This window comes from Musa acuminata, chromosome BXJ3-8 (assembly GCF_036884655.1).
Source record: "Musa acuminata AAA Group cultivar baxijiao chromosome BXJ3-8, Cavendish_Baxijiao_AAA, whole genome shotgun sequence".
NCBI classification, from domain to species: Eukaryota; Viridiplantae; Streptophyta; class Magnoliopsida; order Zingiberales; family Musaceae; genus Musa; species Musa acuminata.
Window position 1 is genome coordinate 40,748,448 of NC_088356.1, and position 55,176 is coordinate 40,803,623.

A 55,176-nucleotide genomic window follows, 5' to 3' on the forward strand; every position below is an offset into this window, starting at 1 on the left:
ACCAAGAAACAATAACCAGGAACAAGTAGGCTGCAGAAAGATGATATTGTACTGTTCCAAGAAGATCTTGCTCAGTAGAACTAAAAATTTGTCAGATAGTTGAATAGAATCTGCAACTCATCAAAACATTGTGTTGACATGACACACATTCATGTATGAAGACCTAAATCAATATTAGATTTAGTCTTTGCTGGACCATGGTTAACATTGTTGATGCTTTAAGGTAATATATTCTACCCAGGTTGAGTTACATAAAGTGTAGGTTTATGTCTCTTATTATTTGAGTAAATTTAGCAATGATATTTGCCAGCATAAAGTCTAATTTTAGTGATGAAACTGGTCAACCTTAAAACAGTTCATATTGTTATTACCTCTACCCTTAGCACATCCACCAAAAGATTTGTGTTTGTTGTTATAGATAACATGTACCTTAATGTTCCTTTCTTGAACTATCCCCATCTCCCTCTGTCATCAATTTCTTTAATGTTTTTAGGGTGACCCAAGAGATTATGAAAATCTATTAAATATGAAACATATATATATAATTCAATTAAGATTATGGATTATTGGAGCTTTAGATGTTAAGAAACAGAGACTACTATTCTTTTAATTTTATCTTCTAAATTGTGGACAAAACAGCTTTTCTGTGGAGCAAATAGCACCCTGTTTTCCCAGAATACGCCGCCCCTGCCCAAATCTAAGCGTCGCATTCCGTTCCCAACTGTCTTCGGATCGGTCTCTTTGATTTTGGTCGATCGATTTCGGGGTTTGGGCATACGGGAATGTGCCAAAGTTTCGATCTTTTTGCCTCCCTTGCTGGGATTCGAGCTGTCCCCCCTTGTTTCCTCGCCCGAAATCTTGGATTGAAGGTTGGTCCAGCGGAAAGTTGATGTTTTTATTTGATTTCGCGTGTTCTTGATCAAGAAAGTTGGTTCTTTTTTTGTGTTTAGCCAGTTAAAGATCTCTTCTTGGATAACATATAGGCTTTGGTTGCATCCTTTTTTCGGTTTTGATGGACTTGTATTGGTTTATTGTGGTAGTTAGCATGCTAGCTCACACCCTCCTCGTTTTCTCATCCGTTTATTGTAGAGGTCTTGGTGAATGGTCTTTGGTCTCTTCAACTATTAGCTTCTTGTTGTGTCATTTTGTCATCTTGTTTGTTATTTCCTGCTCCTTCCAGGTTCATGGTTTCTGTTATTTGTGTTCAATGTATGTTACATCTTGCCAATAGGTTTCCTTTGTTTCAGAGGAATAATTTCTTACAAGATTTGGACTAATCTACATTTGGTAGTCAGATCTGTTGCTTGTACAGTTTGATGTTGATACGGTTGTGAAAAAGGGACGAGCTGATACGTTATTTGGCGCTTCTTTTCAGGACTAAAGAGACTTCTGTGTCAGATCATCAGTGAGCATTGCATATCTTGCCTATTCTGCATCTGGAGATCTTTTTGGTGCTAAGGAGTTTGAGAGAACAATTGATTTTGCTGGTTTACCACCATTTTATCGATCAGGCTGGGCCAAGCAGGGTTGAGTATATTGTATATCATCATGAAGTTCAAAGAAGGTGATAGAGTAGAGGTCTTGAGAAGAAAAGAGGAGCAGTATGATTCTTGGTTCCCTGCTAAAATTTCATTTGTGCACAGTTCAACATATACGGTTAGATACGAGCTATTTATGACTTCCGATAAGAAGTCTGTGGTGGAAACAGTACATGAGGAAGATGTTAGGCCTTGCCCATCGCTACCGAGTGGAAAAAAGTGGTGGACTGCTGGTGACATCACGGAGGTCCTTGATCTTTGTTCTTGGAGAGCTGGGAAGGTTGTGAAAGTCCTAAAAAATGACCGAGTTGTGATCAAACTCTTTGGTTCCATCCAGCTTAAAGAACACCGTGTGTCTGATCTAAGAGTTCCACAGGCGTGGCAAAACAACCGATGGATTATGATTGATCAGGTAAAAGATTGATGCATCAAGGATATCTTGTGTTTCTTTTCTACTCTCTTTTGTCCTAGTTTTCAGTTGATCTGTCATATCTATAACGTTGGTCCCTTTGGTCTAACTTTGTTACTAGATATAATTTTACTATAATGTCTATAAAATACTAATGTTCAAATTACTGAAAGCTTCTTGATTCATCTGTTAATTGCTCTTTTGGTGTGAGCACATAATTAGAGCTCTAATCTGTGATCATGAGAAATTTATAAAATGTGTTACTGCTTGTTGTTTCTGTTTGAGCGTCGTTCAAATAAATGATCTTCATAACAAGCTTAGCTAACTTGAGTTTTTCCATTCTTGATCACATTTCTAGTTTTCTGTTCCTATTCCCTCTCTCTCTCTCACACATGTACATGATTTTGTCTTGCTTGCAATACTAATTCATAACATATTGCATTTTGTCAAAAAGGAAAAAAGTGTTTCTAGTACTGTCTATATCAATATTTCCATAAATTCAGCAGAGTGTTTGTCAAAGATCGTGACTTGAGAAATTTATGTTTCTGTTTCTTGCTTGTTCATTTTCACAACAATTTTACTTCAGCACTATATTTATACTTTCAACGTTTTTGACATCTTAGTATCCAGTGTATCAAATAAGTTCATAACGATGTGTAGAATATAAAGCACTCATTTGCTTTTCTTAACAGTTCTACATTAGTTACTCATGCTTGTACGGCAATAAGAAGGTAATAATGACACCATGCTTAATGGCTTCTTGCTGGAAGAAGTTTGATCAACACAAGACTGCCAAGTGTTCCTCAAGGGATCCATCTAGCATGAGCATTCTTGTTAACATTCAATGTTACATTCGGTAGTTGAAAGCATGGTTTGCCTTATTAGTCCGTACTGGTGCACCGATCAACTATTGGTATTGTACATACCGAGTTGTACCGAGCCATACCGACACATGATACATGGGGGCATATCGAAGTACCACCCATACTGGTTCTCTATCGGACCAGTACATACCGACCGTACTGGTCCTCTGTCGGACCTGTACATGCCACCCATACTAGGTTGTATGCTATGATACGGCGAACCTTGATTGAAAGCTTGTCTGTGGTATTAAAGGACTGTTGATTCAAGCAACTCTGGCTTGCATAAGGGTTTACCCCTGATTCTATACAGACCATTATATTAAATAAGGGTTTACCCCTGCAAACAGAGAAATTACCACTCCGGCTTCAATCATGGTTATACTAATCATTAGATGCCTCTATTTAATATTTTGTTCTAGTTAATACTTAAATCAATGTGTTGTTTTCTGTTGAGCATGATGAGTGTGTTGCTGTGCTCTTTTACACAGTCTCATATAAATTGCATCACCTAAGTGAATTTAACAATTTCAATTGCTGCAATGTATTTGTGAAAAATGGTTTTAAAAAAGAATGAACTGGGAATACCTAGTCGTTTGTTTAGATCTTTCTTATTTTTGCAGATGATTTGCTCTTGGCATTATCTTATTATCTCATAGTTCTCTGATTAATATTTCTATCTCATTCAGGGAAGTGGAGGGAAGCACCCTAGCTCCAATAATGCAAGAAAATTGGATTATGCAACAAGTCAAGGCATTGGGAAGCAAACTTCGATTGGACGTACATCAAAGCAAAAGCATGTTGTCTGCAGTTCTCCTATTAAAACTATGAAGCCAAAACTCAGATCCTACTGTGGCTTTTCGCCAGTTGATTTGGTTAAAGGAATGGACAGGAAAGGGAAATTCATCCAAAACAGATCTCATAAGTTAGCTAGAGAAGCACTACCTCAAAGGATGGACACTATTTCTTTTTCAAAAGATTTGGACAGTCAGAATTTCCTGCATAAGTCCAGTAAAGAAAGAGTAGGTGGGTCTCCTTGGATAAATGCTGATAAGTGGCATACAAATAATCATGTCCTGATTCCATCTTCAACACCTTTGCCAGTCTCTGAAGATAACAATGATTGCTCTGTTGCTAGTTGCAGTGGTAATGCTTATCCAGGGTATACATATCAAAGTCTCAGAAAACACAAGGATACTGCATTTAATAGTTTGGTTGATGAGTGTCAAAGCAAAACTGGAGATGAATTGGCTGCTAATGTCCATGAATTAGAGCTACATGCATACCATTCTACTGTGGAAGCGTTTCATGCCTCTGGTCCTTTAAGTTGGGAGCAGGAGTCACTTCTAACAAATCTCCGTCTCTCTCTTAATATTTCTAATGAAGAGCATTTACATCACTTGAGGCATCTGTTATCTGCTTAAATTCTTTGTTCAGCATCATATAGTTGTTTGGCATATGTCTAACTCTCTTTGGGGATCATCTACAGAATGGGGTTTAGAAAAATTCAGTTTGCTGTTACGAGTGGAATGATTAAATTGGCGGATAAGCATGCTTAGAAGTTTCTGGAAAGTATTTCTGCTAGTTGCTTGTAACTACATGTATATATTTTGAAAGCATTAAGGGTTGCTTCTTGCAATAACTCTGAACTTTCTGATTCTAAATGGAATCGATACTGTCATAACTGTGAATCAAGATCAATTTTTGTTTCTCATTCATTTCGTTTTTCCTCTGAAGTATATTTGGTTGAACTTGCTGATAGAATTCAAAGATGAATGGTAAAAAAAAAATGCCATAACTGGGTGAATCAATTGCATTTTGGAAACTATGGTTAATTGAAAAAATTATTTAATTTATAAGAATTAAATGCATGGATACTCTTTTTCATCTCATATTCTGGAAGCACGTTTCATCAATTTATTTTTCTTCCTACAGTGACATGTTAATATGTGTGCATGCACATGTGTGCACGATGTGCATGCATATATGGCAAAGGATAAGACATGTTTCAGTTGATAGAATATGATGAATTTTAAGTTTCTGCTAGAACCATCACACTTTAGAAGAGTGTTTTCTCTACTAATCTGGCATGTTTGATACAAGTGGATGATTTGCAGAGTATGCTATGGCTGCCTAAGTAATTTTTTATGAAGTACTAAATTCTTACTTGATTGTTATACATGTTAGAGGGTGTACTTCCCTTTCCAATATATTCAGTGCTAGAGGGAGTGTTATGAAACATTCATTTTGTTTCAACATAAAGACAGCTGTCATGTATCGGCCAGTTGATTAAAGTTATGCTAAAGTTAAGCCTTGGCACTAAGGATAGTTACTCCAATGCAACTCGGGGGTGTTGAAGGTTTGAATCACAAAAAATGTCTTTCTTCATGCAATTTCATGCAAGGGTAAGGTTGTGGTGGATACCATGGAATTATCATGATCTAGTCATCTAATTCTACTCAAGAAAACCCCTTTATTATTGTATTCATTTGGGCATTTTGTCCTGTGACAGAGTTGTCTGCTGGCCCAGAATTAATACAAAGAACGTTTCATCTGTATTTGAGCAAAAATTGACACTAAAAGGAAACTATATGGTCGATGAAGTACCTAATAGGAAAAAAAAAAGACAGTTTGGTGCATTATATTTATGAATCTAACAGTGAAATAATCAACTGGAGGTCCAATGTGTTATGTAGCTTCATTTATGAATTACCATGATTTCTGCTACAGCTACCATGATTTCTCACAATTTCAAGAGAACCTCAGCTTGGGTGTGCAAAGAAAGACTGACACTACATCTGATGCTGATGCCTCCTGATCATCTGTAAGATTCATCCTGAAGTTTTCTTTTATCTTATAGATCAACTTATATAAATAGCATACTGCCTTCTTTTTACACTTTTTAATTTAGCATTAAAGCATCAGTTTTTGTCTTCACAATTTTTTTCTTCTGCATTTTATTCATGCTGTTATTTTTCATTTAGGGACCTAAAGTCTGGCTATAAATTGTGAGTGGAAGCTGGGATTATAAATCTCTTGATTTATATACTTTATTTCAGATACTATTATTTAGAATCATATTTTTTTGGTGAAAATAAGTGCTTATTAACCCCTTAATTTTTGTTTTTTTGTGGAGAGTATAACCTCAATAAATTGGAAAGTTATGTGTTTGGCCTCCCAAAGTATCAAATTATTTAAATACCAATCAAAAACTAGATCCTTGAGAAGAGTCTTTCTGTTGTGACTACATTATTTGTAATTATAGTTTTCAAATACCTTAGCTCTTATGTAACAGTGAATGTTAGATCAAAGGGGAAGGAGCTACTAAATTAACTATTACCTCTGTACAATATTATTTTATTACAATTTGCATAAGTTTAGTGATGACAATGGCTAACTATCATGATGAAGAATTCGATAGATGAATACATTTGGAAGGATGTTAACTCAATAGGATTTTCTGATATTTGATTGGCAACAAAGCATTTCTGACACCATTAAATCTAATTTTAACAATATGAAAAAATTCTAATAATGAATCTAAATTTTAGCGAGTATTAGAACAGTTTGGCATCTTGAGAGGAAAATTATTGGTTTTTTATGCAATTAAAAACCTCCAATGAAACCCTTTCACAATCTTGTCAAAAACAAAGCAAAAGTTGAACATTCCAGTACAATATTTCTCTCCAATCATTTAGCAGCTTCCCCTTATTGAAACCACAAACATCTCACAATCTTATTGCAACTCTTCCAGTTAATAGAATTTGGATAAAGAAAAAAGCAAATAACCTTTATAGGCAAAACTATGTTGTAAAATAGAGCTATTAATTTGTGCCTGTTGTGCAACACATGAAGTTGCTGAAGAAGGAAGATCTGTGCTTCTGCTTCCCTTTTCCCCTGGTTGGTGTAGCGATGAATTCCTCCGCTGAAGACTTCCACACCTCATACTTGTTCTTGTTTAAACTGAGGTCTTCCTTTTTCTCCAGTGGCTCCATAACATGTGCTTCTTTCATAAGGCTGTGAAGTGGTGTTTGCAGTTTCAGGGAATTACTTCTTTCCATTGCAGAAGGGTCATTGTCCTTTAGTCTTCCTTGTGATTGCAGTGGACTCTTATCAAATACATTGTTGTTGGATTGTAGCATCACATCTGCAGTTTCTGCAATATGTTGGCATCTTTCTGTGTTTTCATCACAGTCATATTCTTGGGCTTTTCTGCTGGATGAATTTGTGTGATCTTTTACATCTTCTGTTGAAGGGAATACTGAAGCTTCCTTCAAATCTTGTTGCTTCAACAAAAAGGTTCCATCACTGGATTTTTCAAGTTTTTCACTTACATCATTGGCAGTCCATACATCAAACTTGTCTTGATTTGGTTCAAGGGTTAGTGCTGTCTTGCTTTGGAATTCTTCAACATCTGTGTCTGTATCAGATCCAGGTGCATGGAGACTGCATTCTTTTCCTACAGTCTTAGATTCTATCAAAGAAGCCATAATTTTCTCACCATCCTCTACTTTCAGCATCGCTTGAATTTGCATCTTGGTCACTGATGCATTTATCTCATCTTGATTTGGTTCAAGGGTGAATTCTCTATTGGTTTGACATGATTCAAGATTTGTGTCTGTATAAAATACAGATCCATGGAGATGACATTGTGGTTCTGCAGTCTTAGAATCAGAATCCAAAATCTTCTCATCCAGCATTGCTTGAGTTTCCATATTGCTCACTGATGCAGTTTGGAATGTTTTAAGGTCTCTGTCTGTATCTGATCCAGGTGCGAGACTGCATTCTTCTTCTTCAGTCTTTACTATGGAATCCAAAATCTTCCCATCATCTTCAACTTTTGGCACTGCTTGAGTTTTGATCTTGCTCACCAATACATTTAACTCAGTTTGGGAACTTTTCTTCATATCTAATTCAAAATTTTGCTCATAATTTGTATCTGCAATATCTGAGAGATCTGGATAGATATCAAGGCAATCACTCAGATCTTCTTGATTCAGTATTTCATATTCTTCTGCAGCTTTTTTCGGTTCAAACTCTTCAAAAAACTCAGACAACCTGTGATCTGGCTGAATAACATTAAATTTCAGATTAGATTGTTCTGACAGAAGTGAAGGTAGTGTTTCTCTAATATTTGGGAGCACTGAATTAATGTCAAGACATTCACCAAAATGAGAACTGGAACTAAGATCTTTTTTATTCATCATTTCAGATTCCTCTGCAGCTTCTTTCTGCTTGAACTCTTCTGAGCATTCAGGTAACCTGTGATCTGGCTGAATAACATTGAATTTCAGATTGGATGGTTCTGCCAGAGGTGAATATTGTACCTTAGTTTCCACTAAATTTATCTCACATATGTCAGCCTTCTCATACATAGTTGCATTAAACACTTCTTCAATTTGATGGCAAATTTTTTCTTCTGTAGTTCCTTTTCCTGTGTTGCTTTCTTCCTTTTTCATCATATCTCCACTCACCTCATCAATCGGATTAGTTAGTTTTGAGTGAAGCCTTTCCCCAATGGTGATATCATGGTCTTCCAAAGGATTGGTTTCGCTGCTCAAGCCTTCACTAGAACTTGTCATCTCATTTATTTTTTTACTTGTTATAAATTTCTCATTTGTTTCCTTCACTATGTCTTTGCTCATTTTTGCAACAGGATCTAATAACAGTGAAGGGTCAAATGGTCTTTTCCCAATGACTTCATTGTCCCTGACTAGTTTGTTTTTCTTGTTTTGCTCTTCATTTACATATTCCACATGTTGTTCTTGCTTTTTATCTAAGACTGGAGTTTCCATCAATTCTTTTCCCTTCACTATCTCCTCTTGCTCTGTGCCTTTATCACAGTCCCTAGTGATCAAACTTGAATTGTTTTCCTGTTGGTTTTCCTCCACAGTCACAGTCATTTTTGCTTGGCTTGTGTGGATAGGTTCTTCAAAATATAAATCATGTAAGCCAATTTTCTCTGTTTCATGTTTTCTTTGACTACAATCATTGGTCTTTGCTTGAGTATGAAAATTGCTGATCTGAATGTTGTCCGTCTTTACATCTTCTAGTATTCCTACTTCGCAGTCATTACTAATCACATTTAGGATTGTGTGGCATTCATGAGGTTCTGTTTTAGATAATTCTTTGATTTCTTTTTGATCATTCTCTGTAAGCAAGCTTTTAATTTCAGTACCAACAGCATCCAGAAAAACAATATCGATTGATTCAGTTGACAAACTCTTATTCGATTGCAACACACATTCATGTATGTCACATGCAACAGAATTTTTCTTTCCAATCTCTTTCTCATTTTCATCAAATGCCTTATCACTGCCCATCAGAAAACTCTCTTCACTAGATTTATTATTCTCTAATGTTTGGTTGGTAGCTGATATTTCCATTTTATCATCTTTTTCATATGATCCTGAAGCATCCAGATTGCTAGCCATTTTTCCAATGATGCCTCTGGATAACTCATCACATTTTACACTTGATTGTTTCTCTTCACCATCATACTTTATCTCTACTGATGGAATTAAGTATGCTTCTTCATTTTTAGGCAATGTGTCTAAAACTTGTATCTTCTTCTCATCTTCCACTGTTAAGCAAATTCCAGCATTTAATATAACATTGATCTACTACTAGTCAATTAAATGCATGACATCAAGTTAGAATTGCAATCAGATCGAAACAAAATTTCTAAAGTTATTTGCCTATTTGTGTTTCCATATAGAATATTATTAGCCTTGATTATCTTATATGAAACATCATCTATCTATTAGCTGATATGTTTTTGTCATGTAGGTAGTGCTATTTGTAGTTGATCATATAAGAAAGCACAAGATTTTAGTAGTTGAACAAGAAACAGATACTGACCTTCTAATGTCTTCTGATGTAGATTGTCATCTGCTGGTGGTGGCTCGACATAAGCTGACCCTGTGTTATCATATGATATCTCAGATTCAGCTGACAAGATTTTTCTGTTCACATCATTTTGATATTCTGCATCATTTGACACATTCAAAGCTGTCGAGAGTTTGTCGATAGTTGTATTCTCTTCTCCGTGCTGTTCAAAAACTGCTAAAAGACATCATAGCAAAACCTGAATTAGCTCATGTCAGAAAACAACCTGAGTGAACACCAGCGAGTATTGGATATCGAAGTTCAAAGAACTACTTTGAATGCAACCAAATCTCACTTTGCTTGTCATGATCAAGGGAACCATGTATGACATTCGATGTAGCAGGAGAATTTGAAGAATGGGTCATCATGTCAGTAGCATCTTCATCTTCATGTTCTGATAGCAAACACTAACTCATCAGGAGGAACAGAGAAGCAGACAGAAGTTGATACAATCAATAGAGGAAGCAAGGAGGGACCTCGAGTAGCAGTGACGATTTGGTTCCCCATCTCATTGCCCATTGTGACTACCAATTCAAATTCTGCAATTTCAAGAAGACTTGTGGTCAGAAGTACAATGTCTGGCACTGCCAAAGAGATCATGTGACTATAAGTAGAAAGACAGAAAAGACTCTATACCATGATGATTCTGAGTCCTGCAGTGCACCGATGGGGATTTCCTGATGTTGAACCCAATCCATTGCTTAAACTACAAGTTCCTTATGGATCATCAACTTGCTTGCAATTGAATGATGGCACACATATATGGTGACTGATCTGCTCATAGCTGCAACAACTGTACATGTCCTTTTTCTTTTCAAAAAGAAAAAGCTTCTATCACATCAGATGTTGGCATTGCAAGGAGAAATAATTGGAATAGTCTGCTCACTGGACCCAGCTTGGTTAGATTTTCTTTGCCAGTCTGAAACTCGTTAGCATGCAATCAGACGGCAGCTAATTCTGGATCAACTTTCGGCTTCGGCAGAGAAAACGATCCCGAGAGAATGCATAATCAAGACTTATATATATGTTTGTCAAGCTGGCTTGGTGATGAAGTCACAGCCAGGTGCATTGGATTCTCTTAGAGTCATTTCTTTCTTATTTTCAACCTAATTATTGTTGTTTCCTTTGGTGGAACTCAACATGCTATAATGCAATAAAAAGACTCAGGTTGGGCCCCTTCTGTTCTCCCTTTCTCTTTCTCTCCCCTATACAAAGGGTTGCAGTGGTTTCCACCACTTCCACTTTGCCTAAAACACTAGATGCTGGAATGATTGCTACCACCTGTGCATCATTGAGTCATGCCTTGCTCAACTCTAATGCCTATTTACTATGCTACAAGCAACAGGATGTCATGATTTCAAGTTGAACTCTGCATTGTAATTCTGCAAGAGTTGCAGATATTTTAGGTTCTACGGGACATGAATCGCTTAGGAAGGTGGAGATGACACCTGTGGTTGACTACTTATCCCTAGGCTTTGAACTTGGTACTAGAAAAATTGATTGCAAACTGGAAGTTTCATATGTAGGCATTAGAAGATTACATGTTTTCACTGCCTAAAAGAATGATTGAACAATTGTTCATGGGATGCATGTGGCACTTGCAAATCAAGGTTCATTTGACCTGAAGCTTGCTCGAATTTATCAGCCCAATTCAGCACAAATCTAGATGTGTTTGCGACACTTCTTCGACTCGTAAGTTTGTGTGAAAACATACTGCAAAATTCATTCTTTTGTGTCATTTCTCTTCTCCATTATTTGTCTTCTGTGTTAATCTACTTGTGTTATGTTCTGTATTGTTCTAAATGCGTTTATGCTGATGCTTCTGGGTGATAAGATTTCAGAGAACGAAACTTATCTGTGTGGAAGCAGTTTTCTGGAGGACAGAATCATTGTCATTACTTTAGTGGATGAAACATGCTTTTCCACCCCTCAATCACTGCTTTGTCTTCCCTCTGAAACATCATATCTTTGGATGAGAAAACAAAGGAGAGACTTTGTCAAAGCATGCTTTTTTTTCTTGTGGCAGTGACTGATGATAATTGATAGCAGCTTCCCATCGGCAAGTCCGGGAAGAAGAAAGGACTCTGAGTGAACTCTGGAACAGAAATGTCCCACTATAGAGACATGGATGTAGGAAGCAGTAGCCTCAATTAACAGCATTGCTGATGATGACACGGAGAGAGAGAGAGTGCAGAATGTGATGTGCATGAGGGAGACCAGCAACCACCAAACAACTGCTGGTCTATCGAACTTCTCGAAGTGAACAGAAGCTGTTGATGGCCGAGTTTGAGGCAGAACTCGCTTGAAGGAACATGATCTGGATTCATATGGTGAAGTCATCAAAATTAGAACTTTGTGCAGCAAAAAAATCCTACTTCAGTCTCTATATGATGTCAGATTTTGATCCTGCAGACACATGCAAGTTTGAATACGGGTAGATAATTTCGATCGAAGAAGAGACTCCATGTCTGTTTGGTGTGATACTCGTCTGTTTGAGCCAGATTTAGAATCCCACTTACCAATCGATCGATCATATTATAACAAGAGCTGTTTATCAAGACAAGAAATCCAATTTGGATGGAAGCGACCTTTCTAAATCATGTATTATGACATTACTGTTTCTGAGGTGACAAACTGTGATCTCAGTCCTCGCAACTGTTGATATTTTAGGGTTCGAGTACTTACTTTGTTCTACCTACCAACACTGTTTTCTACGGCTCAACTCACAGTCGCAGCAATCCGAGGATCACTTGTGATCGAGAGACATGGAAGCAGAAACACAAGCTCCAGAGGTGCCCAGGGTGAAGCTGGGATCCCAGGGATTAGAGGTCGGTCCCATTTCAACTCTACAGATTTGTTGATTTTGTTCTTGTGTTGTTTTGGTGTCGAATTGCTTGAAAAAGCTGTCACCTTTATCGAATTTTCCGGTCTTGTCGACCATGTTTCGCTCGCTTCTAGGTGTCGAGATTGGGTCTCGGGTGCTTCCAGCTCACTGGACTCATCAACGCTCCGCTGAGCGACGAAGAAGGCATCGCCTTCATCAAGCAAGCCTTCGATCGCGGTATCACCTTCTTCGACACCGCCGACCGCTTCGGGCAGCACAAAAATGAGATCTTGATCGGAAAGGTTCGATCTTTCTCGCTGATTCTCCCTCTGATGAGGAACTTGGGTCTCAGAGGTGGAAAGTCTGGTCTTTTTGGAGGCATTGAAGCAATTGCCCAGAGAGGAGGTCCAAGGGGCGAGCAAATTTGGCATTGTGAAGCTCGAAGGTGGCGTTCTCAAGACCAATGGGAAGTGCGTGCTGCGAAGCGAGCCTCGATCGCCTGGTCGTGGAGTACAAAGATCTCTGCTATCAACACCGAGTGGATTTGACTGTCCGCATTGAGGACACCGTAAGAACAGACCTCTGCATAATATGCTTTCGTTTCTGTAGGTTTCAGGTATGTTGAACCTTGATCGACTCCTTGTTTCTGTGGCATGCAAGATGGGGGAGCTGAAGAAGTTAGTGGAGGAGGGGAAGGTGAAGTACATCGGGCCGTCGGAGGTGAGCCTCGACACGATCAGGCGTGCGCATGATGTGCATCCCATCCCATCACTGCTCTGCAGATACGGTGGTGGTCTTTCTGGATCCGCGACATCAAAGACGAGATAGTACCACTTTGCAGGTGATTTCAAACTACGTTCTTTTCTCTTGCACTTCAATTCGATGAGAATGACAAGAGGTTTCTCAGTGTTGATGTTTTCGTTCGCGAAAACGATAATTCCATGTTCGCACAATTGTATGATTCTATCCTTCATTCATGTGTGTTTTAATCTCTCTGACAACCCAAACTTTCAACCAAAAAAAGCTTTGATACATAGCCATGGCAAGCACTAGAGTTCTTTGGGCATGTAATTCTTCTCTTTTAGGATTATTTAGCCCTTCACGACTTAAGTTTGATTTAGTTTGAGAAAAGGAGCTCAACAATTATGTAGTTTCATTTTCGGGAACGTAGAATCAGGCAGATTTGGGCCTCTAAACAGGCCTATGTGTGTATAAGTTATTTCATGAAGAACACAACGCTAACTACAAGAAGCTTTACGGAACATTGTAGTTGTTACTAAGGATTATAATTTTGGTCCGTACTAATATATTGAGTCTTGCTCGATATGGTACATACCGAGACGTAACAATGGTACGTCGAGGTGTATCGATGGCATACCCAAAATCATAAAAAAAAACCTCCAAAAATATCTAAAAATAGAAAAAAGTTAGATTAGGATTTTTAAGTTAGAAATAAATATAAATTTAGTATAATTTTACCAAAAATAATATAAATTAGGAAAGAATAGTATCATATATCTTTTCGAACTTTGAGGAGTAGCTTTGTGGTACATTCCAAATCGTCCTCTCATTAATATTGAACTATATATAAAAAATTATTTAAATTATTAGATTATTTTTTATATAATTTAAACTTTAAGATTCAAACGAATTAAGTAATCAATCGATTGATATGCTTGGTTTTACCACAAAAAAGAATGACAAGACGCAGCGGATCGGGGTTCTTGATCTTATATATTTGTATATCAATATGATATATTTGTCAGACTCACTCCTAAAATTGATTCCACGACATAGTGTACTAATACATTATTATTCATTGGTGCATCAACATAGTGATGGTTGTAGTCTGATCATTATGAACCACATGTGTCCAAGACAGCTCCTGAGGCAATGATGAATCTGAGATATATTAGTGCGGAGCATAAAGAATGCCAGAACTTCTATCTTCATTACTGATCTGCTACTCTCTATCGTAAGATTGATTATCGTACTATTGCTTAGAAAAGTATAACCAACTATTATTGTGCTGTTGTTGGCAATAAGATTCTCCATAATATGATGGTTATGAATATGATGAGTTTCGCTCTATGTCGACGTCGTGTAAATTCTGTCGTATATGCTCAAAATCATCAACTAGCTTCCCCTTCCCCTTCCATGCATAACTTGACCAGTATCTCATTAAGCTCAATGATTTGAATCTAAGGTGGCATGTGTAAAATATTACTTATCGGTCTATGCACGACCTTCAAATTATGTAGATGGGACCATCGATTCCTCGGCGTCGTCGTTATCATCAATCGAGGCACTACTGTCCACATCACTGTCATATCTTTGGACCAAGTGGGTTGTTGAATGCGATTGTGAAGTTGCCTCATTACCTGACTCAATTATTAAAGACATTGAATTGACCCAATATCAATCAAATTTTGATTAAATCATCATTAAAATCACTAATCATAGTATTAGAAAATGTAATTGAAATCTAATTAAACCTATTATACTATCACAAACATATGATCCAATCCTTAATATACATGAAATATAAATATTTGACCTATTAAGTGTTTAATTTTAAAAATTAATATTAAACATACTAATCACAATATTAAATATCTTAATTACTTCCTAATTAACACTATTTTATCATAAAAAATATATCAAATAATATATTAGACATTAAGTCATACATCACATAGAATAGGCTTAATCATCTTACAAATCAATAAAAATCTAGAAAGAGAATATATATCTCTTGATTAGAGTGTTTTTCCTCTTAATCCTTTCAAATTAGTTTCCTAAATTTGATCCAATCGATAAATAATAGTTTTGTTGAGTTTAGGAAAATGAAAATATGATAATAAGATAGAGATGTGAGTGAAAAAAAGATTGAGAGAGTGAAATGAGTTGAAAGAGGGGTAGGAAAGAGTTTAAAAACCCTTTTCTAAGTCTTAAATGGTCAGATTGACCGTTTGAAAAATGGCAATCTCAGCCCTTAATTAGTAATGGTCAAAATTCGATAGTTAACGATTGGTACAGGTTGATAATGGTCAGATTTTGATCGTTATCACCCGATACAAATCCTGTATTGCCCAATACGGGATCAAGTGATCGATACCGTCTATTAGAGGGTGCTCCACATACTGATATCTTGTCGGACCGGTATGAATCGCCCGTACCGGGTGATACGTATCGGTACAGCAAATCCTGATTGTTACCCTCAAGGTGCCGGAGTCCAATCTCATTAACGGATTAGTGAACGGCATAATCCAAACAAAACAATTAATTATAGGGATCAATTAATTGATTCTCCTGACATTATGATCATTGTATATCAAATGGATTGTAGAGTGCCCAATCTAATGCAAATGATGCCTTTGACTGGCAGGGATCTTGGCATTGGAATAGTTGCATTTAGTCCTCTTGGTATGGGCTTTTTTGCTGGAAAGACTTATTATGCAGAAAGTTCTGCTAACAGTGTACTGGGATGATCTTATGTCTTTATATCAAATAATCTCTTTTGTCAAGAATGTCAACATATGTGGGTTTTCCTTTTTTTTTTTCAACTATGGTCAAGTTGCTTTTTAATGTTTAAAATCAGATCATTCCAGTTTAGAGATGACATATATTTCTTGGCTCATTTGATGCTTGTTTTTCAGTCATTTCACCCTATAGGTTCTCCGAAGATAATTTGGAGAACACGATTCTGCATGTCCGAGGAGCAAATTTGGCTGCAAAGCATGGATGTAACCCTGCTCAGCCGGCACTAGCTTGGCTCCTCCACCAAGGGAATGATGTGTTTCCGATCCCAGGTACCCGAAAATTTTCGTTCTCCCAATGTGCCTTTCAGGAAATGCTATTTGCAACATTACAGAACCAATTATTCTTTTTACCCTCAAGAATTAATTCTCCATGAATGTTACAGCTGATAATTTTCTAGCGCTTACATTGTTCTTGACAATTGCAGCGCCAGATACAGGACCTGCAAATGGTAGCCTTTCTACTAGTTTGGGAATCGCCTTTTTTCCTTTATAATGCCAAACAATAAAGCCATTTCAAACAGTTCCAGTTCAAGTATAAGAACTTTACTCGCAAGAGAGAGTAGAATATTTGTTACTCATTCAGCAAGATTTCTGAAACATTTGCTTTTAATACAAGTTTGAACAAAATATGAAGAATACCCTTCCAAGGTTGAATAACCATGTATTCCCAAGATTTCTAATTTGCTATTATGACACTTATGTAAGATCAAATCAATTGGTGAAGGATTAGGACAACATGTTTATTAGTACTTCTTCATCTATCAACTTTCACCTAGAAAAGATTTTATGACCCTCTACTGTCTGGAAACATTAACCATAAACAAGACATTTTTGCGAGGTTTTGCAGCTGCACTATATGTTCCTATTCTGCTTAATTCCTTCAATTGTGCTTCTCAAAGTAAGTCGTCTGCGCTCTTGCTTATTCATTACTTTTCGTGTTAAATTTGATTTTTGTTAAGGAGATATATTGAATCTACTTGTGCCATCAGTCGAAAAGGTATGAGAAATATTTTCTATATTCCCTTTTTTTTTCGATAGTGGTTAGCTAATTCTACTAGTCTTAATCATAAACAGGACCACGAAGACAAAACAATTTGGAAGATAATATTGGCTGGCTAAAGGTGAAGCTTACAGAAGATGACAGATCGTCGCGGATGCACCTCCGAAACGCAACTAATCATCTTCTTATGTTCTAGTAATATGGCATTCATTGCCATCATCTTCTACCTCTTTATGACTTGAAAGAGAAACTTGTTTTGCTTACAGTAAGAACTTCAAAGATGTCTCTGTAAATTGTCATGTACCTCATGATTTAATATACATGCCAAAGATCTAGTGCATCATAGATTTGCTTTACATTTTTCTTTGCCTTTTCTGTTTTTGTGTCTGAAGAATTCTTCCATCAAGATTTACTAGATTAACATGTTCTCTGAATATAAAGATTTTGATTAAATGGCTTAGCTTTCATCTTTGTAATATTTTGCTACTCTCATAAGTATTTTACAGTGAGACAAAAGAGTTATCAGAATTTATAAGAAAATGGTGTGATTGTAAGATGAAAGAGAAAGTCTATCAATCAAGCAGTAAAAACTTACTGGGTTTATAAGCTGCAGAGACTGCAGGCATCCTTCTCTCATATTGTCCTTTCATAGTTTCAATGTTGATCTACTTCTTCCTCAAATCTACTGTTTGACATGTGCAGAGTCAGAAATAGTTTTACTGCAGCCATGCAGCTGCTCAGCTGATCTTGAGATGCATCAATGGAGTAGAGTGAATTCATGACATATTCCATGGTTGAACACATCATGCATCTCCACAACCATACTTTGACTGAAACCTTCAGTATGTTGCATGCCTTGCTCATACACTGATACATCCATGAGCTACTGGTACTCTCTCTCTCTCTCTCTCTCTCTCTCTCTCTCTCTCTCTCTCGCTCGCTCGCTCGCTCTTACACAAGAGGTCCACCCTTGAGGTATTCAGTGAAAGCCAGTGCCACCAAGCCGAGCATGGCGAAGCGGCCGTTCCAGAGCTCTGCATCGGCTGTCATCACGCCACTAGACTTGGACTGCACGCTCACGCCCTTGAACAGGGGCACCAAGGAGGCAGCAGAAAGCAAGGCGGCGGTGCCCGCGAACCACGGCAGCCCGCCATTCGCGAGCTGAGCCACCAGGTCGTCGCCCCTCGTGAGCTCCACCGCGATGGCTGACACGAACCCGATCATCGCCAATCTTCCGTTGATCCTCTCCGGTGCTGGCCCACTGAACGCTAGGATATCCGAGAAGCTCGTGCTTTCCTGTATCATGAAATTGCTGGTGAAGAAACTGATGTCGAATTCTCTCGACTCTAATATGATTGCGTTCAGTATTCACCTTGCGCTTGGGTGTCGGTGGACTAGTCTGCACTGGCTGCGGCGGCGGAGGCGAGACAGCTGCCGGGGGTTCCTGCGGGCGCTCCTGCTCATATCTCAAAATGTGAGCTTTGGTGTGAAGGAAGCTTATCGGTAACCTCCCACGCCCGTATGCTTACCTCAGATTGACACCTGACGCGCAAGACACGGCCGACATGCCTAGACGGCAACAAAGCACGGGAAGGAAGACCGGTGCGAGTCGCAAAGCCTGCTATGTTGGAGTGCAGTGTGGCTGATGCGGCCATGGCTGGTATTTGCGAGCTTGGAGAGCGCAATGGAACTCTGCAAGACGTACGCTCGGAGATCTATGTCGACAGGTTTCATGGAAGGAGGTATATATAGGGCGAGGGAGTACTGAAACGAAGGGGTGGACGGAGAGAAGCCACGCGAGCTGCAAGAACTGGGCCATGGGGCGGGCGTAACGTGGAGCGCAGAACCTTCACATGTCCCAGGGCGGCGACGTGGACGGGGAGACCACCAGGGGAAGGTGGCGAAGCCTCCAGAGAGATGGAGACGAAGCGTTCGAGGTTTCGTCAGACGGAAGCAATGTCTGCTCGTGGGTGGTGGTGGTCGGTGGTGGGCACGATGCAGTAAGTGCGCTTTTGGCAGCGAGGCGAAGGGGACGTCGACGTGGGCTTTCTTCTTCCCATGAATCCGGAGAGAGCTTGCGACACTGACGCAAAGCAGAGTTTGTGGCACTCGTTTTGACGGGTGTAATGATATGTTACATGTTACTTACTGTAACTCTCAGACAGCAGATAGGATCGATTTGATTATAATCACACCATCTCAGCACATAAAGGACATGAGGAATACTTTCGCTCTCCTTCAATGGTGGAGTTCAGCATAAACATGGTAGTATGAATTGATACACTGCCAAACAATTAGATGACATGTATAAGACATCCAGGAAGAACTTGGGTAGCCATGCACCATTGATGATCTTTACAGTTTCTGTGATGGATCCCTATCAGACAGCAATCGGGAAACCAGTTCTTGTCATATGACAAAAAGATCATCCAAACATGAAATAGATGATGCCACTTCAACATACAGGAGTCGTGATCTTTAGCCAAAGACAGCGAGCTTGGATCACTGGATTCCAGTGACAAGAGGATGGTGGGGAAAATGTATTGCAAGAACTGTTCAAAATTTTGCCTACAAGCACAAGAAAGGAGAGTGCAAAAGTTTGAGGAATGCATGAAGTACCAGCTAAAACAGGTGTAGAATGATAATAGCAAAACTAGTCGAACACCTTTCCAGGATATACCTTAAGCTGACAACTAAGGTTGATCTTCAATCACATAATCAGCTGAACAATGGAAATCTATAGGAGAATAACAGTACGCTGATCAAGTAGATCATAGACGCCAAAAATTCTTGTGAATAAATGGACAATCAGTAGTTCACAGATGTGAAATGATGCTTTTTGTTCAAGATCCTGGTGAAACTTAAGAAACAAGCCCAGCTGATAGGTAACCATATCAATATAAAAGAGGAAAAAGGAACCATCAGTTTCCAGTTAGCAGTGGTTAACTCAATCAAATACAAAAGGTCTAGATAAATACTGGTTTAACAAACTATATAGGGCTGGTAGAAGTAAGAAAGCCTAGTTGATCAGCCAAGACATTTACATCTTCAGTATCTACCCCCTCGATACCGAAAGTACCTTTCTCATCACCAAGTCCTTCGTTTAGCAACTCCTCCCAAAAGTTGTCATTCAGCTCCCCATCTGTGTTGTTTTCATGAGGCGCCAAGTGCTCCTCGCTATGGGACTGTCCTGCTAAGTTATCCGAGCTCAAAACTTCCTCAACATAGAAGTCCTGTGTACCTTGAGCTTCAATTTTGACAGGCAAATATGTTTCCTGGTATCCGCTCGTTCCCCCATCATCAGGCTCAGGAGCTGTGTCGATGGGTCTTCTTCTTTTCTTAGAAATGGCCTCTTCAAGCTCCTTCATTCTCTCCTTCTGGTCAAGCAACTGTTGTAATAAGCTGGGGTTCTGCATCAGCCGAGCTAGGAAAGCCATTGTCTGTTGTTGCCTCTGCTCTGTCAGTTGTAGCCTCTCTTCCATAGCTTTGAGATGGGCTCTTGTGTTCTGTTGCTCCTGCCTTAGTTTTACAACTTCCTGCATCAACAAATGTCTATCACGCTTTAACCGGTCTACTTTTCTTTCCAGGTCAAATTCCCCAACCTCGATGTATGAACTAAGAGACTGTTGTAATGGAGGATGATTGTGTGGCCTTCTCCTTTTTATGGTCTTAAGCAGATGTTTCTGCCCCCTGAGGAATCCCTCGTTAGCAAATTCCCATCTATCAGGATCCATCTTTCTAAAACCCTGCACAGATCCCCAACATTGGCAACAAAAACGTGACAAAAAAGAGAGCCCATTATTAAAAAATAAGCTAAAGCCAGCTGGATTAGGCTTCATAAACACAATGCTGACAATTATGAATTATTCCTATAACTGAACAGGCCACATACATGTATCTTTTCCATATATCAACTGATAAATGAAGATTAAAGAAAAACTGCTGAATGCAATAAAAATTCAGAAACAGATCAACCAAGTGAGACGAGTAGAATATTCCAGCCTTTACCTCAAGCTGATTCACATATGAAGTAATTACAGTTGCAACAGCCATATCTTTCTTCTCTTTTCTTCTTTCATGTTCTTTCATCATCCTCTTCTATACTTTTTGATAAGACAAATAGAAAACAAATTATTCATTTACACTTATGGTTACCAACTAGAAATTTTTGGAAAGAAGGGTTAAAACTAATAATTAAAATTTCCTTCTACAAAGAAAAGAAAAAACGACGAAATATATGCATCTTTTTACCTCTCAATGTGATTGATACATCAAAGTCATATCAGTTGTGGAACCCCATATCTTTCCTTTGTTATCATCTTCTTGCTTCATCAACTTCTAAAGTTTTTGAACAAACAAATAGCAAACAAATTATTCCTTTCTGTTACTTTTTAACAAATCCTATCACATAAAGCTTCAGAAAAGAGGTCTAAATACCAACAAAATTTTGGTTGCTACCCTAGGATTCTATGCCTGATCATTTAAAATGTGTAAGCCTTCTGTGGATTTTGAATGGACAAAACATATAAAGATTATCATTACTCGCACATGTTTTCTGAACTTCATATGAACCAGTGACCTATCAAAGGAGAACTAGAATAGACCAACAATCAAAATTAGGGAAATTAACAATTCTAAAAGAAAGTTTTTAAGTTCAATCAGTTCAAGCCATGTATTCTGATGTGTTATGACTACTCCAACCCCGCAGGGAGATATAAACAGCTCAAGCTCATGCCACTGAAAATTTAAGTACGGAAATTTTAGTCTGTCCAAACAGAATTAGCATTGGGAATTTTAGGTATTATACACATCATTCTAACATAAAGAACCTCGGGTGGCTGAGATGAAGGCAACCAGTAAGAGAAGAAATGACCAAAGAAACATGTATTTGTGACGAGAATGCCACAATTATCACAAGTCTGATCCTAATACAATCAGCTAGGCAAAACATATCAATCAAGCAAATCATATGCATAAAGAGATACAGACACGTGATGCAGCTCTTGTCGATCACCTATAAGAGCTGATATTGTTGGTTTTGCATAAAACACACATCTCTTAATGACCACTGGTTGCTATTAGTGTTAAATATGATTCTTGTTGCATTGAAGTCAGATGAGGTTCTGTTGCTGATAAAAAAATTTTGAAACTTAAATTTGCCTTTAATTTGCAAAGTTTTGTCATGAAGTTAATGATTTCCCGTTGATATTATCCTAATACAAGGGTAAAATGGTGCATGCTTTCTTTGAAAAGCAAAAGGTGATTTAAAATCTAAACACCTGAAGTTTAGATGATGCACTTCGAACGTAGATGCACTGATTCATTCCTTCAATTAAGGATTCCCTATTGGTGCTTAGTTCAGTTATCATGTTTAGTAAACTCCTCAGAAAATGATAACCAAATTTTAGTAGTAGCACTACCAATAGCCTTTAGGATAAATGACAACAACAATATACTTTCACATGGATTAAAATGGCAATGACAAAAGAAGCAAGAAAACTTATCTTGACATCATCTAGTTTTGTTTGCAAGTTGATTTTTTTCTATTCATCTAAAAGAAAATTTTTAATTTTCTCTTTTACATTTTTGTTCTTCTCTTTCCTCTAAGCATATTTGTTCTGCTGTGCATACAATACCAGAGTGTTTTTTCCTTTTAACTTCTGAAAAAAAGGTGGCAAGGCCCCAACTGAACTTCAGGACTGAGAGTGCACTGTCTCTCTCTATTATTAACATACAATGCTTAATCACAGAAGAAGGAGAAAAGGCATTCCATTTAATCAACTTGTTCAACTACAATAACTTCCCTGTTTCAGTTAATCTTCATTTCAACGAAAATCTACTCTCTTTTCAACTCAATCAATAACAATGGAAAAAAACAATAACTACTATGGAGGAAAAGATACATACTTGATGAAAAATCATCTATTCTTGCTGAATTAGCAACAGAAGTGACAGAGTACACAAACATCAGAAGCATCCACCAACCCTTTCCAAGAAGGCTAAGGAAAAGGGTAACTGCATTGCAAGTACTTACATAGGTATTTAGCTGCCTGACGAAGCTGGAGAAGTTGTTGTGCTTGAAGTATTTGGGCAGCAACGTCATGGCGAAGGCATGCGGGTCCCAGACCACGAAGCTGTTGTTCGTCTGACTCCACGAGACCACCTGGTTCGTGCTCGGGTCATCCACCATGTCGTATGTCTTGGTTAGAAAAGGCGGTGGCCCGGCTTCATGGAGCCCCTCCAATGGTCTCGGAGGATCGACCACGATCTCATTGGAGCCAGAGGATACCTCCGAGTAATCCTGGTATTCCTCTTTCACCGGATTCATGACGAAATTTGAGGCAGATAAAGTCAAACTTCCTACTCAAGATAAGGATTTCAACAGAACTCTCGAATTAGACAGGAAATCAACAGTTCTTAACCGACCCTCGGTGATAGAAAACAAAGTTGCAATTTTGATCTACGAAACGGGAGGAAGATTGAAGGATAAAGCGAACGGAAACCAACAAAAATATGTACAGAGGAAGAGATTTTACATAAGACAGGACTACGCTCCACTAAATTAACGGAACCCTAATACTGAACAAAGGAACAACATCGACAACTATTACTACTTGAAAAGGGGATTACAAGAGAAATCCGAGGTCTCGATGCGAGGAGAGTGGAAAATAGTAGAACAATCAGATGGATAGCAACAGCAGTTGGTATTGACGGATGGAGCAGCAAAGATGCGATTTCTCGAGGATAAAAAGATGCGCTACTGATCAAACAACAGTCCGGTCTCTTCCGAGAACATCAACAACACAGGATTTCAAAGGCTTAGATCGCGAAAGCAAACAAAAGAAAGCATCTTTTGGAGCACAAAAACGAACCGATAGATGATACGATCGAAGCGAGAGAGAACTGCGAGGAAGAAAGAGTTAGAATCCAGGATGAACTGCTCTTTACTAGCGGATCCAAAATCCAGAAGGGCGAGATGTCTGCGGCGTCGGAGATGCTTGGAAACCGCGGAGGAGGAGGAAGGCACGCAGCGAAGAGGGGGAAATCTAAAGCCGATGGTTTTGCCATGGAAGTTTCTAGATCGAGGGCGATGGCTTTGCCTCTCCTGTGTGAGTTTGGAAGGTTCTGAAAGGAAGTAATAGGAAAATAGATAATTAAATAAATAATGCATCATTTGTAATGAATAATTGTAGAACTTCCTTCTTCTTTTTTTTTTTTTACTTTTTTTACAGGAAAGAGCCATTATTATTATTATTATTATTATTCCAAATTACACTCACATTTTAGGGTAAAAGCCCTAATTACAATCACTTATACATATACTTGAGATTAGAAAAGCTTAGATACCTTCAAAAAAAAAAAGATGAGATATACTGAAGTTCAAATTTATAAGAAAAATTAAGATTTAGTATAAAATTTTTAAGATTATAACAAGGTAAGATTTATATATATGTCAATGAATTTTATATTTATCCCTTTAATTTACACATATAGAATTTTTAAAGTTACATATATGTTAATAAGTTTAATCTTTAAGAGTGATATGATCATTATTTTTTATCAATCAATATAAAAAATTTAATTAATATTTATTGGATATGATGATGAAGAAGAGCTTATTGGACATATGACACAAGTAGAATATTTAAACGATATATTCTCACTATAAATCAATTATTATAAAAATAATGTTATATAAGGCCGTCTTCTTACATATATTCTTATTTAAAATTAATGAGTATTTATGATCATTTTATATTTATTGATACGTACTAATTTGATCGTCAAAAGGCTTCATAATATAATTTTTTGACGTAATCCTTACCCTCTATGGGACAAGAGATATAGTACATGAACATCTTTTGTCTTTGAAAAAATTTGACACTCGCATAAATAATTTTAAGAAATTAACAAATATTTATAAAAAGCTTGACCAAGTGGACTCTTGAGCCAAACCCCTTCTAGTCATTAGATTCAAGAGGTATATATTTTCTTTTATTTTTGTTTATTCAATCTAAATATCTTTGATAAATGACCCTATAGTTCACCTACAATGCTCTCATTTGTGGAACTTTTCGACTATTTTATAAGAAAATACTTAAGAATGATACTCTCACCTTTCTCTTACCACAATTATATGTTTCAGATAATTAATAAAAAAATTCAAGTTTTATAATTAATAAAAGAATTCAAGCTCTATGACATATTGACCGTTGATAACGTAAGGATAAGTCATTAATTGACTATGTCATAAGATTTAACAATGAAACTTGAGACATAATAAGTAATCAACTCATATTCATCCGTGATGATCTACATTACAATAGTTTGATTTAAATCCTCATCAAAATGACTAAAACTTGAATTGATTTATAAGGGACTGAAGCGAACAATCTTCTTGACTTTGATGTATGGTCAAAGTCTAACAGGACTAAAACGAACAAGCTTCTTGACTTGAGTCTAGATCATCTCACGAAGTTAAGTCATCTAAATAGGGGTTAATGTATGTGCCCAAGGCTAGATCTCACTTTAAACTTAACTCAATCACAATTTCACATTAAGACATTATATTTTGGAGTCTTATCAAAGTTTGATTTTTATTTTACGAGGAGATATAACAAACCACAAGACAAAAATATATATATATTTTGGACCCAATTGAGTGTTAGGCTTAATTTGCTCCTAAATATAAAATAATTTCAACTATGAAAGCAAGATGACTTCTTAGTCTTCTAGCCTCTAGAGATCAAGTGAAAGTATATGGTGCTATATTAGGATTCTCAAGCCTGGCCCTTTTAGATTGAATACTGGTTGCAACAATCAATGTCTCAAAATAAATATACTACCACCCTAAGATAGATAAGCTCTTACCTTAAAGCAGCACAATGAAAGAATAAATGATATGATCATTTTTTTTCTCAATCGAAACTACACTTAGAATCCCATTAATGTCTATTGGACTATTAATTATATCAATTATTCGAGACAAGGAAGACTTACTGGATATGTCATATTAGTAAAGCATCTAAAGAATATGTTCACTCGTTAAAACGATAATTATAAGAATGACAATATATAATGTGACTTTCAAATGATGTTATATCAAGCAACATTGTCATGTCTGTTTTTATTCAAAATTGATTCAATAAATATTTATAAGATTTAAAAACTCATAAATACCTAATAACTTTTTTTTAACTTAACTTAGTTATTATCAATCATGGTTAGCGATAATTAACATAATTTTTTTACACAAAAGGAAATACGTAAGTTGTATTAAATTTTATAAACATAAATGTGGGTTTAACACCTTTTAGAGAAATAGAAAAAAAAAATAAAAAACCAAAATATTTAATCATCACCTCAGATTTCAGCTAAGCAATAGACAGACTTGATTGTGAATCCAACTCGGCCCAGGTTTGGGTCGGACCAATCCGGTTCGATTAGCTAATCCGGTTCGATTAGCGCCAGATCTGTGCAGATCATATGTTGGTTACGTCTACTTCGCCTCCATTCTCCTTTCTTGCGACAGAGGAAAAGAGGGGAAGACGACCCTAAGAAGCGGAAGCGGAAGCGAAGGCGAAGGAAGAGAGAGAGAGAGAGAGAGAGAGAGAGAGAGAGCAATTGAGAGAGAAGGATGGATGTGGTGAAAGCGCAGCAGATGGCCGGGCGGGCGGTGGAGAAGGTGATAGTGCACCCGCTGGTGCTGCTGAGCATCGTGGACAACTACAACCGCGTCGCCCGCGACACCCGCAAGCGCGTCATCGGCGTCCTCCTCGGATCCTCCGCCAAGGGCACCGTCGACGTCACCAACTCCTACGCAGGTTAGCCCTAATCATCATATTTTTATCCTGATCTAGGTTATATGTATGCGTAGCTTTATGTTCCTTAATCGCCCCTAGAAGAAGGTTATGGAATGCCAATTGGTCGCAAAAGGGAAGTATGGAAGATGCGCGTGGGGCCTTTCTGGAAATCAAGATCTTGTTACCCTTTTCTTATTCTTCACGATTTTTCAAGAATCACTGTGAATGGGAGGGTTTTGTGCATGTTGCAAGTTCCATTTTCTTTTAATTGCGGAAGAGAAGTATGAAGGATGGGCTTAAAGTCTAGTGGAAATCAAAATGGGGTTTTTCTTGTTATCTTCTGCTCATGTTTGAAGGGCCGTTAAGTGAGTTTAGGGCTGCTTTACAACTTTAATAAAATGTTCAAATTTATGACGCTGATTAAGATTCAACGGGTACTTCAAGCCTGATATCCTTAATTTTAAACCCCTCTTATTTACGGGGGTTTGAAATACAAGGATTGTTTTTGGAAAAATTAGGTAGATATCCAAATTCCAAGTTTGGGAATTCTTCCAAACTCCAAGTAATAATTAAATTTTGTGTTTGGTTGAGGGGTTACAAGCTTGGGCTATATGCGTGGAGATTTATATGATCTAGGATCAGGAAATTTTTTGGGTACACTTGGAATATGGATCTTAGTTTTTGAGTTGCAGAATTTGGAAGTTGGGATTATAGAAAGTGGAATTTCGAGGGTGTCTATTTGCAATCCGTACAAAATTTATGTATCAAATGAGCTGTGAAATGTGAATGATGATGGGATTTGGGGGATAAAGTTTGGATAATTATATTTCTATAGTAGGTCTTGAGGGTGGAAGCTTTGATTGGAAATTCAAGGGCGCTGGCTACAATCCAATCCCAGGGTTTTTAGTGGGAAACTCATGGATGTCCATGTCAAATTGGACACATCATTCAAGCTGCATATTTTTAAGTTGCTATTACGTGGTCATGTTTCTTCTTTGTGCTTCTTGTAGCTAATTGGGCTTCTTGGCCAATTTTTTCATCTTTACGCTTTTGTAGTTGACATAACATGTTGTTTCTCAATCAGATTGTTCATTGTTCTGTTTTCAGTAGAAGTGTTCTTGAGTATTATTTATGCTACATATAAAATGAATGCTGGTCTACCAGTCACACTTGTTGTGATAGTTTTTCTACATATTGTGCTCACACCTTAATGCTGTTTGCAGTTCCTTTTGAAGAAGATGAAAAGGACCCAAGCATTTGGTTTTTGGATCATAATTACCATGAATCAATGTTCTCCATGTTTAAAAGAATAAATGGTACTGCTCGGTTCAAACTTAAACCTCTATGTGTCTGTAAGGAGTTCAAATATTTTTATTCCACGTTTGAACCAAACATGTCATTTTGCAGCCAAGGAGCATGTTGTGGGTTGGTACAGCACAGGTCCAAAGCTACGGGAAAATGATTTGGACATTCATGCTTTGTTTAATGAGTAAGATTATTAGATGATTTTTTTAACTTTTGAACGATGAGATTTTCTGGCATTTTATAGAAATATTGTTGGTAATTCTCTGTGTATCTTACTAAATGGAGTTTCTATTGTTTAATCGTAACTCTTACTTTTATATAATAGACTAATAGTAGCTAGTTGCAACATCCCATATGCTATGGCAACATGAATTTGATATATTTTGTTCAATATTTTTTGGTTTATCCTGTCGAACAGGGTCCGTATGACATACAAGGCATTGTTATCAATTCTTTACATATTTGTGACTTTTGAGATAACCATCAGTGGGTATCACTTTTGTGGTTTCAGCAAGAGGAAGCCGTGATCCAACTATTTGGGTTTGGCTGCATGACCCTTCTTCCCATTATCAGCAATATGGTTTTTCGTTGTTTTTGGAATACAATCATAGGTCTGTCAAAGTGATTGGGTTTGCCGTTTCTAGATTTTACTTTCACCTTCTTTTGGGTCTTTCACTCCTTTATCTGTTGTGGTTTAATAATATACTGAACTTTGTTGCAAAAGTTAAATTTTCTTTTTCTAGTGGTTGAGAAATTATGGTTACTTGGCCAACCATAATATGCTGCTATATAGTTTTGAGTACCTTGTGTTTCTTACTGCAGTTATGTTCCTAATCCTGTGTTGGTGATTATTGACGTCCAACCTAAGGAGCTTGGTATACCTACCAAAGCCTACTATGCTGTTGAAGAGGTCAAAGAGGTAAGGGAGACTGATCTAGTGAGTTTTCTAGTATGTATTTGTCCTTTTTATGCAGTGTATTGGTTACACAAGCTCTAGTTTGTTAATGTGCATTTGATTGCAGAATGCTACACAGAAAAGTCAGAAGGTGTTTGTGCATGTACCTTCAGAAATTGCTGCTCATGAAGTTGAGGAAATTGGTATGCAAGTACTAAGCTATTCTATTGAAAACTGCCTGATCCTTTTAGATACTTTTATTCTTTGACTAGTTGTTGAATAGCCTTTGAGTTGGCTGCTTCTTTTTCATGGTAAAGATGACCTAGCAATGTTTTCACCTTAAATACAATTACTACCGGAAACACCAATTCACTTAAGTGCTTTTATGTATGTAGGAGTGGAACACTTGCTGAGGGATGTCAAGGATACAACAATCAGCACTCTTGCAACAGAGGTTTTTGGCTTCTCTGTTCTGATTATCTTTTAGATGATTGTACATTAGATGCAAGACTTGAAAGATTTGATATGAGTTGTCATATACATGATTTCCAGATGATGGTTACAACTAGCTAGTTATGTTGTTTCATGTGCAGGTTACTGGCAAACTTGCAGCTTTGAAAGGGCTAGATGCAAGGTTACGTGAGATACGTGGTTATCTAGACCTTGTAATTGATGGGAAGTTACCAATGAATCATGAGATTTTGTACCATTTGCAGGTACATATTTTTGCTATGATCTCTATTTTTTCTTTATGTTAATTTTTGTATGTTGCATATATGTATATACAAATCTGTCTTTTTTGTGGCAGCATCAAATCAAGGACATATCCAGGATATTCTTCACCTTTGTTTAGTTAAATGTTTGTTTATTTCCACTATTATTTATTCTGTGTGAAATAATGGAGTTGATCCTGCACCATTAGCAGCTGTTGTAACCAGATCTTTTTATCGGTTTAGGAGTTCCTTGGACTTTCTTGCATGGTAGGTCTTTTGTTGGTGGTTGGTGAAACAAAAGGTACTGATAGCGACTTTCACTTAAAAATGATCCCCATGAGGTTATAGATAAATTAAAGTGAAAGAATTAACCCTATTAGTAGATGATTGAATTCAGCATAGTTTGGGTTTTTTTTTTATTCCGACAAGATGCATATATTTGTTGCAAAGCTTCTAGTCTAGGCTTTCTGTAGCCAAGCCCGTGGGATGTTCTTAATGATAAACTTTGCTTTGGTAGTTTAGATTTGCTGGTCCAAATTAATCAGTCTAATCATTTGCTAATTTATTTTGGTCAAATTTAAGGACTGCAACTTCATATTAGAATATCTACATTTTATCAAGTATGTTAAATGCTGTCTAAAATGTTGGGTCTTGTCAAGCATATTCTCTCTTGCATATATACATTCTGACTCTTGTTAGTAATTAGCTCCAACATCACCTGGGCATGTTGCTGTAGATTTTGGTAGGACTTTTTGTTGTATTGCTTTAGCTAAATTTGTCATGAGCAATATAAGACTTTCTACTTCATAGGACTTTTGAGTGTCTCTATTTCTATTGGAGTATTTTGTCAGACTGATAGTCTACAAGGCTACAACCGTTGATTACATAACTATGAAAGCTACAAGCAGTGTGTATTTCATCATGATAACATAATTTATTATTTTCTATTTTGATTCTTGTGCATTTTTCCATTTTTGTTCCGATTTTATGTCAACAGATCGAAGTGTATCCTCGGTAGAAAAGTTTGGCATAGATTTATGAATTTTCTTGGATAACGATGTAGTGAATCTTAAATGAATTTATTTTGCAGGACATATTTAATCTACTTCCGAACCTTAACGTGAATGAATTGATCAAGGCTTTTGCAGGTAATGCTATTACTTGTTGCTTGCTGCCCCCCAGGTTTGAAACAAATCGTATGCAATTCCACTGATTCTTTTTTGTCCCCTGCAGTGAAAACAAATGACATGATGCTAGTTATATATCTTTCTTCCCTCATCCGGAGTGTTATTGCACTTCACAACTTGATAAATAACAAAGTGAGTCAACTTTTGCTTTTTTATGTGTATTCAATATATTATACTGATTATGAGCTTCTGGCTTGGATTTTGTATTATGCATTATATATACTAGAATATCAGAGTTTTTATTCTGGGATGATGTGATGGACGTCTTGATTGTTTAGTGTTTATGATTCTTTATTTGTACATAATCCACGGTTTGACAGATCGGTCTATTTGACCAATTTCTAACTTTGTCTCTTGCTGCAAATACATGTTTGTTAAGATGGATCGATGAGCTTCCTTGTATCTAATACATTTTACATTTTAGTTTTTGTACATGAAAAACATCCCATTTAACACATTTTGATGATGCTAGATGCTCAACAAGGAACATGAAAAAGCTGAAGATTCCAACCCCACGGCGATACCCAATGCAGCAGGAAGCTAAGGATCATATGTTCAAGGATATCGCTTTGGAAATAGAGCTAATGATCTTTATTTCACATGGTCCTATCGTGCAGAATTTCACGGCACATACGTTTGGATGTATTTCCGTACTGAACTACAAAGAACTGATTGAAGATGCATATCAAAGTTTTCTCTTGTAATTTTTAATATTCCTAGTTGGCTACGCTGAAACAGGCTCAGTTTGGATTTAGAGGCCTCTAAGAACTTTCAATTTGTATCATTAGTTCATTACTTCAGCAACCCTTCCTTACCTGCTTAGGACTGGGAAGAGAGTACTCACAAGTTGGCTGTATCAATGAATTTGGATTTAGTTTGCACCTTCCCCCTGAGATTGAATCATGCTAACAGATCTGACGATTGCCAGTGTCAAAAGTTGCACACTGCTCTGAGGTTATATTATTTATCAAACTGTTTTCAAGTACTCGCAGAAAAGAATTCAGAGCTAAAAAAGGCAGTTGGTAAATCTGTACTACTCCCGATCTCAATTGGGTTTCAACATCAAGTCTTGAATGGGATCAACTTGGTCCTGTTTATGCCTTGTACAATTTATCTAATATTTCATAGAATATGTAGGTCGACAGAAGAGTGACACCAACAAATGACCGCACAATTTATGACTTGCAAGTCTAGATCGTTTGCCCGAACAAAATGGAAGATTCTCCGAAAGACAACGTTACTTTACCTTGGATATTATATATATATATATATATATATATATATATATATATATATATATATATATAATAATAATAATAATAATAATAATAATAATAATAATAATAATAATAATAATAAATGGAATACTGCCTAACCCTCATATGCATAAAATAATTTTTAATAATAAAATACAAAAAATGGATAACGCACGAGATTGAGTTCCATGGTCACACAGTGTGATCCTCGTCAGCACCTACTCGTCACCTATCATCGCCGCAGTGTCGTGAACGACGAGATGGTCGGTGAGCCCGCGGAAATACGTACCGCAGATTCGCCTGAATCACCGCATCGTGGAGTTTGGACCGTCAGATTGTACCTCGAGGAATCGAGTCCGTTCAGAAGCCGCTTGATCATCGGCGTCCGAGACAGCTTCGGACTACGATAGTCCCTTGTGGGTCCCGTGTGTAGCCTCCGCCTCGTCCATTCATCACTCGGGTCGGTGGGCGGCTTTCGCGGAAGCAGGTAAGGTAAAACCAAGTGTTTTCTTTTTCGAAGACGTACATATTTATATGTGATTTCAATATATTTATCATCTAAATTTTAGTTGATGTATCAGGATTTAATTGGCATAATAATATGAAAGATGCAGTTTAATGCGCACGCATCAGTGACTTCTTTGTTGACGCCAAAAACGAAGTCCCTTCTACTCTTCGAACATTAAAAAAATATTTATATTTTTTTAGATTAAAGTGCGTGATGAATACTTTTTTAAAAGCCAAGAATATTGTCAACTCGCTGTAGTTATGAAACAGGAAACATCAAATTTAGCCTCTAGTGATTCGTCAGCTCCTCATAGGTTAACGCTAGCAACCATTCGAAGGGCGTTTTACGATGTTGTGTGTTCTGGCAGCGGTTATTCCGATGCATAGTTGCCCGCCCACTTAATCATGTCGACCAATGGACGTCTATTGGTGGTGTTCTTAAGAGACGATTTCGCCGCCTCGTTTACTTCTCCTTTCGAATTCGATTGACCCCTCTCTCTCTCTCTCTCTCTCTCTCGCGTTTGAATCAGAGTCCTCAGACCCTAGCACCAAAGATCGAGTGTTTTCTCGATCCCTCGTCGAAGCCCCAAGCTAGTTCGATCTCGCAGCGGGATCCGACAGGATGTGGCCGAAGTACGCCAAGCGCGTGGACTTGGAGTCCGGCGGACCGAGTGCGCTGTATCCGGGCATGATCGAGAGCCCGGATCTCCGGTGGGCGTTCATCAGGAAGATCTACATGATCCTCACCGTCCAGTTGGCGCTGACGGCTGCCGTGGCCGCCGTCGTCGTCTCTGTCAAATCTATCTCCCACTTCTTCGTCTCGTCCAGTGCCGGATTGGGCCTCTACATCTTTCTCATCATCCTGCCATTCATCCGTATCTCTATCTCCCCTTTCCTTCGTTTCTATTCGTTGCTTGGTTAGGTTTTGATTCTTTTCCGTTGTGTTTTCTTGTTCTTGGAATTTATGGTTCTATTTTTGGTTGGAAACTCTGCAGTTCTGTGTCCTTTGTACATCTACCGAGAGCGGCATCCTGTGAATCTTCTTCTCCTTGGATTGTTTACGTTGTCGATAAGCTTCGCCGTCGGGATGAGTTGCGCATTCACGAGTGGTAATATTCGAACTCTTAGTCTTCCTCTACTGGTGCAAGAAATCGCTAAACCTAGTTTAAATTATCAAAAGGCCCTTTTTGAAATCATTTTTACTTGATATTGGAGTAAAAGTTTTAGTTTGCTTTTACATTAGTGTTGAAAACTTTTTGAACTAAGTTACTCTATTGATGATCCTGATTAATAAAATTTTGGGGATTTGGAGTAATTATATTTTGATTCGTACTTGTAATTTTAATTCTTATGTTCTAAGTTGAAAATAGCTTTTCATGTCATTTTAGGTTTTCTGGTTGTCGACACCCTTCTATTTTACAAGGGTATTTCTTGGGCAATATCGGTTTGGGTTTGTTATTAGATGGTTGAAAGATAATGTCATCAACCTTGAGATTATATTGGAAGTTTTAAGTTCTGAGGTTCCTCTTGTCCTATACCCTTGAGATAAGGATAAAAAATGCCGAATAGATTTGGAAGAATTGTTCTTTCTTATGTGGTAAGAATTATCTTGACTTTTCACTGTAGTGATATCTATATCAGCATTGGTTGGCGGAGAAATTAAGGAGAATTATCTTGCAAGTTGTACTCTTGTGGAACATTTTTCTAGAATCCAAAGCACAGTTTAGGTATGAAATATTCCAATAGTGTCAACTATGATTTTCCAGTGGTGAGTTATTCTTGCTTTAAGAACAGTTCAAAGATGTTGTTCTCCGATAATGCTTTGTTTATAAGCCAAGCTTTGGAGGGACATACATACAACTTTTAAGTAGGAAGTGGCCACACTGGACTTAGTTGGAAAGAGACCCATTCTTTATAAATGATTCCGTTGTACTTATGCTTTCTTCTCTCCTAAGAATTTGAAGTCTTATTATTCATATATATATATTTGTGGCAAGGTTTGAAGTCTAGATCTGCTCTCTGTTTCAACAATTGGTTTGACCAATACAATATTGGTTTACCAAGTAGTATTCTAACCTACAATGCCCAGCTTTAAACCCCCCAAAAAAAGTTTAATAATTAAATGTCTGGCAGTATTGATCTATATGATTTGGTACTTGTGCTTACTATTTAATATTCGTTCATACATATTAATCTGACCAGTATTTAAAGCCTTGGTTTGTGAAACCTTGTTTTTGATGGCATTTCCTAGAAGCATCGATGGCCTATCAAGACACGCCACATCAATGTGCTTTGAGTTAAAAGCAATTGCTAATTTACAAAGAACATTAACAAGGATTTAATGATGTGTAAGCAAACATGAAAGGATGAGATTTAAGTCAGGAAGCCTCTGTCAAAAGATGGTAGTGATTGTGATCCATCATGACATATGAGACACGCTTTAAAAAGAAAAGGTCATAAAACGAATGTACACCCTGACACCACCTTTGAAAATGGTCTGCATTTATATGATCATGGGGGAAGTAATGATATTTATAACCAACAGATTCTTCCTGTTTGGTTATTGTTTGGTCATTTTTATTTTTGTAGCTGCCCTATCTCTTTTTCTGTCACCTGTCCAATTTCACTATTGATATTTCTAATTATCTAGTCTAGTCTTTCGCTCCTTATATGACACTTGAAACCTCATCAAGAACATGAAAGGATGACTTGATTTAGATACTGAGATTCCTCAACTGCAAACAGGAAAAGTCATTTTGGAAGCCGCTATCCTCACTACGGTGGTGGTGGTCAGTCTCACTCTGTACACGTTCTGGGCTGCTCGGAGGGGCCATGACTTCAACTTCCTTGGCCCCTTCCTTTTTGCTGCTGTCTTGGTATTGCTGGTTTTTGGTCTCATACAGGTAATGGTTGCCATTCTATTCAGTTGCTTTTGCATTTCGTTAGAGTTCTCATTCTTCCACAACTCATCTGTGCACCTCTTCATCTTGCAGATTCTATTTCCGCTTGGAAAAATTTCGGTCATGATATACGGTGGGCTAGGAGCAATAATCTTCTCTGGCTACATCATATACGACACTGACAACCTCATCAAGCGCTTTACCTACGATCAGTATGTCTGGGCAGCTGTTTCTCTTTACCTCGACGTCATCAATCTGTTCCTTTCATTGCTTACTTTGCTCAGGGCAGCTGATAGTTGAGAAACCACATGCTCCACCATTCAACAAAGTAAAATGTATCTATTTGGCACATATCAATGAGCTTAGCATATTATGTAAGGCACATGATGCACCATACTGTATGTTAATCGGCAACATGTGTTATCTACTGCTTTTTCTTTGTTAGATCCAGCAGAACTAAGATAATGTGTCGTTAGTAAAAGTTATTTATACTTGTTGATGTGAGGTTTCTAAGAACATTTATTGGCACCTCAAAGTGATTGCTTCCTGAATCTGATTCCAGATTGTTTATGCTTGTATGATCTGATTGAGAAGGCTGCTTGTGATTCTAAACCAAATTTCCAGAACATCCAGGATTCTATGCTTTTTTTTTCCCTGAATGGTCTCTTGTCAGATTAACTTTATATCGTTAGATGAAAATATAAAATGAAGAGATTGTGTACATTAATCCATTTTCCCAAATACAATAAGAAAAAGTGTATCATTTTGTATTCTAATGCAATGGAGATCAAAATTTAGGGCAAAACTTTGGATTATGGCCACTGCATGATTTCGTAAGTTGGTACTAATCCTACAGTCTGTGCTTTGGAGGAGGTGTCAACTCGAAACATCTTTTCATTTAAAATTAACAATTTAAAATTTTCTAAATATTTAATTTATGATTTTATTAATATTACCCATTTGGCAAATACAAATAATTACTTGCAGCAAAATTCCGGTCAACGGACGGGGTGGCGGTGAATACAGTACGTTCGTATCCCCTAAATCCATGCAGGAAGCCAACGCCTCTCATCCTCGCCACCTTCCGTTAACCTCCTCTTTTTCTGTCACTCTCCTTCTCTTTCTCTCTTCGCCTGCCTCTTGTCGCCTTCCTTCCTTCCTCCTGTCGGTCCAAACAATAGAATCGGCGAGATGAAGGATTGGAGGGGATGGGACGTCGAGGCAGGGGGCGCTGCCGCCGGCGGTGGTGCGTCGCTGTACCCCAACATGATGGAGAGCCCGCAGCTGCGGTGGGCGTTCATCCGCAAGGTCTACACCATCGTCGCCCTCCAGATCGTGATCACCATCGGCGTCGCGGCGGCCATCAACTTAATCGCTCCGGTCCGCGACTTCCTCCTCGACCGCTCGACCGCCTCGTTCGCGGCCGGCGTCGCCATCATGATCTTGCCGTTCTTGGGTACGTACGTCAAGTTTCAAGATCGATTGTATTCCTTCTCCTCCCCCATTCCGTGTTCGATGACGGCGCTTCTTCCTAACGCTCCTCTCTTGAAATGGAACAGTAATGCTTCCGATGATGTACTTCAGCGAGCGCCACCCAATCAACTTTGTCCTCCTCGTCCTCTTCACCGTCTGCATCGGCTTCGCTGTTGGATTGGCATGCACGACTCGAGGAGGTAATCAGCATCATCTTCTTCTATTGCCAACGTATACGTATACGAGAAGCCGTCATGCTCTTCTGATGTGAAATCATTGGTCTTCCCGCATGTTGGATTTTGGATATTGGCTATAATTTGGAAGACAAAATCTATGGTTTTCGATTATTCATTCAGTGCGAATGAAGCCATAAGAAAATATAATACAATTACAGAGAATTTATTGATCTACCTAAAGGTCCTAATAGCAACGACGTTGTTGTTCTTCTTCATGCTGCTGTCCGCTTGATATGCTTGTAACTCATGCACAGGCACGGCTATACTGGAAGCTGCAACCCTAACAGCTGCGGTGGTTGGGGGTCTCACTCTCTACACATTCTGGGCGGCCAAGAGAGGCCACGACTTCAGCTTCCTCGGTCCGTTCTTGTTTGCGGCTCTCCTTGCACTGACCATCTTCTCCCTCATCCAGGTTAGGAGTAGCGCAGTTCTCCATGTCGCCGACTTATTCTCGTTTCTCTATGCATACGGCTTGAGCCTACCTGAGCAGGTGTTGTTTCCGATGGGAACGATCACGACGAGGGTGTTCGGGTGCATTTCGGCGGTGGTCTTCGCCGGCTTCATCATCTACGACACCGACAACCTGATCAAGCGACACAGCTACGACCAGTACGTGTGTGCCGCCATCTCGCTCTACCTAGACATCATCAATCTCTTCTTGGCGTTGCTCAGCACCATGGAAGACTGATGCGAGTTTGTATCGGCCCACCCACCATCGGCGGACTTCGATTTGTGTGTTGGAGACAATAAGGTTGAACCCACCCTCGGAATGAGATGCCACCAGACCAGGCCGAGGAGTCGGTCGCCTGTGGTTAATTGAGGTCTTCAACTGTGTGTCTACCTTGTTCTTGGATGTTTGTCTACATAGATATCGATATATATTTGGAGTAAGGATTAGTCTTAACATTGCTAAGAAATACAACAAAATTTGGACTACACGATCGAAAACTATTCAACTATAGATTATGATAGCCCTAATTAGTATAACCTTATTCTTACATTCCTCCTCCAGTTCTTGATGTGACTACGAATCTTGCATGCAGCAGCAACACAGATTAAATGCACCAAACCATTATAGGCATCAATCAAAATGCATCATAAGTTACTGGTTAGGTTTCTCGACTACTTGTACAACCTGAGTGTGAAGTATTGGTGGTCTAAGAGGGATTTGAGCCTTTTTCCGTGTTCTTTAAATGTTTAGAGTATCATATGATATCAAACCGATCGAAAGGTTCGAAACTTCATCCAACAACTAATTTAGCCAACCAGTAAAGATTTTTTGTTATTGGCAACAAAATCTTACGAGAAGTTGAAGATCATAAATGACATACTCGTATAATCACCAGAAAGATCACATTGAAAACACATGATCCTACTCGGAAATACTTGATCACAGCACAATCAAAAAAAGGCAGAGAGACAATGGAATTGAGAAATGAAGCCCATCTCTCAGAAATGATTCTCAACTCCACAAAAATAAGGTAATGTGTAACATTAAGAATCTCAAGTCATCTTGAACCAGTATCATAAGCAGTACAAGCAGCATTCTAGAGAAGCTACGACGAAGACCTCATCTAATCTGTTAATGTTTCCTGCTGGTGGTAAAAAGGAAGTTTGCCGGTTGTTTACGATGTCATATAATTCAACCTCACATGATTGGTGGAACGCAGTAGTATCTTTTAGTGCTCTTCTATCTTTTTCAAATCTTTCATGTTTGTTGTGTCCACCCTACAAGCACACAAAATAAAAGGCAATACAGATTAACAAGCTAAAATGGTTGGCATAGATCCCTAGATATACATGACTTAAATATACACATACAGTGTATGCATAGGCACATAGCTCACCTTTATATATGACAACAATGAGGATGGTTTTCTCGTCCCAGGATAACTAAGCAACAAAGTTACATGTACCATTCGATAAGTATTCCTTGTTTCTAAAGGACCACTCTTCGTCCTTGCAACCTGAGATCACTATGAATAAAACAGTTTTGACAAGGTGTCGCATCTAATAGTTTGTATGACGTCACTAAGATAACGTCAACTAGATTTGATACTTAGACCCTGTGAGTTAAACCCATTTGCTGGGTGTTTCAGATGATACAATCCACTAAATTTGACCAAGAACCTCTGGGTTGGTCTTAAGATGATGTTTGTGTAACTATCAAGTCTTGAATGAAGAATGATGCAAGAAATTAGTGATTTAAAAAACGCTAGGTACCAAAAGACGTCAAGGTCCAAAAATGCCCAAGGCACTAGGCACTACAGAGTTAGAAGCCTTTGCACAATTCGCTTATGATCTCGATAAAGCTACTCAGAATCAATTGGCAAGAGGTCAACGATTACGCGAGTTGCTTAAACAATCCCAATCAGACCCTCTCGCAGTGGAAGAACAGATAGCTACTATTTATACCGGAGCGAATGGATATCTTGATCCGCTAGAAATTGGACAGGTAAAGAAATTTCTCAGTCGTCCGAGCGAAGCAAGACGCTAAAATATAAAAATATATAATATAATTAATAAATATAATTATTTAAATAAAAAAATTGATATTAAATTAAGAAAATCTTGTAAAATCACAATATTACATTAACAAAAAGTCTCAAAATTCAAAACAATAATAATAATTTCAAATAAATAAAAATTAATATTACTAAAATCAAAATAATATATTATTAATCTAATAAATAAAAATATTATTATTAGTATATAGTTAGTAATATACTGTTAATATACTATTAACAATATATTATCAAAGTGAGAAGAGTGTAAGAGGAAGATCGAGGCTGCTGATTGAGAGCAACGATAGCAGGAGCGAGAGCGACAAGCGACGACAGTGGTAGTGGTAGCAGCGAGCGGCGGCAGCAGAAGCGGTGAGCGACGACAATGGCAGCGACAGTAGTAGTAGTGAGCAGCGGGAGCAGCAAGCAGGGTTAGGGTTGGGAAGTCGCGAGAGGAAGGCTAATATCTGTGCTTTATTTGGTTTGATTGAACCAACTAAAGCACCGAAGATCGAACTAAACCTAAAATGCAAGTTCGGTCGCCTAGTTTAACCCGGGCGCTCATCTGAAGCGCCCGACACTTGGGCTTGGGCAAGCGCCCGGGCGGCACCTCTTTGAAGCGCGCCGCCTGGAAATGAAGCAAGACGCTAGGGCCTCACCTCACCTCGCCTCGCTCGAGCGCCTAGGCGAGCGCCTAGGCGAGCGCCCGAGCACCTATTGAAGTCACTGTAAAAAATCTCGAAACATGTAAACCAATTAGTAACAAAATTATATAATTTTAACCTATTACTGAAAAACTAGATGGATTAATTAGTGGTGTCTATTCTTGTCAGTGGAAGTTTGCAGACAAACTGGAAGGATTATATCAATTTTAAGGGTGTGAATTTTTTGGAACACTAGAAGTATATATGATCTACTAACAAGATTTGCACCAACTTTATTTTATATTTTTATTTTTGCAAAGGCTAAGAGGTGCATACGGGATTAGGTCCTATGGAGCCTATGATGATTTGACAAAGTCTGGTAGCTAGCTAGCACCTTCATGGTTTTGCACCAAACTTGATAGAGCATATACATGTATACACATAAACCATGTACAACGCATGGGATGTTTATGTTTGGTATGGTTCCTTCTATCTATAATTAACAAAGTAACTAGGCCTCCTTGAGCTCTCCAGTTACCCCACGACATGGGTGCCCCATGGTTTTTGGGGTTTGTGACGCTTAGGCACTAGATTCTATTCTTTATTCGGCCTCTTAAGTGCTCTAGGAAACAATGGTGACCTTGAATAGTCAATATACACTCAGGTTTGCTGATTCAACCACAAAGCTCACTGAATATAGAATGAACACTCTGATAGCAAGAGATGAATTGAATCATATATACAACCTCTAAATGTAAGCCATGTGTTAGTGATGACTTGTTTGGTCATTCTTTCAATTTTGTTGTGGTATGACAGAGAATAACCCCATTTCGATAACACTGGGAATAGTTTGGATTTTAGCCTTTTAGATTGTTAAGAAAAATATTTACCGTGTGTGAAATTAAAAGATTAACTAAGGTACGTAACTACCTAACTACAACAGTTATGAATTCCTTATTGTTTATTGGTATGAGTCCTATTGCAGGTTCACAACATTATAAGTCAGATCATTTACTTATACAGGGCTACTCATAAAAAAGTAAGATGTTACCTTGACCGTCTGTTCCAGATGTGACCTGGCTGCCAAAATGTTGACCTAGACTTTTATGGAGGATGATGGACAGGGCACCATTAGTGGTCTAATGACCTTACATAAACCATGACTAGGTTTCCAACCAGTGTTAATGATGAGTGGTCAGAAGCAATATGTAAGTTATTTATTTTAGGCCAATATTTCTACAGTATTGAGTAATTAGACATCTAAAAGAAGACCAAAATTAAGCCATCACAGGAAAGAATATTGTGCAAATTATGTGTGTACTTACGTTGTTCCAAACAGAGCAATCTTCTGAACTTTTGTGACATCACCATCAGCTTGATTGTCCTCGATAAAAATCGTTAAGCTGGTAAAATATAACTTAAATGAGACAAGACAAGCATGTGCTTGTTTGTGCATCTACAGAAAATGTTATCAGCTAAAAAGATATGCAAATAGCCTCAAAATATGTTTACCTGCGAACATTTTGAAACTTGACATACTTCAACGTAACAGGCACCTCCTGGAAATGAAACAAAGCAATAGCATAAATTATTTACCAACAAAATCATATCAGATTTACACATAAGAATAAATAAGGTAGAGAAAAAAGGATTTCAAGGACAAAACAGATGAACTATACCTTAAGATTATCAGGTGATAGATTAAGGGAGTCACTAGGTGGATAGTCATTAACATTACTGCAATTTACCAAAGCATCAAACAAACAGTGCAACTTAGAAATAATGGAACTTGCAATGTTGATGGCATGGATATTTCTGAAGCTATATAGCATACCTGAAGCCCATGTGCTCTTTGTTTGCAAAGAGTTTTACTGTCTTGGGACCTGATAATACAAACTGGAGCTTCAGCAATTGACATTTTATTTTTTAATAATTAACGCAACAGAAGATACAAGAAGCACAGATTCAAGAAGGAATTGGCACTTATGTGAGCCCATCCATTTGAGATCCTTGAGGAAGTGAAATTCACTCTCTCATGCCTCGTGTAATGTAGCACATGGATGTCACACAGGCATGGATGACATCTTTTACACATTTCTTTGAAATAAAATGAAGGAAGTACATTAATATGAAAACAGGAACATGTATAACTAGGAAACAATCATCATAATGTTTCCCTCTTGAGATGAACTTGTCCTAGAGAACATATGTAACATACCGGATCTTATACATCTCCTGAAAACTATGTCTTATACATCTCCTGAAAACTATGTCATTTAACTTACAGCTTAATTTGTAATGGAGTTCAATTAGCAGATGAAACACAAGTAGTAAGTGACACTCAGAACATATATTAGGATACCTCATGCTGGCTTAATTACAACTATCTCAAATTAAATTGAATGGTACGGGTCAGGCACAAAAATATTTCTGGGGCTCTCTTAGGGTGTAAATATCTACTAGTTTTGCACCCAAATCATATTCAGAAGAGTTCGGCTGCTCAGGGACCCTGAACAATGCAGCAGACCTTTGGGAATGTGGCAAAAAGCCCTCAACAAACCCAAGCTGAACAAGGCTCACATGGAACTTTTATGTTTGTTGCACTATATAAAATGGGACAAAGCAAGGTACCATTGGACTGATAAAATTTCAGATGAATATCTGAAGAGACGAAACGCTGAGAATGGATTAAAAGGCAGAACGATATGGTACCTGGTACCTACAGTGTATTGAGTGTTAAACCACTACACACACAAACACACATGGAGGTGGAGAGGGACAAGGATATAATCGTGATTCTGTTACATAGGTCAGGGTGTATCCTAGGGTTGGCAAGTAGCAACATCAAGCAACTGAAGCCACATATATCAAAGTGCATCTTAACATCCAAAAGGAACAATTGTTCATCATCATAGCAAATAAGATGAAAAAATACTGCAACATATCAAAACATATAATCAAGGTAGTGCTATATTCTGATAGAAATTACCAAAGAAACAATTAATAAAAGTTTATATTAGAATTTGGAAGAGGAAAAACTAAAAATGTCTCCTTTTACTTATAAAATGACACACGTCATTGATTTAATCTAATATTGAATATTTTAAAATATATTAGCCGTCGTTTATTTATTTAACAATCGATAGTATTTTACAACCGCTCGAACCATTTTTTATGGCCGTTTTATTGTGTATCCCAAAAATAGATACAGAATAAGATGGTAGATATGTTGAAGCTCATAATTTTGGAAACGAGGAATGAAAAGTTTTGAACCATTTCTTAATCCATTTTATATTGATTTTGTTTATGACTTTTGCTACTTGGAACTGAAAGATACTTCATCAAATCTCTCCACGAACAGTTCAATCACCATCATTAATTACTAATTACTCTTCCTATCCATAAAATTATTGTATAGTTTCTACCCTATTGAGAAACAACAGACTAATTCTGCAAGACCAAAACAGACAAATCAAGACCACCTTCCTCCTCCGGGCCCGTGATTACAGCCGAGTGCAGCTTGATCACTTGGGTGAAAGGAACATAAATCAAAAGCTGCTCATCCGCATCGCTCTCCAGATGCAGACCATCATCATCCCTGTAACCCTAAGATGGACAGAGAAGCAAGACAATCAGAAAAGAAGATCCCATAGGAACCATAGAAATGGTATAGGACTCGAGTAGGAAGAGAGCTGCCACATATCGATGGATCACCTGCTTCAAGGCATTGGCGATCGGGTGGCTCGTTGTCTGGTTGAGGCACTCGACGCCGCTCCAATCCACGAAATCGACGAGATCCACCTTGAGACAAAGAAAGGAAGAGGAAGCAGAAGAAGACGGATTTAGGGTGGCGATCGGGAGAGGAAACTAGGGCTCTTGATCGGGAGAGTTACCTGGCCTCTTGGGATCACGGAGGAGACGACCGAAGCCATTGCCAAGAACGCAGAGGAAGGTACCTCTCGGAGGCGAGAAAAAGAGAGAGAGAGAGGGGGGTAGGTGATGCTCGAACGGCTTTAAAGGGTGTCGAAACTAGACAAATTAACGGGTCTAATACCCGAAACCCGATTAGCTACGAACCCTTTTTGAATTGTGGAAGGGGAATAACTCCCCGCCCTGTCTTAAATCTCATTCCTCTCTCTCTCTCTCTCTCTCATCCTATCGCCGAGTAAGGGGGAAGAATTCATGGGCTCTTCATAATTAAAATAATTAAATTATTATAAAAACAATTAATAACATTAAAATTTATAAATGATAATAATAAATATAGATAAAGTTTAAGCGTCATAATAATATTTAAATATAAATATAGTCAAGTATAAACATAATCAAATATATCCAAATATAATTATAACTTAATAAATATAAAATAAAAAAATAAAAATAATTTTCTCTATTATAAATATATTTAAATATATCTATCTAAATAAATTTATAAATTGATAATTTTCTTCATTAATCCTATCTTTTCAATTTCTATGCTCACAATTGATTAATAATATTATTAATAATTAATTCACAGACCATTCAACCAAATATATTTATATTTATATTTATATTTTTATTATTAAATATATAATATAATATAATATAATATAAATAATATAAACTAGACGGGGATGGATAGATCATGATTCCTCCGTCCCCATCATATACTCGTGTGGATAATAATAAATTATAATTGACACCTCTAAATATTGGATGATACAAGTCCTACGTCTTGGATCTCAAATTGTGGGCAACAGAAGCTTTACGGGTTTCATGTGGATTCCACATATCGAGAGTAAGCATCAATTGCATCATCGCCACTTCCTTCTCCAATCACTTGCTTCCTCACCCGATCTTCCACCACCGTCTGCCGCTGCCGCTGCCGCTGCCGCCTCACTGATGTAGCAGAAGGGAAACACAAGAAGATGGATTGTAATGTGCCCCAGTACATAGCTTCACGGTGGGAATTCTGCATGGTTGTTTGGTGCGCATGGCTAGGTTTGGGAATGCTGGGCTATTAATGCTGTTTCGCTCTTGTCTCTTCGAATTCCTATTGATTTGATACAGTGGATGCACAGGTGGAATTGTCTGTCCACCTACAATGCCTACAGGTGATGAAGTTTAAGCAAAACCCTCCTGTTGAGTTTTGAGCATCTTTTGGCTTGAATTTGGAGTTAACTGAGCTCCCTATTGTGTTGCTCATCTCAAGCATGGACAGAGGGGTTGCAAGCACTGGTTTGGTTAGCATGTATGGGATGTTGCTGCAACAGGAGTTCATCATTTCTGGCCATGCCAAGCATGTCCTGTAGCTGCTGTTGATGTATCTGCATGTGAGAATTTTTGAAGCAGCTCTTAGGCCAAGGTACCTGAGCAAGCTTTTGTTCCTAAGATGTAAAGGATTTGAATTCCAAGTAGGCTTTTGAGTTACTTGATTCCTCTTCTAAGTATCTCCAATTACTTTTTACCTTGTGCTCTCTCTCTCTCTCTCTATAAGTGTTTATATGATGAAGTCTGGTAATTCCTGGAAAGATCTTTAGTTTTACCCCAATAGTTCATGAGATAAGCTTAGACTTTGTCATGCTGTGTTCTCTCTGATGGATTCATTAGTAATATGAAGGCATTGCAGCCTTTCTGGTTGTGTTTTCTCTTGTGCCTCTAACTCAAAACAGATAAAAAAAATGAACCTTTAGTGTGATTTACTACATGATATAGAATGTTTCAGTGTGCCAAAATATTTTTATACTCATTAGGGGGTTTGAATGGGACCAGATTGGATTAGATCTTGAATTGACTGTAATTTTTGACAAGATTACTTGTATAGTAGAGAAATCTCTTGCATTAATCTACCCCAGTCAACCCCATATTTTATCATGGGTATCAAAGCAGATTGTGGATTCAACATTTCATTCATTGTTCAAGTCCTCTCTGTGCAAGAACCAATGTGTGATATATCCATCCTAAAGTGGTAACAAGTTGTAATCAAACTCAATATTCTATCAGAAGATGCTTCACAAGACAGCAGAGTAACAGGAGATGGAAATTTATAGTTGAGTTAAGCTTGAAACAATCTGGGGGCAGGTGAAGATGACCAAAGAAAACAAGTGATGACTTATCTCATGTTCAATGTACCAACCTTGGTAGTTTGGATCTTGGATCCCAACACACCACCAACTCATTCATTGGTCAAGATTCTCTCAATTCTTAAGTGTGGCACTTTGTTAATGTCTAAACTGATAGTTAAGCTATTGCCCTCCTGCAATCTCTTGCTTTGCCATTTTTAATTCTCAAAGAAAAAAAAAACTGGAGAACTAATTTTAATGTTTCTCAAATGTATATAAAACCAAGTCGTTTAGTAAGACTCTACAACAGTCTTTCTTCGCATCGGTAAGAAAGAAAATTATAATCTTAAACTTTATTATCTCCTTTCCTCTCCGAGGTAAAAAAATATATTCTAAAAAAAAAAAAAAGGACTCTCTCCTTTCTTAAACTACTCAAGCCCACATTTAGAGACATCAAATTATTAATTTAAGTATCGAAAAGATCGAGTTAGGAAACCTCTCCTAACCTTGATCATCGTGCAAGTGTTACATTGGGAGTGCAATACTGGGAGCATAATACTTCTAACTCGAGAGCTTGACACCTCGACCTTAGAGCCACAGCTATCTCGAAGCCACATTGGATTTACCTCGTATTCACCTTGAAGCCGCCTTAGATCCATCTCGGAGTCACCTCGAATCTACCTCAGAGCTGCCTCAAAGATACTTTGGATAATTCTACACACATGGGTCTAGATCATGTTAGGTTGACTAAGACATCAATGACATTTTCTCCTAATAGTTTAGCATTAAAAGGAGGGCCCGATGTCAAAGAAATATTCACCTACCAATACTCTCAACAAACATTTTAGCGATGAGGCCTCGCCTCCAACCCACAACACGTTTGCTCAAGGGGGGCAATTGTCATCCTTCCTATATGTGGATACACCTACCTTAGTACAAATATCGATGAGGTACTAGCATTTATTTAATGACTTAGGTCCCTCACCCTCAAGGATGAACTTGAGCTACTTGCTTATTCCTGTCGAGGTGTTCTTTAACCTCGCTTAGTAGGTACAGATGCTAATAGACATAATGCAAGCTATTATTCCGCTATTGCCCCAACTAGCCCAATAAGAGACTCCAACAAGATCAAAATGGATAGTGAAGCGATGCCATGCCCCAGTTTGTGGATAAGTTATCTTTATTTAACTAGCAAGCCACCCCAATGGCTAGCCAAGGACATTGGCGATGACGGCTTGCTCGGCCACCATAGCTCCCAAGACTCCGAAGGTGACAGTAGTGGCAAGTCCATCACTCTCAGCCAGCTCTTCATCTCATAGTCCCCAAGCAAATGCCAACTAAGACTCTGGAGGTGATGGTGGTGGCAAGTCTATCACTCTCGACTAGCTCACAACCTCCAAGCTAATACCAACCAGGACTCCGGAGGCAACAACGATGGTAAGTCAATCACCCTCGGCCAACTCTTCATCCTATAGCCCCCGATCTAACACTAACTAAGACTTCGGAGGTGATGGCAGTGGCAAGTCCATCACCCTTGGCCAACTCTTCAAGCATGTCAGTGACGCTCATAGTGGTGACATCGTCGAGAGTGATGGCTATGCCTTTCCGAAGCACCACATCCTCGAGTTCGTTGACTTTGCCCTTGGAGGTGACGTTGACGACCACTTGGCCTTTTGCCTCCTTCACCTTCATTCTTATCTCTACTGATATCTCGTACAATGAAGAAGCACCATAAGTTATCACTCTTATGCAAAAATAACCTCGTTATCGAACCCGCTATCGGTCTTGAGCCACTGGAGGTGATTTTTAGGATCGAGACACTGTTGAATTCTTTAGTAAGGTGGGGAAAGGAGAGATCTTCATGATGTTTAGGATGAATGGTTCTGGCAAGCCCACCCTAATCGATGCCCTCACGAATTGTATCATGCGGGAGAGCCTACAGGGTCCCATCGCCCTCAATGGTGAGAAGCTCGACGGGCAGTTCCTCCAAGTGATCTTCGTTTACATCATGTAGGACAACCTTCTATACCCTATGCTCACTATGGAAGAGACTTTGATGTTTTCCATAGAATTTCAACTATCGCGGTCGCTATTTGTCTCAAAGAAGAAGAGCTAGGTACAAGCACTCATCAATCAACTTAACCTCTGATTTACCACCAAGACTATCATTGGTGATAAGACCCATCATGACATCTCTTGTGGAGAGCACCATTATATGTCGATCAGAATCGATATCATCCATAGTGGGGGGAGGACCCAAAATCCACTATAGCGAAAAGAGAACTTAAAGCCTACCACGATTGGAGGACCTGAAAACTACTATGATAGAAAGAAGATTTGAAGCCCGCCATGGCAAGAAGACCCAAGATCTACTATGGCAAAGAAGGGACATGAATTTGTCATGGTAGAAGGAAGATTTAAAGCCCACCATTGCGGGAAGACCTGAGATCTTCTATGATAGAAAAGGTATATGAAATCCACTATGACGAAAGAAGATTTGAAGCCTACAACGGTGGGAAGACCTGATATCCGCTATAGTGAAGAAGGGATATGAAATCCGCTATGACGAAAAGAAGATTTGAAGCCCGCCATAGTGGAAGTATATGAGATCAACTATATGGAGAAAGGACATGAAATATGCTATGTCAGAAAGAAGATTTGAAGCTTGCCATAGTAGGAAGACTTGAGATCCGCTATGATAGTAAAGAGATATGAAATCTGCCACACTAAAAAGAAAATTTGAAACCTATCATGGTAGGAAAATCTGAGATTCGCTACGACGGAAAACAAACTTGAAGAAAGAAGATTTGTAGCCCACCACAGCAAGAAGATTCGAGATCTCCTACGACGGAGAAGGGACTTGAAATCCACTATGACAGAGAGAAGATTTGAAGCCCACCACGGTGAGAATATTAGAGATCCACTATGGTGAATGTGCAAGGCCAAATGTACCCAAGATGTATGAGTCAGAAAAACTCAACCCGCGTTAAAATAAATCCACTATGGTGGAAGAGCAAGGCTAAATGCACCCAAGATGTGTGTTAAGAAAACCTTGTTGGGAAATCTTGGAGAGTATCACATGCTTAATAAAAAATAAAAATAAAAACTGATTTATCAAAATAATCTTATTGAATCATCGTGTGAAGATCGAAAATGTAAAACTCGAAACCAAAAACTGAATGAAAGATGTGAGATATTTTCACCTAAGAAAACTCGTATATCCCATAAGATCACATATCCTAATCTACAAATAAATGAGCTCTCGTAAACTCCTCTCTAACTGTGATCCACACGATGAGCACAGCAACGATGCACTTTCTTGCGTAGCACGTTCTTTCCTCATAATTGTGCACCATCACATAATAGCACATAAGGAGGGATTGGTCTCTCTTACTATCCTCTCGCACTAGAGAGGTTGGAGGAAGAAGAGGAGCGGAGATAAGGAGGTTGCCAACAATAAAGGTCTAGCCTATAACCCTTTTAATCCCAACTTCTATTTACAGATAGCCTCCTTTAACGAATACTAATGGATCATTCTTAGTGAATATTGGATCTCCATCCAATTACTCATGGCTTAATGCATATTGGATCCCCATTCAATACCCATTCTAAGCTCTATTGAGTCTCTCCTAAGGATCCATTAAAATAGGGACTTACTAGATATCCCATATCTAATTCTTTATTCATCACGTTGTCCACTATATGTGTATGACTCTCTAGGCCCAATACTGAGCTGGTCGTGAGTTACACTTGTCAGAACTTCTTTTGACTCAATGAATTATTATTCCTATAATAATTTACTTAACTTATCAACTATAGATGTATTATGCCACCATGTCATAGCCCTTAAATAGTACAGTGGGATATAATCCATTGGATATTTCTACCATCAGTTACCATATATCTAGAGTCTCTCATTCATCTAATATCCTAGAATCCTCCTCTCTCAATCTGAATCTCATAGTTATCGAATTCATCACGATCCGATTGACCCTGGTAAGGTTGGTTGATAAAGTATCATTAACCATCTAGCATTCCGTAAGTAGATCATTTGGTGACCAGCTATCTCCATCATATAGATAGATATATAGCATATCGATTTGTCCAGTTATCTTGATGTTCTTCTCGAATAACTTATGACTACGAATATTTAAGGTTTATATTTAAAGGTGAATTGGTCTCATTATAATGATTTCATCATGATCTAATTTCTATTGCACATATCCAAGGATATCACAATATATATTTATCACATAATATAAAGTAAGAAAAAATATTATAATAATAATAACCAAAAGAAATTGTGTAACGTATCGCACATGCCATCACTAACGTTAGTGGTTTGCATGACACCTATAACTAGCAAACCCAATCCGTGCTAAGATAAATTCACTATAATGGAGGTGTAAGACCAAATACGCTCGAGACACGTAAGTCGGGAAAACTCGACTTGCGTCAAGATAAATCTACTACAACGGAGATGCAAAGTCAAATGCGTCGAGATGCATGAGTCAAGAAAACCTGACTTATTAAGATAAATCCGTTATAAGAAGGCATAAGGCAAAATGCTTACAAGACATTTGAGTCAGAAAAATCTAACCTGCGTTAAGATAAATCTACTATGGTGGAGGTGCAAGGCCAAATGTGGCGAGATATGTGAGTTGGGAAAACCCGACCCATGCCAAGAGAAATCCATTATAGTAAAAATACAAGCTCAACATGCTTGAAACACCTGAATTAGGAAAACCCAACCTACAAGACAAGATCTCGAATACTCCTCTATCAGACGAACTAATTAATGCACTTCAAACCCCTCTCGTAAGAGCCTTGGAGCATGCCTTCACAGGGGATAAATAATAGAAAATCTACTATCAGTTGACATATGAAATCCAAGTCACCCTCCACCCATCTACCTATGTAGATGAAGATTCAAAGTAGAAAGATAATTACAAATTTTCGTCTCATCCATTATGATAAGAAAGACAATCACAAGCTTTCTTCTCATCCTTCATGATAAGAAAGACAATTACAAACTTCCTTCTCTCCCTTTTGATAAGGAAGATGATTCTAAACTCTCTTCTCCCTTTATGACAAGGAACTTCTCTCCCCTTATGATAAGGAAGATGATTCTTCTCTTCTTTTATGGCAAGGAAGAACATTATAAGCTTCCTTCCCCCTATATAAAAGTATGAAAATAAAGAGGATTATCTCATTTCTTGAATTACTCGAGCCCACGTTTAAAAACCTCATATTATTAACTTGAGTGTTGGAGGGATCGGATCGAGAAATCTCCTTCGACCCTAGTTTTCATGCAAGTGCCACCTTAAGAGCGTAATATTTCTACCTCATGAGCACAATACTTTCACCTTGGTGAGCGTAATACTTTCATCTCGAAAGTTTGACACATCCACCTCGAAGTCATCTCGGAGATACTTCGAATAATCATACTCATATGAGTTTGGATCATATTGGGTTGACCAAGATAACAATAATAATTTTTCCCTAATAATTACTTTTTCTTGCTAATCATGCCCAAGCCAAGTCAATGTTATTAGTGAGTATTGCAACTATTGAGCACTTCAGCATATAGATAACAACTGGGATCATCTGCATCTGATTATGGATTTAAATCTCTGATATATGCTCTGATAACAAATTCGACTGGTATATCAATCTGCATTATCTGGCATTATTAAAAAAAATAAGAAAAATGTATATAGAACTTCATATGTATAGCTCTCCAAAATTAGTACTTGTCATATTCATCCTTATAAACTTAAAATTCGAAAACTTGTAAACATACCACTGTAGTCGATTTCCGTCATTTAACCATTAGCATGATGATAACATTGAACTCGAGAGGAAAGATGAAGAACCTATTTATTACATTTAGCACAGGTTTGTGTTCAACCATAAAAAGCCAAACATAAAAACATAGTCTACAACCTGAACCACTAAATCACTTCCTGTTCATCAAAGAATTACTGTCATATTGCCTTCTGCATTCTGCCATTATTGGACAAATTGTGATTCAGTAGCTCACCAGATCTTACAAGATTCATTTGTCATGCCTAGTTTTGATCTCAGAGGGTAGAACGCATCATTAGGCCAGTAGAGAAATCGGAAACCAGGCAATGCCAACAATCTACTTTACTGGAGTCTGTGGGTTTTGCCTCCATCTGATCTAGTCATGAAATGAGAGCTTAGCTTCCTGACCTTTTAGACCAACTTTCACTTTTGAGATTATGCTTGATCATGATCATCCAGCAAGAGATTTTTCAGTGAATGATCGAACACGATCACCGAAAAGTATCGCATTCGGACCAATGCCTTGATCTTGAGAAGTTCTTGTTTGCTGATCACATGTCCATCAGAATTGAACCTGATGAGACAGCTGACAATTAGCAAGTTGGACCTTGAATCAGGCACCAATGAAACGAAGCTTTGAGGAGTTGAGGATTCCAAAGAAACAAGGAGAAGATGATCATAGAATAAAGTGATGCTTCTTTTTTGCTTTTGCTAAAGAGATGAGACCATGAAGCCTGATGTAATAGTGAAGACATAGATTGAAAATGACACTAGGCCTAAGGTAGATAGAGACTGTGAAAAGCCAACAGAAGGTTGAACCTAAAGGAAGAGTAAGCTCAAAGGACTGTGGCAAAAGGATTGCTTACAAACCCCCAAGTCTTTGGCCTTAATTGTCCCTTAGAGAGCAAGAAATTAAAACCTGAATGGCTCACTCACACCGTCACATACCATCTTAAGCTTAGACGAAGGCAATAACCCACCGACCAAGCAAGGAAAGGGATCGACCACCAAATAGTATCAATCTTACAACAAGCGTACCAAACAATATGACATGACAACAATACATGATCAAACAACACAATTATGTTGATCCAAGAAAGATTAGACTCTGGCTTATGATTTACTCTAGTGGCTCTCAGCAGTGAAGATCCTGGTTATTGATGTGACAAATGAGCTTAGTTTTCTGTGCTCGATATCGTAAAACATCATTTATGGTGATGTAAAGAAGCTTTAGGATCCTACTTCCAAAATTTTGAATGAGTTCAGAGACTGCAACATCAACCAGTAAGATTTGTTTGGTGATCATAATTGATCGAAGCTTTCATGCATTGATAAAACAGCAGAGGACGTAATTAGATGGAGATCAAATTGAATGGCATCTGGAAGTGTGGATGATTCAACTTGAGACAGAGAATGGGTTCTCTTCAGCTGTCAAGAAGGTGTCTGAAGAACTATTATTTGGCACAAGTAATTTTCCTTGAAGATGAACCACATGCTTGATGAAGCTGAAGTTGCATATGGTGCTTGTCAAAATCATGAGCCAAACTATGCCTAAACTCGATAATGCCGGTGGCCTTTCTGAGGAGCAGCACCGAAAGGCAAATATCAGTTCAGAAGATGTGAAATGTATGATTCAGGAATAAGTATTAGCAGTTCTTCTCGTTCAGTTTGTCGTAGGAAGTGACTAAGAAGATCATGAACAAGCAAAAGTTCCTCAAGTTAGAAGGCAATTCTGAATCGAGAGCATGAAAAGTTCTGCAAGAACAACAAGATGACAGTACCAACAACAGAATGGGTTGCAGCAAGTAGAATGCTGATCTTTGGTTAGCTCGCCGAAAAGTTGAGAGGTCTGGTTGCTTAATGCCATTAAAGAGCAAGATAACGTAGGATAATGGAATGCTCTACAATACCTTTGAAGAGATCAAAGGAATTTGCGGTAGTTGTTGATGAATGTAACATGTTTATCCTTGTTTGTTGTTGTAGGACATATCACATTCTCTTTAAGCATTTGGCCAACTTTCTTCACTATTTCAAGCTCAAACCAACATCGATGTGGATGCTTCAAATGGATCGCTCCCTCGTGAAGATTTTAAGAGAAAACCAGAGCATCAAATTGATCGCTGTCATGCCAACAGTCAAGACAACTGTAGTTTTGTTCATTGAGATGCCTCAGATAGATCATCAGTAATCCGAGCTCGGTAGACAGCTGAAGAATAGGCGAGAAGATAATATCGAGCTGCAAACATTGCTGTAGATCTTCGCTCAGTCCTGCAGATGGATTTTCCAAAATAGTTCTTGTTAGAAGAACCAGGGTTGCATGAAGCACATAAGAGAAACTAGGATTGTGGGATTCAATAACAAGACAGCTTGTGAGAAAACCTTGGTTAGATCCACAAACAGAGTGCTTGCATTTGGCTCTTTAAGGCGTACATGGATTCAGCTCACATGTCGAAGGCTTCATCTCAATGCTTGCACTCATTGGCAACGGATACAAATCAACGGAATGGATTCTTCGACTCCTCTCTGATCATTGGAACAGGACTCGTTGCTCTTTGAAATGTTAGCAGATTCCAGCAGAGCCTATACTGACTGATATCGTCCATTATACATCACATTGCCCAAAGTCTTGAAAGTTTCACCACACTTATATGCATCCAATATATTATTACTCTTAAGCTGTCTTCAAGCTTAGATAGGAACCAAGGCGTGTGTATTTGGTGAGAGCCACAAGTCGAGAACATCTAGCAGAGTAGAATTAGTCAGCAAACACAACATTGAATTGTAGCAATTTGAGTAACACCCACAATTCAATCTTCCCTTTCCTCTTCCACTTTGTTTTC

At 38.1% G+C, this 55,176-nt stretch overlaps 8 protein-coding genes, 1 long non-coding RNA gene and 1 pseudogene across 14 annotated transcripts; 6 read left to right on the top strand and 4 right to left on the bottom strand.

The window, feature by feature from the left end:
- Nucleotides 1-1,548: 1,548 nt before the first annotated feature.
- LOC135644199 (uncharacterized) lies at nt 1,549-5,625 on the top strand. The gene is made up of 3 exons (XM_065161667.1): nt 1,549-1,950; nt 3,497-3,969; nt 5,538-5,625. The coding sequence occupies exons 1-3, from the start codon at nt 1,549-1,551 to the stop codon at nt 5,623-5,625; spliced, it is 963 nt and encodes a 320-aa protein (XP_065017739.1).
- A 797-nt stretch (nt 5,626-6,422) lies between these two features.
- LOC103995116 (uncharacterized) lies at nt 6,423-10,465 on the bottom strand. Of its 4 annotated transcripts, none has more exons than XM_065161808.1 (5): nt 10,332-10,465; nt 10,172-10,234; nt 9,991-10,089; nt 9,669-9,869; nt 6,423-9,390 (listed from the first exon to the last, which is right to left on the bottom strand). In XM_065161808.1, exons 2-5 carry the CDS (start codon nt 10,212-10,214, stop codon nt 6,632-6,634), a joined length of 3,102 nt encoding a protein of 1,033 aa, XP_065017880.1. In that variant the 5' UTR covers nt 10,215-10,234; nt 10,332-10,465; the 3' UTR covers nt 6,423-6,631. The 4 variants fall into 4 exon arrangements, with proteins under 4 accessions (XP_065017880.1, XP_009413908.2, XP_018685774.2 ...); XM_009415633.3 differs by having other exon boundaries at nt 9,669-9,872; XM_018830229.2 differs by lacking the exon at nt 10,332-10,465 and having other exon boundaries at nt 10,172-10,271.
- A 201-nt stretch (nt 10,466-10,666) lies between these two features.
- LOC135644200 (probable aldo-keto reductase 1) lies at nt 10,667-16,010 on the top strand (annotated as a pseudogene).
- Nucleotides 16,011-17,814: 1,804 nt separating this feature from the next.
- Nucleotides 17,815-18,780, bottom strand: LOC135644333 (early light-induced protein 1, chloroplastic-like). Its single transcript, XM_065161810.1, has 3 exons — nt 18,591-18,780; nt 18,434-18,517; nt 17,815-18,357 (listed from the first exon to the last, which is right to left on the bottom strand). Exons 1-3 carry the CDS (start codon nt 18,714-18,716, stop codon nt 18,013-18,015), a joined length of 555 nt encoding a protein of 184 aa, XP_065017882.1. The 5' UTR covers nt 18,717-18,780; the 3' UTR covers nt 17,815-18,012.
- Nucleotides 18,781-19,940: 1,160 nt separating this feature from the next.
- On the bottom strand, nt 19,941-24,162 carry LOC103995114 (heat stress transcription factor A-2b). 2 transcript variants are annotated; one of them, XM_065161809.1, is made up of 3 exons: nt 23,096-24,162; nt 21,070-21,159; nt 19,941-20,807 (listed from the first exon to the last, which is right to left on the bottom strand). In XM_065161809.1, exons 1-3 carry the CDS (start codon nt 23,387-23,389, stop codon nt 20,052-20,054), a joined length of 1,140 nt encoding a protein of 379 aa, XP_065017881.1. In that variant the 5' UTR covers nt 23,390-24,162; the 3' UTR covers nt 19,941-20,051. The 2 variants fall into 2 exon arrangements, with proteins under 2 accessions (XP_065017881.1, XP_009413903.2); XM_009415628.3 differs by lacking the exon at nt 21,070-21,159 and having other exon boundaries at nt 23,096-24,160.
- Nucleotides 24,163-26,569: 2,407 nt separating this feature from the next.
- Nucleotides 26,570-31,845, top strand: LOC135644334 (26S proteasome non-ATPase regulatory subunit 7 homolog A-like). Its single transcript, XM_065161811.1, has 10 exons — nt 26,570-26,885; nt 28,088-28,180; nt 28,272-28,353; nt 28,992-29,088; nt 29,192-29,267; nt 29,460-29,518; nt 29,658-29,780; nt 30,868-30,925; nt 31,011-31,096; nt 31,437-31,845. The coding sequence occupies exons 1-10, from the start codon at nt 26,699-26,701 to the stop codon at nt 31,506-31,508; spliced, it is 933 nt and encodes a 310-aa protein (XP_065017883.1). The 5' UTR covers nt 26,570-26,698; the 3' UTR covers nt 31,509-31,845.
- A 1,317-nt stretch (nt 31,846-33,162) lies between these two features.
- On the top strand, nt 33,163-36,178 carry LOC135644335 (protein LIFEGUARD 2-like). Its single transcript, XM_065161812.1, has 4 exons — nt 33,163-33,602; nt 33,723-33,836; nt 35,473-35,630; nt 35,721-36,178. Exons 1-4 carry the CDS (start codon nt 33,350-33,352, stop codon nt 35,925-35,927), a joined length of 732 nt encoding a protein of 243 aa, XP_065017884.1. The 5' UTR covers nt 33,163-33,349; the 3' UTR covers nt 35,928-36,178.
- A 553-nt stretch (nt 36,179-36,731) lies between these two features.
- LOC135644956 (protein LIFEGUARD 4-like) lies at nt 36,732-38,240 on the top strand. The gene is made up of 4 exons (XM_065162951.1): nt 36,732-37,083; nt 37,187-37,300; nt 37,591-37,748; nt 37,827-38,240. The coding sequence occupies exons 1-4, from the start codon at nt 36,819-36,821 to the stop codon at nt 38,022-38,024; spliced, it is 735 nt and encodes a 244-aa protein (XP_065019023.1). The 5' UTR covers nt 36,732-36,818; the 3' UTR covers nt 38,025-38,240.
- Nucleotides 38,241-38,754: 514 nt separating this feature from the next.
- On the bottom strand, nt 38,755-44,521 carry LOC135644957 (PITH domain-containing protein At3g04780-like). Of its 2 annotated transcripts, none has more exons than XM_065162953.1 (8): nt 44,378-44,521; nt 44,199-44,285; nt 43,967-44,090; nt 42,319-42,367; nt 42,164-42,221; nt 41,997-42,043; nt 41,810-41,887; nt 38,755-39,064 (listed from the first exon to the last, which is right to left on the bottom strand). In XM_065162953.1, the coding sequence occupies exons 1-8, from the start codon at nt 44,414-44,416 to the stop codon at nt 39,016-39,018; spliced, it is 531 nt and encodes a 176-aa protein (XP_065019025.1). In that variant the 5' UTR covers nt 44,417-44,521; the 3' UTR covers nt 38,755-39,015. The 2 variants fall into 2 exon arrangements, with proteins under 2 accessions (XP_065019025.1, XP_065019024.1); XM_065162952.1 differs by having other exon boundaries at nt 38,784-39,064; nt 43,964-44,090.
- Nucleotides 44,522-45,227: 706 nt separating this feature from the next.
- LOC135644887 (uncharacterized) lies at nt 45,228-46,107 on the top strand. The gene is made up of 2 exons (XR_010498617.1): nt 45,228-45,467; nt 45,548-46,107. It is a non-coding gene; the product is annotated as an uncharacterized LOC135644887 (long non-coding RNA).
- Nucleotides 46,108-55,176: the final 9,069 nt, after the last annotated feature.

What these genes read in the sequence shown, in the direction of transcription:
- LOC103995114 (XM_065161809.1), bottom strand. Translation starts at nt 23,389, where the DNA reads ATGAATCCGGTGAAAGAGGAATACCAGGATTACTCGGAGGTATCCTCT. An exon ending in TCAGGCAGCTAAATACCTAT is followed by an intron (nt 21,160 to 23,095) that starts GTAAGTACTTGC and finishes CAAAAAGTATAG; the next exon opens with AAGAGGATGATGAAAGAACA. An exon ending in CATATGTGAATCAGCTTGAG is followed by an intron (nt 20,808 to 21,069) that starts GTAAAGGCTGGA and finishes GGATCTGTGCAG; the next exon opens with GGTTTTAGAAAGATGGATCC.
- LOC135644199 (XM_065161667.1), top strand. Translation starts at nt 1,549, where the DNA reads ATGAAGTTCAAAGAAGGTGATAGAGTAGAGGTCTTGAGAAGAAAAGAG. An exon ending in GATGGATTATGATTGATCAG is followed by an intron (nt 1,951 to 3,496) that starts GTAAAAGATTGA and finishes TATCTCATTCAG; the next exon opens with GGAAGTGGAGGGAAGCACCC. An exon ending in AGTGGTAATGCTTATCCAGG is followed by an intron (nt 3,970 to 5,537) that starts GTATACATATCA and finishes TTTCTGCTACAG; the next exon opens with CTACCATGATTTCTCACAAT.
- LOC135644335 (XM_065161812.1), top strand. Translation starts at nt 33,350, where the DNA reads ATGTGGCCGAAGTACGCCAAGCGCGTGGACTTGGAGTCCGGCGGACCG. An exon ending in CATCATCCTGCCATTCATCC is followed by an intron (nt 33,603 to 33,722) that starts GTATCTCTATCT and finishes GAAACTCTGCAG; the next exon opens with TTCTGTGTCCTTTGTACATC. An exon ending in GAGTTGCGCATTCACGAGTG is followed by an intron (nt 33,837 to 35,472) that starts GTAATATTCGAA and finishes AACTGCAAACAG; the next exon opens with GAAAAGTCATTTTGGAAGCC.
- LOC103995116 (XM_009415633.3), bottom strand. Translation starts at nt 10,214, where the DNA reads ATGGGCAATGAGATGGGGAACCAAATCGTCACTGCTACTCGAG. An exon ending in CCTTGATCATGACAAGCAAA is followed by an intron (nt 9,873 to 9,990) that starts GTGAGATTTGGT and finishes GATGTCTTTTAG; the next exon opens with CAGTTTTTGAACAGCACGGA. An exon ending in ACATCAGAAGACATTAGAAG is followed by an intron (nt 9,391 to 9,668) that starts GTCAGTATCTGT and finishes TTTGCTTAACAG; the next exon opens with TGGAAGATGAGAAGAAGATA.
- LOC135644956 (XM_065162951.1), top strand. Translation starts at nt 36,819, where the DNA reads ATGAAGGATTGGAGGGGATGGGACGTCGAGGCAGGGGGCGCTGCCGCC. An exon ending in GGCATGCACGACTCGAGGAG is followed by an intron (nt 37,301 to 37,590) that starts GTAATCAGCATC and finishes ACTCATGCACAG; the next exon opens with GCACGGCTATACTGGAAGCT. An exon ending in CCATCTTCTCCCTCATCCAG is followed by an intron (nt 37,749 to 37,826) that starts GTTAGGAGTAGC and finishes CTACCTGAGCAG; the next exon opens with GTGTTGTTTCCGATGGGAAC.
- LOC135644333 (XM_065161810.1), bottom strand. Translation starts at nt 18,716, where the DNA reads ATGGCCGCATCAGCCACACTGCACTCCAACATAGCAGGCTTTGCGACT. An exon ending in GCGTCAGGTGTCAATCTGAG is followed by an intron (nt 18,518 to 18,590) that starts GTAAGCATACGG and finishes AGATATGAGCAG; the next exon opens with GAGCGCCCGCAGGAACCCCC. An exon ending in CACCGACACCCAAGCGCAAG is followed by an intron (nt 18,358 to 18,433) that starts GTGAATACTGAA and finishes TTCATGATACAG; the next exon opens with GAAAGCACGAGCTTCTCGGA.
- LOC135644334 (XM_065161811.1), top strand. Translation starts at nt 26,699, where the DNA reads ATGGATGTGGTGAAAGCGCAGCAGATGGCCGGGCGGGCGGTGGAGAAG. An exon ending in CATGTTTAAAAGAATAAATG is followed by an intron (nt 28,181 to 28,271) that starts GTACTGCTCGGT and finishes GTCATTTTGCAG; the next exon opens with CCAAGGAGCATGTTGTGGGT. An exon ending in ACAACTTGATAAATAACAAA is followed by an intron (nt 31,097 to 31,436) that starts GTGAGTCAACTT and finishes TGATGATGCTAG; the next exon opens with ATGCTCAACAAGGAACATGA.
- LOC135644957 (XM_065162952.1), bottom strand. Translation starts at nt 44,416, where the DNA reads ATGGCTTCGGTCGTCTCCTCCGTGATCCCAAGAGGCCAG. An exon ending in TCGCCAATGCCTTGAAGCAG is followed by an intron (nt 44,091 to 44,198) that starts GTGATCCATCGA and finishes TGTCCATCTTAG; the next exon opens with GGTTACAGGGATGATGATGG. An exon ending in GGGCCCGGAGGAGGAAGGTG is followed by an intron (nt 42,368 to 43,963) that starts GTCTTGATTTGT and finishes TTGTATTATCAG; the next exon opens with GTCCCAAGACAGTAAAACTC.